Source organism: Lissotriton vulgaris, chromosome 8 (assembly GCF_964263255.1).
Source record: "Lissotriton vulgaris chromosome 8, aLisVul1.2, whole genome shotgun sequence".
NCBI classification, from domain to species: Eukaryota; Metazoa; Chordata; class Amphibia; order Caudata; family Salamandridae; genus Lissotriton; species Lissotriton vulgaris.
Genome location: NC_141696.1, coordinates 228,262,293 through 228,333,143, shown reverse-complemented (window position 1 = coordinate 228,333,143; position 70,851 = coordinate 228,262,293). Strand labels below are relative to the sequence as shown.

Genomic DNA, 70,851 nt, shown 5'->3' with positions numbered 1-70,851 from the left:
GGGCGCAGACATATGTGTGGAAAAGACTGGATAAGCAGGGTTCGAAATCTCTGGCCTTGGGTTTGTGAATTGCATTTTGTAGTATGTGAAGTAGTACTACTGGAGTACTGCTTTACGTATTCCACAATGTCTTTTGTGAATGTGCGTTTACATTACCCTACAAGGCAAAAAGGTTAAGCAGTAATCAAAGAGATGGGCATATACAAGCAGTGTGTTTAGAATGATTAAACTCCTTTTCCACGGAGATCCTTACAACTTTAGCTGTCAGGTAGCAGGCCGCACCTGCTTGCAGAGCAGCGGGTATATCAGTGCCTCAATGAAATAGTGCTGGTCACTGTCAAGCGTGGTGCACACTAATGGCGTAAAAAGAGCCCCCGCGGTGCGGGTGGGCCGCCCGAGCTCAATGGGGACCCCTCTGGCACTGTACACAGGTGGGCATGAGAGCTCTTGACTGGGTCAGAAGTGTTGGGGGCCCCTTCCATGCACTTTGCAGGGGGGCCCCCGTCAGTTTCGTTACGCCACTGCTTCGGGGTCCAGTCGAGGGTAGATGCAGGTACACAGCGGGTGCCGAGCGTCGAGAACGTGAGTAGAAGCGAAAAACGTCTACTGATTACTCCACTGAGCTAAGTACCTACCCAATGTTATACGACTGACTGTACGTTTACTCCCTTTGTTTCGACAAATTGCAGGGTGTGCCAATTACGTTTCCACCCCCCTCCTGTGACCCATGGTGTGAATCCTGAACACCACATAAGTGAGAAATTTTAACCTGTTAGCGCGATTGCGCCTGCATTTTACTTTGATAGCGATCAAGGAAATACCCTTCCTTTTTAACTACCTTTCATAGCACGTATTTAACACAGCACTACCCACCTTTAGCGTTCAAAGTCTGAGACCAAGGTGGTGATAACTATATTGTTACTTTACCACAATTTGTCTCGTAAACCACACACTGGAGCACTTTGGATTGACATGAGCGATCAACATCGATATTCTATGTATGTTTTGTCCTACATGTCTGTCCCTGTCTTTTTTTTCCACGGATGCAGAAACCGAAAAGACGAATCCTAAACCAGGAGTCATTAGGAAGAAAACATTTTTTTTAAATTTTTTGCACTTTTACACCCCTTTTTCGTTTAATTTTCACTTTCATGTCCCTAGGTTAGGGTGGGCCTTAGAGAGTCCATTCCACCAGGGTTTAGTACACGCTGAAGTTCTGATGAATGGCAGGTAAATTCATACCGTTTCGTGGCTGAAACATGTCGACTGATTACTAGGAAACTACCACTTAATTAAGTGTGGACGCATTTCCTACACATAACTTTTAATTATCCTGTCCCTAGTGATCTCCAGTATAAAGTTAATTTTTGATACACTACGGACTACTTTTAACCATCCATCACTCACTATTTCCCTTTACACAACACTGCCTGAACTCACCAACCCGCTCCGCAGTAAAATCTGGCGTCGTAGCACACAAAAGAGACACTCTGTCTCTTTTGTGGGGCCCGATGATGAAGCATGTCATCACTAGGTGGTGAGTGAGGGCTTTCCTGAACGCCTTAAGTGAAGCCGTTTGACTTGCTCCTGATAGTGGTTGTCTACACCATTGGACACTCTTTTCTTGTTTATTTGATTAATAACGGGGAATAAGAGTGTCACACTTCTCTCCCTGCCTCTCTTTTTGTTTGGACGTACTTAGCAGCGCAGAGCTGTGAGAGCTGTTCTTACCCAAGCCTACCTTGGTTGGCTTTTTTCCCAATTTTAAAACTATTTCTCATTACCGTGTGGTCACTATGTCGAACCTGGGTTTAACGTACTCCGAGTCAGAGATAGCTGACATCTTGTCTGACTCGAACCTATTTGCTGACCCTGCAATCTCACAGGCAATAGACCATACCTCTGAATGGGAAAAGCTCACTGAAGTCAAACGCGCCAGAATACGTACCATTCTCCATGGTACCACACTAAAACAGTACCTCCTTAAGAACACAGTCCTAGAGGGCTATTAGTCACCAACGCCCCTAGGATTTTCCTTAATGATGCCACCTTCAGGAAAGAATGGGCCATGATCGCGTGGCACTGTACCCGCAACTGGCTCGTCCTTATAATTAAAACAGCTCTGAGACTTTCCGAGACCCTACTGGTTGAAATTCAAGAGACTGAGGCCAGTTTTAAAACAACAATTACAGGTTTCAAGAAAAAGCTGGACGAAATCAACAAAGATCTAAATGAGTACAAAGAAAACTTAATGCAAGCCAAAGTCACCAAGTTTCAAAAAGATTTAGCAAAAATCGAATTTGAGAAGGTCTGCCCTTACTCAGCGGCTTCTTTTACACCACCCACTAGGAACCCAAGTAACACTGACCAATCGGATGATGATTCATCAAATAGCAGTGGCTCAAGTACTGGTTCCTATAAACAAGGGAGAAAGAGAGGTAAAAGAGGAAACCACAACACCAGAGGGCAGCCTGCATATCACAACAAATCACAGAGATGGCCGATACCCCCACAAATGGTGGGTATGGGACAACAATTCCCCTTCCACCAACCGCCTTATCCAATGATGGGATGGAACCCAGGCTTCATGCCACCAACCAATTTCGCTCCCCAATATGGCCAGCCTTTTTTAGACTTGGGCAGGAGAGAATAAGAGGGAAGAGAAGAGGGACGAACCAAGTGTCTTGGGAAGACAAGGACACGGTGAGCAACCACACCCGCAACAAGGACCAACAGCCGGGAACGAGCAGCATCTGAGCTTGATAACCAACCTCTCCGACAAAATCCTATCACCGGTTGAAACCAAGGTCTTAGAAAGAGGACTAGGCTTCATCCCCACATCCCGACCGGACAAGTTCAGACTCCATTGCGAGCTTGCCGCTTTCTTTAGGAAGCTAAAACTCAAGGCTTTCTTTGAGGGCAAGGAAGACCCTAATGAAGCCCTTCGGAATGGTGACACTGGACTCAGACTGAGTTCAACTTTCAACCCCCGCCACACACAGTGCCGGCAGCTATCACTGCATTTGAACAGGCAGTTTTTCTGGACCTTGAAACTTGCCAAGATCCAACCATTTTCAATTATTTTACCACTGCAAAATACCGTGCACTACAAGATCTGCAAAACGACCAAAGCATCACAATTAAGCCAGCAGATAAGGGCGGTGGCCTTGTCATACAGAACACTGTTGACTATGATAAGGTATGTCGACTACTTCTTGACGAAAGGAAAAACTACAAACCATTGATGACAGATCCCACAGAGGACCTGAGAACACGGATCTCGGCACTAGTAAGAAGAGTAGAAGAAGATGGACAAATCTCAAAAAATGAGGCGTATTTTCTCAGCACCAATGAGAATATTACCCCCTATTTCTATACACTTCCAAAGACGCATAAAAATCGGATGCCAACACCCCGACGCCCGATCGTCTCAGGGATTGGCTTCCTTTTGGGGCCATTATCGCGCTTCTGCGACCATTATATGAAGCCGATAGTCCAAAGTACCCCAACCTATCTTAAGGACACTAAGAGCCTCCTCCAGTTACTCCAGGACGTGAGTTTCATCGAAAATACTGTGACACTAGTCACGCTTGACATTGAGAGCTTATACACGAGCATTCCCCAGGACAATACCATCAAGGTCCTGGGAGCAGCACTAGACTCTGTCACTTGGAACTACCAAGCTTCTAAGAAATTCATCCTGGATTGTGCTACTTTGGCACTTAAAGAGAACTTCTTTTCCTACAAAGGCAACCTCTTCCTCCAATGCACTGGAACTTCTATGGGCAGCACATTTGCCCCCAGTGTGGCAGGCCTCTATGTAGCAGATTTTGAAGCAAAATACATCTTGCAACCAGATAGCCCCTTTTCTGCGTCCATCAGAATCTGGCGGCGCTACATAGACGATGTCCTGGTTGTATGGACCAGTGACAATGAACAGCTACAGGCCTTCCTTACTTGGGTCAACACTCTTGACTCCAATCTTAAATGTACATATACCACCAGCAAAACTGAGGCTACCTACTTGGATATAACAATCCGAGTTTCGGGAACAAGGTTTACCACCAAGACGTATCGCAAGCCAACGGCTAAAAACATCCTACTGGAGTATACTAGTTTTCACCCTTGACCTTTAAAAGAAAATCTGCCCTACGGCCAGTACCTACGGCTTAGGAGGAATTGCTCTGAACTACATTATTTCAAAACTCAATCTACTGATCTCACAACGAAACTCAAAGCCAGAGGCTACCCTAAAACAATCCTGAACAAAGGCTACAAACGAGCACGTAACCAGCCAAGGGAAGCGCTACTTGAGGACAGGGTCGATAACACAAAAGAAATCCCATTGACATGTGTAACGACACATAGTTCACTGTCAAACTTGATAAAAAAAAAATCAAATCAACAAGAACTGGAGAATACTTTTGAGTACTCATAAAACTTGGGAAAAACCTCTCTTCTCCTTTAAGAAAGGTTGCAGCCTAAAGGATGCATTGGTCCATACACGACCGAAACCAAAGACTGCAGAAACAGTAAGATCGGTGACTGACACCTGGGGCCTTCAGAGAGTGGTCGGCCACTTCCCGTGCTATAACTGCAGTGTTTGCCACTTGACAACGCACTCAAAAACATTACAACTCAAGCCTGGCAAGACGTGGATACAGAGAGACCATACCAATTGCAACACGCAGAACGTAATATATCTCATTACGTGTCCTTGTGAACTACGCTACGTAGGCATGACCAGCAGAAGGGTCAAATAGAGAATCTGTGAGCATCGATCAAATATCAGATGTAAAAAATCGACAACCAAGATGAGCAAACACTTCTTAGAACTCAACCACACAACAAACGATATGCAACGGACAGTCATTGAACATATCAGTAATGGTAACAACATCAACCACCTCCTCTTCGAAAAAGAACAGCGCTGGGTCTACAGACTTGGAACCCACATCCTCGGATTAAATGACGACATCCCTTGGAACTCTGTGATAAAATGATTATCAGGGGCCCTCTGTTGTTCTTACGTCCTCATAACTTAGGGATAATCCAATATCCCTCCCTTTCAGATTTTTTGCCAATTTAACTGGTTGTTAGTGTCATCAAACTCTCGGGCCCCTTAACAACGGGCTCTCGATTGGAGCACCTGACCAAGCCTCCATTTCACCAAGCGCAACGTTTCGGAATCGCTAATTTGCGATTCCTTATTTTTGCCTTGATACATTGGGATTAGCTATTTTTATTGTCGCAAACTCTATTTTAATGAATCGCAGCGTTTGCGACTGATTTTTGGCTTCATACATATGGCCCTTAGTCATTTTTATTACACACACGTTCTTTTCACTTGCACTGCACTCCATCAGTCCTCATGTACCTTGAACAAATAAAAAGGCTGAGATTGTTTTGAGAGCAGGAGGCCCAGTATCTACGCCCAAGTACCATCTTTGGCTGTAGGTGACCCAGCTCTCATGGTTTTCCAGATGACAAAGTTCCGCCAAATGGGTGGGCTGATGGAAACCACACTCAAGCCTGAGATTGTGTGAGTTATGTATTATTGGTGAACTGCAGTTGCTCTTACACTGTCGGTCTATCTATCACACCACACAGACCAGTTCCCTTCTTGTAGTCAGTGAGGAGAAGGGTTCCCCATGAGTTAGCATGGTGGGCCCTGAGAGTATGGACAGTACCTCGGTGGAATATGTCACTTTCTTTTGCAGAGCATTAAATGGGTGGGTGAAGGGCGGCAAAGTTAATGATTTTTAGGAGCTCTTCGATTTGATTGCATGGGAGCACTTGTCCAGTAATTGTTTTCCAGAGCTGCACCAGCACCTGATTGATAGTAGGCTGACTAACCCTAGAAAGCTTGCTGAAGAGGCGGACCGCTGGATGAGCACACGGGTCCACAAGTGTCATGTGGGAGACTCCGCCAAAGGTGGGCAGGGTCCGCAGCAGAAGAGAGGTGGGGGACAAGGGTAAACAGAAGGAGTTCCATAAAGGGCCCCAAAGTAATTCAAATAAACAAGAAAAGAGTGTCCAATGGTGTAGACAACCACTATCAGGAGCAAGTCAAACTGCTTCACTTAAGGCGTTGATCTTTGAGTCTGCTGTCACTATGACAACAGTCTACATTGGTCCATATAACTACGAGATCACGTGCCAATAATCGTCAGATGACGGCATGACTCCCCGATTGGTCTACACACGTAGCCCGACCGCGCCCACCCGGAAGACGATCATCGCACTAACCTATTTAACGCTCTCCTGGTCTCACCTCTACATCTTCGGGGCAGGGGCGTAACACAGGCCCCCGCAGCCCACGTGTTGAGGGGGGGCCTCGCGCTCCAGGGGGCCCCTTTGCTCCGCACGATCGGCCTCTTAAAAAATTAAATGCTATGCACGGCCGGGCCTCAGAGGCAGCTCTTCATTTATTAAATAGTGCACAGGTTTAACTGCTCAAGAGCTGGCCCCGGCGGGCCCTCAGTCTAAGGCCCTTCATTAATTAAAGAGGAAATGGTGGTAGGTGCGCGGCGCGCAGTTGTTTCCTCCACTCTCTGCGTCTGCGCACTCTTCAGGGTGGGATTGGTCTATTGTCATGCGCATTGTGAAGCCCAATTAAAAGTGCGCATGTCGGAATTGAGAAGCTTCAGGTGGCAGGCCAGGCCTCAGCCCTCAGGTGAGTGAGTCTTATCGAGGCAATGGCGGGCGCTTGTTATGGTGCTATTCAGAAGTCGATCCGTTTTTTGCCTGTAAAGTGGAGGACGTGGAAATAGAACCTGGAGTGGAACCGTCTCAAAGTCGGTTTTCAAAAGTATGCCTGAGACGTGGCACACTTAAATCCTTGTACAAGAGCACACCATGTGTTGATACCTAGTGAACAACAGGGTCACACAAGAGTACAGGCTGTCCGAACACTGGTGCATAACAGTCACATGAGTGTGTCTCTGTGCCCGTCATGCCAACATGCATCCGTGTCCCATGTTTCTGCATCTCCCCAATGCCCATTGACCCGTGCCTGTAGCGCCTTGAGTGGGGCTGGTAGGTCATGGCTAGAGGACGCGAGGACAAAACTGAGCTCGGAGGATCACCCTGTGCAAACATTTGGGCTGCTGAGAGTCCCACCTCTACCTAGTGCCACAAGTCGCAGGGAGCGCTATATGAGAAAACTCAGCTCACTCGTAAAAAGCACCCTGGCACTCAGCAGTGGCCTTGCCTCTTCTGCCTTTCCCACTTTGTTTAAACTGCCGCTCCTCCTATCTCGCCAATTCCCAATCCATATGTTTTTATCTTTTCATCTCCTTTTTACCACATCATTCTTTCCTCCGTTGGTCTCCACCGCCCTGTTTGTTGGTAATGGTAAACCCATCCCAGCGTCTCTTGTCTACTCTCTTCTCTGTTGCTTCATGTACTTCCTCCCTCGCCTTTTCGCTGCCCGTTTTCTCTCGCTCCGATCCTCTCTCCTGTCCTCTCTTCATTGTTTTAAGCCCCCTTTCCTTCCCTCCTAGTCTGCACCCTTCTCAATTCTTTTAAGTTCACCTGCACCCCGTATTTCCAATTTTTACTGTGACCTGTCCCACACGCCTCCAGCCTGCCCACTTCTCTTCCCTTTCTGGGTCCTGCGCTCCACTTCACCCCTGTTTGCAGCCTGTGCCTTCTTTCTCAGCTGACTGTTCCCCACCCCCTTTTCAGCAGCCTGCACCACTCTCTCTCCACTCCTGTTTCTGCAGGTTGTACACCCTTCCTGTGCCACCCGCGCCCTCTTTTTTGCACCCTGCAACCGTCTCGACCCTTTCTCCGCAGCCTGTATCCCCCTCTTCATCTGCAGCCTGTACTCCTTTCTACTTTCCCTCTCCAGTTTGAATTTCTAGAAATGCTGGAAACCTGGGCGTGCATACCGCCCCGCCACCATCATATGCATTATGTAGCTTTAAGCAGAGCTAAATCTTTAGCCAACATATACATTAGAAACTTTCAACAAGACAAAATAGCTGTACATCCAAAAGTACATGAAGAAATGACACGTTTAAGAACACACATGCAATTACAAATATCAGTACCACAATTAGATAGCTATAAACAACAGTGTAATATAATTGTCCATAACATACGGTCCTTGCAAAGAAATTACACTGCTATTAAATCAGACAAAAATATCATGAACAGTGATATTATATGCCTCACTGAAATAAACACAACTAGAAAAGCAGATAAGAATACGTTCTTAATAGAACAATATCACCTAGTATTTGATATATTTCACAACCAGCAAACAAAGCATGGTATTGCCATATATTACAAGAAAAACATGCTTTTATCGCCAATATATGAAACACAACACGAAATTGACTTTTATTTTTTTTATTTTTCACTCAGCATCTTAATGATTCTTATTTATTATACTGTACAAACCACCACATGTACCTTTGCAGACATTATTACAAGTTTTAAGTAGAATAATTAACTTGTATCCAAATTCGAAATATGTCATCATGGGAGACTTCAATATAGATTTAACACAAATGTCACCAAACAGAACTTTGCTATTAGAATATATGCTGCAGCAATTTCAATGCCAGCAAAAAATACAACAATACACAGCAGACTACAATTCAACACTAGATCACATCATTAGGTGCATTAGAATCATATTATAGTGATCACAAGCATTATGGGTGGCAATTTAAAATGCCAACACTTCATTAACATGCTATTTCTCACGAACAGATCCTTCCAGGTATCGCCCCCCCCTTCATTTCCCAACCCCAAGATATAGGCCAAGGAGTCCCGCAGGGCTCTGCCCTCAGCCCATCCCTTTTTAATCTTTACATGCAACCTCTGGCGGAAGTTGCTAAAAAATGGGACCTCATAATGGTATCGTACGCCGACGACACTCAGCTGGTCATCAGCCTTAATAAGGCTCCCTCTCCCGATGCCACTAGATTCAGGGATGGACTGACCGCCGTCGCCAACTGGATGACAGCCAATTGCCTTCAACTTAATGGAGGTAAAACTGAGGTGTTGCTCATGGGCAAAAATTCCAACAGCTGGAGCAACCTTTGGTGGCCCCACTCATTGGGCCCAGCCCCCCCCCAGCCCCCCCGCCTAAAAATCTGGCAAAAAACCTGGGAGTCTGGCTGGACTCGACACTCAGCTTCCAGGCTCACACTAAAAAAGTTGCCGCGACCTGCATTGGACTGCTGAGAAGCCTTCATCCCATCTTAGGCTTCTTCGACTCCAAAACGAGACAACTCATCGTACAATCGACCATCTTGTCTAGGCTGGACTACGCGAGTGTCCTGCTACTAGGAGCTAACAAAGCGGAGATCAAGAGATTCCAACGAATTCAGAATTCCGCCGCCAGGGCTATAGTAGGTCTGCCGAGAAGGTGCTCTGCGAGAGCCACCATCCAAAGACTACACTGGCTACCGGTAGAAGCCCGTATCCAATTCAAGGCCCTCATCTTTGCCAATAAAATTCTGAGTGCTGAGGGACCAGAGCTCCTTCGCCAGTTGCTAACGCCCTACAATCCCCAACGCAACCTCCGCTCCAAAGGGCAACACCTAGTACTGGTCCCCCACATGAAGTACTGTCGCATAGGAGGACGCTCCTTCAGATTGCTAGGGTCCAAACTATGGAACTTCCTCCCCCTCCACATCCGCTGCATTGACAACCTACTGGCTTTCCGCAAAGCTATCAAAACTCTTCTCTTCCCCCCCATGTAGGTTCTCTCTCCTTTTTTTCTCCCAGTTGGTTATGATGGTTCTAGCGCCGGGACGCCCCGTTGCCAGGGCAGCTGTTGCGCTTTACAAAACTGCTAACATAACATAACATAACATTTTATTACAGGTAATAGCAAAAGGGGAAACATTTATGTTCAGAATGTGTACTAACATTTACTCTCGTTTCAGATGATTTCCTTACAAGACCTCAAAAAATCTAAACATGAAGACAACAAACCGTACCAAAAAACAATCAGAGCCAACATTGTAAAATGTTCAACAAAAACAAACTATACAAATGCTAAACAAGAGAACAAAGTCATGTATCATCTAGCTCTAGCTGATGAAAGTAGTTTCATTAAAGCAACATGCTACAATGAGCCATTTTACCAGCAAACTAAAGAAGGACAAGCTATTATGATTCGAAATTTCTTATCCAAAAACAATGTGATTATCATCACGAAACAAACGAAAATATCCCGCATGATCCCCTTAACTATACCTCAAGAAATTATACAAGAGGCAGAATATATCCTACAACCCCCTGCTCCACCAATATCACCTATAAAAACAGTTAAAACAGCTTCACTACGCTCATTAATGAGCATTTCTGGGACAATTGCAGAGGTAAGCTTATAAAAATAAACAAAATTATCACACACACCCTTTCACACACATTATATACCACACACTCTTTCACACACACTCTTGCACACAATACTTACCGCACAATCTTTCAAACAAAAACTAGCAAACATTGTTTCACATACACACAGTTCCAAAACAACACTCTATTACATACTATTTCACACACACACTATTACACATACACCCTTCTTACACACACTACTTTCTACAACACAGTCTTTAACTAGAACAATATTAAAGACACACACTCTTTACCACTAGCACACTATTGCACCCACACAAGATACAACACCCTTTACAAAACACTTACACAGTCTTTAACAAATACTATTACAAAAAATCATACGCACAAACACTTTCGCAACAACACTCTTACACATCAACACTCTTACACCCAAACACTATTACACGCCAACACACTATCACAACAACTGTTCACAAACACACTATCACAACAACTGTTCACAAACACACTATCACAACAACTATTCACAAACACACTATCACAACAACTATTCACAAACACACTATCACAACAACTATTCACAAACACACTTTCACAACCACTATTTACTATCTCCATCACTTCACAGCCATACTCTTTCACAAACACACTAATACAAACACACACTTTCAAAACACTATTCATCAAAACACTATTCATCAAAACACTATTCATCAAAACACTATTCATCAAAACACTATTCATCAAAACACTATTCATCAAAACACTATTCATCAAAACACTATTCATCAAAACACTATTCATCAAAACACTATTCATCAAAACACTATTCATCAAAACACTATTCATCAAAACACTATTCATCAAAACACTCTTCATCAAAACACTCTTCATCAAAACACTCTTCATCAAAACACTCTTCATCAAAACACTCTTCATCAAAACACTCTTCATCAAAACACTCTTCATCAAAACACTCTTCATCAAAACACTCTTCATCAAAACACTCTTCATCAAAGCACTCTTCATCAAAGCACTCTTCATCAAAGCACTCTTCATCAAAGCACTCTTCATCAAAGCACTCTTCATCAAAGCACTCTTCATCAAAGCACTCTTCATCAAAGCACTCTTCATCAATGCACTCTTCTGCAAATGCACTCTTCCGCAAATGCACTCTTCCGCAAATGCACTCTTCCGCAAATGCACTCTTCCGCAAATGCACTCTTCCGCAAATGCACTCTTCCGCAAATGCACTCTTCCGCAAATGCACTCTTCCGCAAATGCACTCTTCCGCAAATGCACTCTTCCGCAAATGCACTCTTCCGCAAATGCACTCTTTCGAACTCGCTCTTTGACGCACACACTCTTTGACGCACACACTCTTTGACGCACACACTCTTTGACGCACACACTCTTTGACGCACACACTCTTTGACGCACACACTCTTTGACGCACACACTCTTTGACGCACACACTCTTTGACGCACACACTCTTTGACGCACACACTCTTTGACGCACACACTCTTTGACGCACACACTCTTTGACGCACACACTCTTTCGCACACACTCTTTCGCACACACTCTTTCGCACACACTCTTTCTCACACACTCTTTCGCACACACTCTTTCGCACACACTCTTTCGCACACACTCTTTCGCACACACTCTTTCGCACACACTCTTTCGCACACACTCTTTCGCACACACTCTTTCGCACACACTCTTTCGCACACACTCTTTCGCACACACTCTTTCGCACACACTCTTTCGCACACACTTTCATAAAAAAACACACTTTCACACACACTCTTTAACACACACATTCTACTACAACACACTCACACCCACTCTTTAACACCCACACTCTTACACACCAACACTAACATAATAAACAAATTTCTATTACCAATTTTTTGTCTTACAGGAAGAAGAAACAAAAACAATTATTATCGCTGGCCAAGATACAAAACTTAAATCAATAACTGTGAAAGATACAACGGACTCAGTGAAAATAACTCTTTGGAGAGATGCCACAGACTTCCCGATAGAAATTGGATCCTACATAAAGATGACGCACCTGACAGTGCATGAATTTAACAGCAATAAAATGTTGAACACAACAAGAAATACACAATTTCAAGTAAGTACAAATTATTAAACTATTAATACCTTGCTCTACTACTCAATCTATACTATTTACTTTTTAAAACACTATCGAACTCTATATTCACTAATTACAATTCCCTCGAACTCTCTTCTAATACTCACTATCTAAATCGGTTAAGCTATACTACATATTCTACTAATCACTATATAAAACTCACTAATACTCTCCCCTAATAAATCTACTACTCAATCTTTACTACTCTCTCTTTATTACCCACACCATAAAAAAACACATTATTACGGAAAAATAACATTCACTATTTCAAAATAACTTACTAATAATGCCCAACTATCACTTACAGATATGACTTTAATACTAACACTTTAGTACACAATTTTTTGTCCCTTTCTAATTCTCTTTATACTAGTACGCCAATAACTTAAATACTCCCAAAAAAATTTGACAATGCACTAAAGAACTCATACACACTCTACTAATAACTCAAAAACTCTACTCACAATACACTATTAACTATAATCACTATTTACAATACTACTCTAAAACACAAAACTAGTACCTACTAGTCACTATTTATTAATACGTATTTTTACTAAAGTAGCTATAACATTACAAAACAGTCTCTAATCCTCTATTATACACACTATATTATACCTTTTCACTATCTTTACTCACATCTATCCTTTCTTAAAATATCTTCACTAATTAGCATGATTTAAGCCTGCATGTAACAAGAAACTTTTCCTTAGGTCAACACAAGAAAAAAGAATAAAAAAAAGAAAAGAAGTTCAAACATATGTAATCAACTAACTCTTTTCTTTTTCCTTCACAGAAAATACAACCACCACAATAAGAAATAAATCTGACTATATATGGGCTAGAAACTGCAAATCAGGAACACTGTACACTAAATGTACATATTGAGAACGCCGAAAATTTACATCTGTGGAAATAAATAACACTATTCTAATGGACTTCTTCAATATACCAGCCGACATTGACGACATTCAAGAAGCTCTAATGCCTAACTTGCCAAAAAATGTTAATGTCATTTTTCAAAACGGATACATACTAAAAATACATGAGTTGTAAAAAAGGACAATACGTTACTGTAAATATAAGTAAAAAAAGAAAATATTCAAATTATGTTTCATAAAAAATGCAAAAAAAACAGTATTTTAATTAAAGTTTAATTTGCTTTCATACAATAATAGTAAATATATTTACTTAAATAAAATTTGTACACCTTATCTTGTCTTTGCATTATTATTTACAAAGTACATAAGATATGTTACTGAGCAAATTTAGTTTAAAGAGACTACAACAAATGCACTCATTCTATGTTCTATAGCAAATTGAGCAAAATGCCTAACATATGTTACTGTGCAAAATTTTTGTTTACAGAAGCTATACCACATGCACTCATTCTATGTTTTGGAGCAAATTCATCTGTCTTATACCTTCAGAAAAAATGGTTAAAAAAACATATCCCACCTTCATTAGAACTGCTACTCCACTGATATTACTTACAACAAGCTAAACAATGTGAATTAGATAGGCACTTACAGTCCATATCTATTTACAAAGTGCATAACATATGTTACTGTGCAAACATTTTTTTTAAGCTATAACAAATGCACTCATTGTATATCCTATAGCAAGTTCATCTGTCTTCTAACTTCTGAGTGAATAGTAAAAAAATTTACAAATCACAAGTTCATTGGAACTCCTCTAAAATATATTGTCCCACATTACATTTGTAATATGGGCAATTCAAGTCAACAATAAGCATTGTGAGCTTCGAAAGAAAATAGTCAAAAAACAAGTTACTTCAAAAAGACTTACACCTGCAAGTGTCTTTCAATATCAGTTTTTTGGAAAATTAAGAAAGAATCTATTCTTTATAATAAACAGTTGCAAAATAACTCTCCAAAGCAGTATAGACTGAGGGCCTCATGTACAATGCCAAACAGTGTGTTGAGCTTGCAGTGTATACTTGCAGAGTGTAGGGCTTGCAGTCTGTAGAGCTCGCAATGCGTGTGGAAACTCCCCGTTTGTGAGAAGAGCTCGCAGTGTGTGTGCCTCACAGTGTATGGAAAAAGCTTTCAGTGTGAAAAGAGCTCTGGGTGGGTGTGTGAGGAGCTCTGTGTAAGTGTGTGTAGGGCAGAGGTCTTCAAAATTTTTGATAGCGAGACACACTTGTAAAAGATTTTTAGGCATAAGGACCCCTTCCAACAAAAGTTTCTAGAAACTGGTACTCCTCAACTTTGGACAACAATAAATGCGCCTGTTAGACCTCATCACATCCAACCATCATTCATCCACTCAAACTTTCACACATCCATCCATTCTTTCATCCTTCCTTCCATCCATCTATCCTTCATCCACCTTTTCTTCTTTCCAGCCATACATCCATCCTTTACACATCCACCCTTCTATCCATGCACCCATCATACAGCCACCCACCTTTTCACACATCCATCCATAATTCATCCATGCAACCTTTTATCTATCAATCTACCATTTCATTCTCCTATCTATACATCCATCCACCCACCCTTTCATCTTTCCATCCATACATCTAGCTTTCACCCATCCACCCTTCTATACATCCATCCATCATTCATCCATGCAACATTTTCTCCATCCATACATCCATCTAACATTTCATTCTCCCATCTATACATCCATCCACACACCCTTTCATCCATCATTCATCCACTTACCTGTTCACACATCCATCCATGCAACGTTTTATCTATCCATCCATCTTTTCATCCTCCCATCCATACATCCATCCTTCATCCATCCACCCTATCATCTATACATCCATACACCCACCCTTTCATCCCACCACCTTTTCACACATCCATACATCATTCATCCATGCAATGTTTTATCCATCCATACATCCACCTTTTCTTCCATCCGTCCTTCTTCCATCCACGCTTTCATCCTTCCACGCATCCTTTCATCCATTCATCCACACTTTCAACAATCCATCCTGCATCCATCCACACTTTCATCCTTCCATCCATACATCCATCCTTTACACATCCACACACCTTTTCACACATCCATCATAAATCCATGCAACATTTTATACATCAATCTTCAGATTCTTCAGAAGTTATGGTGTTTTTCAAACTAGTAAAGTCACTGTGCAATATTGTGCCTATGCATGGTTCTGTGTGTCATCCTCAAGTGCCTTATTGATGTTTTACAACAATACGTGCACTCGCATTCTAAGACCTTGACCTCATTGTGTATGTTGTTTAAAGAAGTTTCTAAGCAGCTGCCTGCGTCCATCTGAGAGTGGCTTGTATAAGATATATTGTCAACCATTGTATAGTTAGGAACGAATATATTCTTTATAATGAACAGTAGCAGAATAACTCTCTCCAAACCTTTATAAAACTCTAAGGGCTTAGAGTACATTGCCAAACAAGGGGAGGGCTCTCTGTGTGTGGGCAGGGGGCTCTGTGTGTGGGCGGGGGGCTCTGTGTGTGGGGGAGGCTCACAGTGTGTGGGGGGAGCTTGCAGTGTGTGTGGGGGTGCTCGCAGTGTGTGGGGGGCTCTGTGTATGTGTGTGGGGGGCTCTGTGTATGTGTGTGTTGGGGGGCTCTCTGTAGGTGTTTGTGAGTGTCATTTGCGAAAAATAAAGCTAGTGGCATTGCAAATAACAATGCCATTTATTTATGTTAAAAAAAATGTCAAGAGCTTTGCCAATAGCTCAAACTTTAACTGTGCAATATTGTGCCTATGCATGGTTCTGTGTGTCATCCTCAAGTGCCTTAACTGTTTTACAACAATACGTGCACTCGCATTCTAAGACCTTGACCTCATTGTGTATGTTGTTTATAGAAGTTTCTAAGCTGCTGCCTGTGTCCATCTGAGAGTAGCTTGTATAAGATATATTGTCCACCATTGTATAGTTAGGAACGAATATATTCTTTATAATGAACAGTAGCAGAATAACTCTCTCCAAACCTTTATAAAACTCTACGGGCTTAGTGTACATTGCCAAACAAGGGGAGAGCTCTCTGTGTGTGGGCGGGGGGCTCTGTGTGTGGGGGAGGCTCACAGTGTGTGGAGGGAGCTCGCAGTGTGTGTGGGGGCTCTGTGTGGGTGTGTATTGGGGGGCTTTCTGTAGGTGTTTGTGAGTGTCATTTGCGAAAAATAAAGCTAGTGGCGTTGCAAATAACAATGCCATTTATTTATGTTTAAAAAAAAAAAAAGGTCAAGAGCTTTGCCAATAGCTCAAACTTTAACAAAGGCAAAAAGATTGCATTGTAAATGCTACATACTAATAACTCACAAACTCTACTCACACTGCACTATTAACTATAATCACTATTTACAATACTACCTAAAACACAATACTAGTACCTACTACTCACTATTAATACGTACTTTTACTAAAATAGCTATAACATTACAAAACAGTCTCTAATCCTCTATTATACACACTATATTATACATTTGCACTATCTTTACTCACGTCTATCCTTTCTTCAAATATCTTCACAACTTATTAACATGATTTAAGCCTGCATATAACAATAATTTTTTCCTTAGGTCAACACAACAAAAAAAAAAAGAAACAAAATAACTTCAAAAATGTTTATCAACTAACTTTTCTTTTTCCTTCACAGAAAATACAACCACCACAAGAAATAAATCTTACTATATAGGGGCTAGAAACTGCAAATCAGGAAAACTGTACACTAAATGTACATATTGAGAACGCCGAAAATGTACAATCTGTGGAAATAAATAACACTATTCTAATGGACTTCTTCAATATACCAGCTGACATTGACAACATTCAAGAAGCTCTAATGCATAACTTGCCAAAAAATGTTAGTCATTTTTCAAAACGGATACATACTAAAAATTCATGAGTTGAAAAAAAGGACACAATACTTTACTGTAAATGGAAGTAAAAAGAGAAAATATTCAAATTGTGTTTCATAAACAATGCAAAAAAAACTGTATTTTCATTAAAGTTTAATTTGCTTTCATACAATAATAGTAAATATATTTACTTAAATAAAATTTTGAAACCTTATCTTGTCTTTGCATTATTATTTACAAACTACATAAGATATGTTACTGTGCAAATTTAGTTTAAAGAGACTACAACAAATGCACTCATTCTATGTTCTATAGCAAATTGAGCAAAATGCCTAAAATATGTTACTGTGCAAAAAAAATTTTGAAAGAAGCTATACCACATGCACTCATTCTATGTTCTGTAGCAAATTCATCTGTCATACCTTCAGAAAGAATGGTAAAAAAAAAACATCCCACGTTCATTAGAACTGCTACTCCAGTGATAATACTCACAACAAGCTAAACAATGTGAATGAGATACAGCATTCATCCTACCACATTTTCACACATCCATACATCATTCATCCATGCAACATTTTATCCATCCATACATCCACCTTTTCTTCCATCCGTCCTTCCATCCACCCTTTCATCCTTCCACGCATCCTTCCATCCATTCATCCACACTTTCAACAATCCATCCTGCATCCATCCACCCTTTCATCCTTCCATCCATACATCCATCCTTTAGACATCCACATTTCTATCCATCCACCCATCAATCATCCACCCACATTTTCACACATCCATTCATCCATGCAACCTTTTATACATCAATCTTCATATTCTTCAGAAGTTATATGGTTATTTAAACTAGTAAAGTCACTGTGCAATATTGTGCCTATGCATGGTTCTGTGTGTCATCCTCATGTGCCTTATTCATGTTTTACAACAGTACGTGCACTCGCATTCTAAGACCTTGACCTCATTGTGTATGCTGTTTAAAAAGGTTTCTAAGCAGCTGCCTGCGTCCATCTGAGAGTGGCTTGAATAAGATATATTGTCCACCATTGTATAGTTGGAAACGGATATATTCTTTATAATGAACAGTTGCAAATAACTCTCTCCAAAGCTTTATAAAACTTTAAGGGCTTAGTGTACATTGCCAAACAAGGGGAGGGCTCTCTGTGTGTGGGCGGGGGGCTCTGTGTGGGGGGGGGGCTTTCAGTGTGTAGGGGAGGGGCTTTCAGTGTGTGGAGGAGGCTCTCGGTGTGTGCGGGCTCTCTATGTAGGGGGTGGCTCGCAGTGTATAGGGGAGGCTCACAATGTGTGGAGGGAGCTCACAGTGTGTGTGGGGGGGGCTCGCAGTGTGTGGGGGGGTTCTGTGTGGGTGTGTGTTGGGGACTCTCTGTAGGTGTTTGTGGGTGTCATTGCAAATAACAATGCCATTTATTTATGTTAAAAAAAATGGTAAAGAGCTTTGCCAACAGCTCAAACTTTAACAAAGGCAAAACCATTGCATTGTAAATGCTTGTTACCACATCATTCTTCCTCCGTCGGTCTCCACCGCCCTGTTTGTTGGGAATGGTAAACCCATCCCAGCGTCTCTTGTCTACTCTCTTCTCTGTTGCTTCATGTACTTCCTCCCTCGCCTTTTCGCTGCCCGTTTTCTCTCGCTCCGATCCTCTCTCCTGTCCTCTCTTCGTTGTTTTAAGCCCCCTTTCCTTCCCTCCTAGTCTGCACCCTTCTTAATTCTTTTAAGTTCCCCTGCACCCCGTATTTCCAATTTTTACTGTGACCTGTCCCACACGCCTCCAGCCTGCCCACTTCTCTTCCCTTTCTGGGTCCTGCGCTCCACTTCACCCCTGTTTGCAGCCTGTGCCTTCTTTCCCTGCTGACTGTTCCCCACCCCTTTTTCAGCAGCCTGCACCACTCTCTCTCCACTCCTGTTTCTGCAGGTTGTACACACTTCCTGTGCCACCCGCGCCCTCTTTTTTGCACCCTGCAACCCTCTCGACCCTTTCTCCGCAGCCTGTATCCCCCTCTTCATCTGCAGCCTGTACTCCTTCCAACTTTCCCTCTCCAGTTTGAATTTCTAGAAATGCTGGAAACCTTGGCGTGCATGCCGCCCCGCCACCTCCGATGGAACACCAGGTGTCTGATAGGTAGGGACTCTCGGGGTGTAAGGGGGAGGGGCAGGGGGGGGAGCCGGGTTCTCTTGAGACCCGATCCTGGGGTCCAGGGGCCTCTAAGGTGATGGGCTATGCCTCCGAGGGGGCGTGAGAGAAAAAGAAAAGGGGTGGGCAGGGCATGAGGTAAGATTAGAGCTGGTTTTAGTTAAACTGTACAACACAAAGATATGCGCGGACATGGAGCCCCCTTCGTACTGCCACCCCCCACCCCCTCTCAAAGGGCTGCCAGCATTTATGGATATGCTCACCTTTCAGACGCCTCTGAAGTTTGCCATAATTTATTTGTACTACCAGTCATGCCCAGGAGTAGGTCGCTGTCTGCTCCCACTAGAGAGACGGAGTCGGGAGGAGGGGGACAGGGGCAAAAGGTGGAGGTCCTGCAATTGCTAAGGCTATGTAGACATTGTGTTTGCGTATACACACATTTACAAGAGTTACAGGTCAAACTACCTAGCTAGCTAATCCACACACTTTGTATTTCATTTTGTTCAAGGCTATGCAAACCAGCATTTGTAATGCAATACGTCTCACATTTGCGAGATTTTGAGCTACTGGCATTGTAAACGACAAACCTTTTATCTATGTTTTTTTTTTAAACATAAATAAAAGGCATTGACATTACCAATAGCTTAAAATTTCACAAATGCGAGACCTATTGCATTACAAATGCTTATTTTTCTGTAGTGTCAGGTTTGAGTATACGCACTGGTGTAAAATAGATGTGCGCATGTTTTCACTGCTGGAAACGTTACAGCATGAGGTCGCATAGGTGATCGTTGTACCTGTAAGGGAAATCCTTTAAAGAGACATTTTCTCTCTGGATTTCCCTTTTTTTCTATGACGCAGCAACAACGTCCCTACACCAGGCATTGGGACATGAGTGCTTTTGAACCAGTAGTGACCAGCAGGACTCTGCTCACAGGAGTCTCAGGTCACCACTGCAGCAAGATCCAGCCAGCCACCCTGCGTAACCCTGCTGTGCCCTTTTACGGAGAGTGCAAAATTCATCAGAATCAAGCAGCTGCCAAAAGTGAACTCCTGAACACAGCCTCTCCAGTAACTCCCCAAACTGCCTCCACAACCTGTAGGTGAGCTACTCATTATTGTTACCTCTGCATCTCACTTGTAGGTTTAGATGTAAAAAAACTATGGATTCCTGCGGCTGTCTCGGACTTCCAAGTGGGATCCGATTTGCCATTGTATTTTCAAGACTATGTGCCTTTGTGTGTGTACAGCAGTTTTTCAATAGACTTAATACATGTAGCATCCTTGCAACCTATTGCTAAGCTTTTCCCGATTGGTCTTTAGTGTGAGAAGATGCTTGGTGTACTTTTGTGTGCTCTACTCTTCTGCATGGATTATTATTGTGTAGCTACTCACACTCTGCATTGCGATGACACAATAAGTACAGACATTTGGTTGTACAATATGTTTTGCGACAACGGATGCACCATAGAGTAGTTATGGAATTGCAAGAAATCTGTATATTTCAATTATGCCGGAAGGTAGTTACCCCAGCCCTCATTTTTTTTGAAGGTCGGTAGATTGAGTGCCGTTAAACTGAGTGATAGAAAACCTCTTATTTACAGTGCTTACAAGTGGCAGAAATGTGTTAAGAAGCAGCACTAGAGTAAACAAGCAATAGCAAAGCCAATAGGTGTCTCCTACAAGAGGTATTGACGTTAATGTTTATTTAACCATGTTGTACAGCAGCGTAGACAGCGGAAAGAGGCATGTGGGGGGCAACACAGACAATGGCAGGAGAGTGGATGGGGATCAACATGGACAACAGAGGATGATGGGGAGGGGTGGGGCAAGCAGACGGACAAATGGTGGGCTGTAGAGAAGGACTGGGAGCAAGCACACAGACAAAGAAGGGTAGAAGGGAGGTGCTCAAGGCTAGCAGACAGGCAACAGAGGGTGGCAGGAAGATGCTGGGGATAATCAGATGTACAGCAGAGAATTGGCTGGAGGAACACCAAGGTGAATAGTACAGGCGGGCGATGTAGAGTGCTTAACCACAAGGAAAAAAGTAGCACCTTATAAAAATGAGCGTTTAAAGGACACAAGTAACGCGATCATGCCTCAGGGGAGGGAAAAATACACAAAGAGGAAGAAAGCCTATGGCAGTTGACCAAGAAAAAGATGCACACGAGAGTGACAATAAAGCCAACAAATGGTAAGAGATAAAGTTTCTGAGCCCACTATTAGAAGACAAAAGGTCAGACAAGAGACAACAAATGTGCTGTCTTGGATGAGACCTAAAATTATGTTATTATTATAAGTGCACCTGCTGCATCATACTTACTCAGGGAGATTGACCGCAGATGAACAATTACCATGATTATGTATCATGAAAATCTGCATTGTACTTTTTAAAACCATATCTCCACAGAGAAATTCTGCACCCCTTTAAAGTGGTGGTATTTCATTTTTCTTTTACACCTCGAAATGCACACTATAGGCCAAATTCACAAAAATAAGTTTATATGTGTAGATCCACTCATGTGTAGCTCTACAATTACATATGGGTGTAAATCTCTACACCTTTTATGTTTACCATTTCCAAGTGTAGATTTATCCCAGGTGTAGACTTAGACTTAACAGCTTCCGACCTCTTATAAGGGGTGAGGAAGACTCCTACAACTGAATTTATATATGAAAGTTACTGTTAGTAACGTTTGTCCTGTTTGTGGAGAACTCCTCCACCTGTATTGAGATCTCCCTATAGCAAAACACAGGGATGTTTATTAATCTTAATTTAAGCAAATCAAATTAATGAAAAACAAAAATAGAACATACTTTTAAACAAATAATATTAACCTATGACTACTTAATGGAAAAAGATATAAGCCACTACCTCCTAAAATTACCTTGGTATTCAATTGTAAGTTAATTTAAATGTATTAATTCATTTTTAAAATATTATTTTAAAAGTATTACCTACCCTCGCCTGCATTTTTATTTAATTTGTAACACTTGGTTATAAGTTATGGTTTTAATTAATTTGATTTTGTTTATTAGACTTTTTAAACTAAGTTAAAATGTAATTGACTTTATTCAAAATGTATGACTAATATATTCAAAATAATAAAATGTAGAATTAGCCCTTATGGGGTGATAGTGTTATAGCCTACCTCTAATGCTTCCAGTGGAAGTGTTTCCATTCCAGAGGCAGGCCACGTGTGGTGCTTGACTTACACCATGTCTGGGTTGGAGAACATTACAGACATTTAACCCTATTTTGTCACTCTTGGGGCTGTAGTAGAATTTGAAGTGTATTTTGTGAATTAGCGAATGGCTTACTCTTTTATGGCTGTGTGTTCTATATCAGCACTTCCCTCCCTAAACCCTTTTAAATTTCTGTAAATCCCACTCATTTTGTAGCAATTATTCCCTATTTTCCATCACTCACATTGACTACTAAATCCTACACGTATGTGTGTGATCATCTCAGCCACAGGGCGCAGACATATGTGTGGAAAAGACTGGATAAGCAGGGTTCGAAATCTCTGGCCTTGGGTTTGTGAATTGCATTTTGTAGTATGTGAAGTAGTACTACTGGAGTACTGCTTTACGTATTCCACAATGTCTTTTGTGAATGTGCGTTTACATTACCCTACAAGGCAAAAAGGTTAAGCAGTAATCAAAGAGATGGACATATACAAGCAGTGTGTTTAGAATGATTAAACTCCTTTTCCACGGAGATCCTTACAACTTTAGCTGTCAGGTAGCAGGCCGCACCTGCTTGCAGAGCAGCGGGTATATCAGTGCCTCAATGAAATAGTGCTGGTCACTGTCAAGCGTGGTGCACACTAATGGCGTAAAAAGAGCCCCCGCGGTGCGGGTGGGCCTCCCGAGCTCAATGGGGACCCCTCTGGCACTGTACACAGGTGGGCATGAGAGCTCTTGACTGGGTCAGAAGTGTTGGGGGCCCCTTCCATGCACTTTGCAGGGGGGCCCCCGTCAGTTTCGTTACGCCACTGCTTCGGGGTCCAGTCGAGGGTAGATGCAGGTACACAGCGGGTGCCGAGCGTCGAGAACGTGAGTAGAAGCGAAAAACGTCTACTGATTACTCCACTGAGCTAAGTACCTACCCAATGTTATACGACTGACTGTACGTTTACTCCCTTTGTTTCGACAAATTGCAGGGTGTGCCAATTACGTTTCCACCCCCCTCCCGTGACCCATGGTGTGAATCCTGAACACCACATAAGTGAGAAATTTTAACCTGTTAGCGCGATTGCGCCTGCATTTTACTTTGATAGCGATCAAGGAAATACCCTTCCTTTTTAACTACCTTTCATAGCACGTATTTAACACAGCACTACCCACCTTTAGCGTTCAAAGTCTGAGACCAAGGTGGTGATAACTATATTGTTACTTTACCACAATTTGTCTCGTAAACCACACACTGGAGCACTTTAGATTGACATGAGCGATCAACATCGATATTCTATGTATGTTTTGTCCTACATGTCTGTCCCTGTCTTTTTTTTCCACGGATGCAGAAACCGAAAAGACGAATCCTAAACCAGGAGTCATTAGGAAGAAAACATTTTTTTTTAATTTTTTGCACTTTTACACCCCTTTTTCGTTTAATTTTCACTTTCATGTCCCTAGGTTAGGGTGGGCCTTAGAGAGTCCATTCCACCAGGGTTTAGTACACGCTGAAGTCCTGATGAATGGCAGGTAAATTCATACCGTTTCGTGGCTGAAACATGTCGACTGATTACTAGGAAACTACCACTTAATTAAGTGTGGACGCATTTCCTACACATAACTTTTAATTATCCTGTCCCTAGTGATCTCCAGAATAAAGTTAATTTTTGATACACTACGGACTACTTTTAACCATCCATCACTCACTATTTCTCTTTACACAACACTGCCTGAACTCACCAACCCGCTCCGCAGTAAAATCTGGCGTCGTAGCACACAAAAGAGACACTCTGTCTCTTTTGTGGGGCCCGATGATGAAGCATGTCATCACTAGGTGGTGAGTGAGGGCTTTCCTGAACGCCTTAAGTGAAGCCGTTTGACTTGCTCCTGATAGTGGTTGTCTACACCATTGGACACTCTTTTCTTGTTTATTTGATTAATACCGGGGAATAAGAGTGTCACACTTCTCTCCCTGCCTCTCTTTTTGTTTGGACGTACTTAGCAGCGCAGAGCTGTGAGAGCTGTTCTTACCCAAGCCTACCTTGGTTGGCTTTTTTCCCAATTTTAAAACTATTTCTCATTACCGTGTGGTCACTATGTCGAACCTGGGTTTAACATACTCCGAGTCAGAGATAGCCGACATCTTGTCTGACTCGAACCTATTTGCTGACCCTGCAATCTCACAGGCAATAGACCATACCTCTGAATGGGAAAAGCTCACTGAAGTCAAACGCGCCAGAATACGTACCATTCTCCATGGTACCACACTAAAACAGTACCTCCTTAAGAACACAGTCCTAGAGGGCTATTAGTCACCAACGCCCCTAGGATTTTCCTTAATGATGCCACGTTCAGGAAAGAATGGGCCATGATCGCGTGGCACTGTACCCGCAACTGGCTCGTCCTTATAATTAAAACAGCTCTGAGACTTTCCGAGACCCTACTGGTTGAAATTCAAGAGACTGAGGCCAGTTTTAAAACAACAATTACAGGTTTCAAGAAAAAGCTGGACGAAATCAACAAAGATCTAAATGAGTACAAAGAAAACTTAATGCAAGCCAAAGTCACCAAGTTTCAAAAAGATTTAGCAAAAATCGAATTTGAGAAGGTCTGTCCTTACTCAGCGGCTTCTTTTACACCACCCACTAGGAACCCAAGTAACACTGACCAATCGGATGATGATTCATCAAATAGCAGTGGCTCAAGTACTGGTTCCTATAAACAAGGGAGAAAGAGAGGTAAAAGAGGAAACCACAACACCAGAGGGCAGCCTGCATATCACAACAAATCACAGAGATGGCCGATACCCCCACAAATGGTGGGTATGGGACAACAATTCCCCTTCCACCAACCGCCTTATCCAATGATGGGATGGAACCCAGGCTTCATGCCACCAACCAATTTCGCTCCCCAATATGGCCAGCCTTTTTTAGACTTGGGCAGGAGAGAATAAGAGGGAAGAGGGACGAACCAAGTGTCTTGGGAAGACAAGGACACGGTGAGCAACCACACCCGCAACAAGGACCAACAGCCGGGAACGAGCAGCATCTGAGCTTGATAACCAACCTCTCCGACAAAATCCTATCACCGGTTGAAACCAAGGTCTTAGAAAGAGGACTAGGCTTCATCCCCACATCCCGACCGGACAAGTTCAGACTCCATTGCGAGCTTGCCGCTTTCTTTAGGAAGCTAAAACTCAAGGCTTTCTTTGAGGGCAAGGAAGACCCTAATGAAGCCCTTCGGAATGGTGACACTGGACTCAGACTGAGTTCAACTTTCAACCCCCGCCACACACAGTGCCGGCAGCTATCACTGCATTTGAACAGGCAGTTTTTCTGGACCTTGAAACTTGCCAAGATCCAACCATTTTCAATTATTTTACCACTGCAAAATACCGTGCACTACAAGATCTGCAAAACGACCAAAGCATCACAATTAAGCCAGCAGATAAGGGCGGTGGCCTTGTCATACAGAACACTGTTGACTATGATAAGGTATGTCGACTACTTCTTGACGAAAGGAAAAACTACAAACCATTGATGACAGATCCCACAGAGGACCTGAGAACACGGATCTCGGCATTAGTAAGAAGAGTAGAAGAAGATGGACAAATCTCAAAAAATGAGGCGTATTTTCTCAGCACCAATGAGAATATTACCCCCTATTTCTATACACTTCCAAAGACGCATAAAAATCGGAAACCAACACCCCGACGCCCGATCGTCTCAGGGATTGGCTCCCTTTTGGGGCCATTATCGCGCTTCTGCGACCATTATATGAAGCCGATAGTCCAAAGTACCCCAACCTATCTTAAGGACACTAAGAGCCTCCTCCAGTTACTCCAGGACGTGAGTTTCATCGAAAATACTGTGACACTAGTCACGCTTGACATTGAGAGCTTATACACGAGCATTCCCCAGGACAATACCATCAGGGTCCTGGGAGCAGCACTAGACTCTGTCACTTGGAACTACCAAGCTTCTAAGAAATTCATCCTGGATTGTGCTACTTTGGCACTTAAAGAGAACTTCTTTTCCTACAAAGGCAACCTCTTCCTCCAATGCACTGGAACTTCTATGGGCAGCACATTTGCCCCCAGTGTGGCAGGCCTCTATGTAGCAGATTTTGAAGCAAAATACATCTTGCAACCAGATAGCCCCTTTTCTGCGTCCATCAGAATCTGGCGGCGCTACATAGACGATGTCCTGGTTGTATGGACCAGTGACAATGAACAGCTACAGGCCTTCCTTACTTGGGTCAACACTCTTGACTCCAATCTTAAATGTACATATACCACCAGCAAAACTGAGGCTACCTACTTGGATATAACAATCCGAGTTTCGGGAACAAGGTTTACCACCAAGACGTATCGCAAGCCAACGGCTAAAAACAACCTACTGGAGTATACTAGTTTTCACCCTTGACCTTTAAAAGAAAATCTGCCCTACGGCCAGTACCTACGGCTTAGGAGGAATTGCTCTGAACTACATTATTTCAAAACTCAATCTACTGATCTCACAACGAAACTCAAAGCCAGAGGCTACCCTAAAACAATCCTGAACAAAGGCTACAAACGAGCACGTAACCAGCCAAGGGAAGCGCTACTTGAGGACAGGGTCGATAACACAAAAGAAATCCCATTGACATGTGTAACGACACATAGTTCACTGTCAAACTTGATAAAAAAAAAAATCAAATCAACAAGAACTGGAGAATACTTTTGAGTACTCATAAAACTTGGGAAAAACCTCTCTTCTCCTTTAAGAAAGGTTGCAGCCTAAAGGATGCATTGGTCCATACATGACCGAAACCAAAGACTGCAGAAACAGTAAGATCGGTGACCGACATCTGGGGCCTTCCGAGAGTGGTCGGCCACTTCCCGTGCTATAACTGCAGTGTTTGCCACTTGACAACGCACTCAAAAACATTACAACTCAAGCCTGGCAAGTCGTGGATACAGAGAGACCATACCAATTGCAACACGCAGAACGTAATATATCTCATTACGTGTCCTTGTGAACTACGCTACGTAGGCATGACCAGCAGAAGGGTCAAATAGAGAATCTGTGAGCATCGATCAAATATCAGATGTAAAAAATCGACAACCAAGATGAGCAAACACTTCTTAGAACTCAACCACACAACAAACGATATGCAACGGACAGTCATTGAACATATCAGTAATGGTAACAACATCAACCACCTCCTCTTCGAAAAAGAACAGCGCTGGGTCTACAGACTTGGAACCCACATCCTCGGATTAAATGACGACATCCCTTGGAACTCTGTGATAAAATGATTATCAGGGGCCCTCTGTTGTTCTTACGTCCTCATAACTTAGGGATAATCCAATATCCCTCCCTTTCAGATTTTTTGCCAATTTAACTGGTTGTTAGTGTCATCAAACTCTCGGGCCCCTTAACAACGGGCTCTCGATTGGAGCACCTGACCAAGCCTCCATTTCACCAAGCGCAACGTTTCGGAATCGCTAATTTGCGATTCCTTATTTTTGCCTTGATACATTGGGATTAGCTATTTTTATTGTCGCAAACTCTATTTTAATGAATCGCAGCGTTTGCGACTGATTTTTGGCTTCATACATATGGCCCTTAGTCATTTTTATTACACACACGTTCTTTTCACTTGCACTGCACTCCATCAGTCCTCATGTACCTTGAACAAATAAAAAGGCTGAGATTGTTTTGAGAGCAGGAGGCCCAGTATCTACGCCCAAGTACCATCTTTGGCTGTAGGTGACCCAGCTCTCATGGTTTTCCAGATGACAAAGTTCCGCCAAATGGGTGGGCTGATGGAAACCACACTCAAGCCTGAGATTGTGTGAGTTATGTATTATTGGTGAACTGCAGTTGCTCTTACACTGTCGGTCTATCTATCACACCACACAGACCAGTTCCCTTCTTGTAGTCAGTGAGGAGAAGGGTTCCCCATGAGTTAGCATGGTGGGCCCTGAGAGTATGGACAGTACCTCGGTGGAATATGTCACTTTCTTTTGCAGAGCATTGAATGGGTGGGTGAAGGGCGGCAAAGTTAATGATTTTTAGGAGCTCTTCGATTTGATTGCATGGGAGCACTTGTCCAGTAATTGTTTTCCAGAGCTGCACCAGCACCTGATTGATAGTAGGCTGACTAACCCTAGAAAGCTTGCTGAAGAGGCGGACCGCTGGATGAGCACACGGGTCCACAAGTGTCATGTGGGAGACTCCGCCAAAGGTGGGCAGGGTCCGCAGCAGAAGAGAGTTGGGGGACAAGGGTAAACAGAAGGAGTTCCATAAAGGGCCCCAAAGTAATTCAAATAAACAAGAAAAGAGTGTCCAATGGTGTAGACAACCACTATCAGGAGCAAGTCAAACTGCTTCACTTAAGGCGTTGATCTTTGAGTCTGCTGTCACTATGACAACAGTCTACATTGGTCCATATAACTACGAGATCACGTGCCAATAATCGTCAGATGACGGCATGACTCCCCGATTGGTCTACACACGTAGCCCGACCGCGCCCACCCGGAAGACGATCATCGCACTAACCTATTTAACGCTCTCCTGGTCTCACCTCTACATCTTCGGGGCAGGGGCGTAACACAGGCCCCCGCAGCCCACGTGTTGAGGGGGGGCCTCGCGCTCCAGGGGGCCCCTTTGCTCCGCACGATCGGCCTCTTAAAAAATTAAATGCTATGCACGGCCGGGCCTCAGAGGCAGCTCTTCATTTATTAAATAGTGCACAGGTTTAACTGCTCAAGAGCTGGCCCCGGCGGGCCCTCAGTCTAAGGCCCTTCATTAATTAAAGAGGAAATGGTGGTAGGTGCGCGGCGTGCAGTTGTTTCCTCCACTCTCTGCGTCTGCGCACTCTTCAGGGTGGGATTGGTCTATTGTCATGCGCATTGTGAAGCCCAATTAAAAGTGCGCATGTCGGAATTGAGAAGCTTCAGGTGGCAGGCCAGGCCTCAGCCCTCAGGTGAGTGAGTCTTATCGAGGCAATGGCGGGTGCTTGTTATGGTGCTATTCAGAAGTCGATCCGTTTTTTGCCTGTAAAGTGGAGGACGTGGAAATAGAACCTGGAGTGGAACCGTCTCAAAGTCGGTTTTCAAAAGTATGCCTGAGACGTGGCACACTTAAATCCTTGTACAAGAGCACACCATGTGTTGATACCTAGTGAACAACAGGGTCACACAAGAGTACAGGCTGTCCGAACACTGGTGCATAACAGAGTCACATGAGTGTGTCTCTGTGCCCGTCATGCCAACATGCATCCGTGTCCCATGTTTCTGCATCTCCCCAATGCCCATTGACCCGTGCCTGTAGCGCCTTGAGTGGGGCTGGTAGGTCATGGCTAGAGGACGCGAGGACAAAACTGAGCTCGGAGGATCACCCTGTGCAAACATTTGGGCTGCTGAGAGTCCCACCTCTACCTAGTGCCACAAGTCGCAGGGAGCGCTATATGAGAAAACTCAGCTCACTCGTAAAAAGCACCCTGGCACTCAGCAGTGGCCTTGCCTCTTCTGCCTTTCCCACTTTGTTTAAACTGCCGCTCCTCCTATCTCGCCAATTCCCAATCCATATGTTTTTATCTTTTCATCTCCTTTTTACCACATCATTCTTCCTCCGTTGGTCTCCACCGCCCTGTTTGTTGGTAATGGTAAACCCATCCCAGCGTCTCTTGTCTACTCTCTTCTCTGTTGCTTCATGTACTTCCTCCCTCGCCTTTTCGCTGCCCGTTTTCTCTCGCTCCGATCCTCTCTCCTGTCCTCTCTTCATTGTTTTAAGCCCCCTTTCCTTCCCTCCTAGTCTGCACCCTTCTCAATTCTTTTAAGTTCACCTGCACCCCGTATTTCCAATTTTTACTGTGACCTGTCCCACACGCCTCCAGCCTGCCCACTTCTCTTCCCTTTCTGGGTCCTGCGCTCCACTTCACCCCTGTTTGCAGCCTGTGCCTTCTTTCTCAGCTGACTGTTCCCCACCCCCTTTTCAGCAGCCTGCACCACTCTCTCTCCACTCCTGTTTCTGCAGGTTGTACACCCTTCCTGTGCCACCCGCGCCCTCTTTTTTGCACCCTGCAACCGTCTCGACCCTTTCTCCGCAGCCTGTATCCCCCTCTTCATCTGCAGCCTGTACTCCTTTCTACTTTCCCTCTCCAGTTTGAATTTCTAGAAATGCTGGAAACCTGGGCGTGCATACCGCCCCGCCACCATCATATGCATTATGTAGCTTTAAGCAGAGCTAAATCTTTAGCCAACATATACATTAGAAACTTTCAACAAGACAAAATAGCTGTACATCCAAAAGTACATGAAGAAATGACACGTTTAAGAACACACATGCAATTACAAATATCAGTACCACAATTAGATAGCTATAAACAACAGTGTAATATAATTGTCCATAACATACGGTCCTTGCAAAGAAATTACACTGCTATTAAATCAGACAAAAATATCATGAACAGTGATATTATATGCCTCACTGAAATAAACACAACTAGAAAAGCAGATAAGAATACGTTCTAAATAGAACAATATCACTTAGTATTTGATATATTTCACAACCAGCAAACAAAGCATGGTATTGCCATATATTACAAGAAAAACATGCTTTTATCGCCAATATATGAAACACAACACGAAATTGACTTTTTATTTTTCACTCAGCATCTTAATGATTCTGAATACTTATTTATTATACTGTACAAACCACCACATGTACCTTTGCAGACATTATTACAAGTTTTAAGTAGAATAATTAACTTGTATCCAAATTCGAAATATGTCATCATGGGAGACTTCAATATAGATTTAACACAAATGTCACCAAACAGAACTTTGCTATTAGAATATATGCTGCAGAAATTTCAATGCCAGCAAAAAATACAACAATACACAGCAGACTACAATTCAACACTAGATCACATCATTAGGTGCATTAGAATCATATTATAGTGATCACAAAGCATTATGGGTGGCAATTTAAAATGCCAACACTTCATTAACATGCTATTTCTCACGAACAGATCCTTCCAGGTATCGCCCCCCCCTTCATTTCCCAACCCCAAGATATAGGCCAAGGAGTCCCGCAGGGCTCTGCCCTCAGCCCATCCCTTTTTAATCTTTACATGCAACCTCTGGCGGAAGTTGCTAAAAAATGGGACCTCATAATGGTATCGTACGCCGACGACACTCAGCTGGTCATCAGACTTAATGAGGCTCCCTCTCCCGATGCCACTAGATTCAGGGATGGACTGACCGCCGTCGCCAACTGGATGACAGCCAATTGCCTTCAACTTAATGGAGGTAAAACTGAGGTGTTGCTCATGGGCAAAAATTCCAACAGCTGGAGCAACCTTTGGTGGCCCCACTCATTGGGCCCAGCCCCCCCCGCCTAAAAATCTGGCAAAAAACCTGGGAGTCTGGCTGGACTCGACACTCAGCTTCCAGGCTCACACTAAAAAAGTTGCCGCGACCTGCATTGGACTGCTGAGAAGCCTTCATCCCATCTTAGGCTTCTTCGATTCCAAAACGAGACAACTCATCGTACAATCGACCATCTTGTCTAGGCTGGACTACGCGAGTGTCCTGCTACTAGGAGCTAACAAAAGCGGAGATCAAGAGATTCCAACGAATTCAGAATTCCGCCGCCAGGGCTATAGTAGGTCTGCCGAGAAGGTGCTCCGCGAGACCCACCATCCAAAGACTACACTGGCTACCGGTAGAAGCCCGTATCCAATTCAAGGCCCTCATCTTTGCCTATAAAATTCTGAGTGCTGAGGGACCAGAGCTCCTTCGCCAGTTGCTAACACCCTACAATCCCCAACGCAACCTCCGCTCCAAAGGGCAACACCTAGTACTGGTCCCCCACACGAAGTACTGTCGCATAGGAGGACGCTCCTTCAGATTGCTAGGGTCCAAACTATGGAACTTCCTCCCCCTCCACATCCGCTGCATTGACAACCTACTGGCTTTCCGCAAAGCTATCAAAACTCTTCTCTTCCCCCCCCATGTAGGTTCTCTCTCCTTTTTTTCTCCCAGTTGGTTATGATGGTTCTAGCGCCGGGACGCCCCGTTGCCAGGGCAGCTGTTGCGCTTTACAAAACTGCTAACATAACATAACATAACATTTTATTACAGGTAATAGCAAAAGGGGAAACATTTATGTTCAGAATGTGTACTAACATTTACTCTCGTTTCAGATGATTTCCTTACAAGACCTCAAAAAATCTAAACATGAAGACAACAAACCGTACCAAAAAACAATCAGAGCCAACATTGTAAAATGTTCAACAAAAACAAACTATACAAATGCTAAACAAGAGAACAAAGTCATGTATCATCTAGCTCTAGCTGATGAAAGTAGTTTCATTAAAGCAACATGCTACAATGAGCCATTTTACCAGCAAACTAAAGAAGGACAAGCTATTATGATTCGAAATTTCTTATCCAAAAACAATGTGATTATCATCACGAAACAAACGAAAATATCCCGCATGATCCCCTTAACTATACCTCAAGAAATTATACAAGAGGCAGAATATATCCTACAACCCCCTGCTCCACCAATATCACCTATAAAAACAGTTAAAACAGCTTCACTACGCTCATTAATGAGCATTTCTGGGACAATTGCAGAGGTAAGCTTATAAAAATAAACAAAATTATCACACACACCCTTTCACACACACTATATACCACACACTCTTTCACACACACTCTTGCACACAATACTTACCGCACAATCTTTCAAACAAAAACTAGCAAACATTGTTTCACATACACACAGTTCCAAAACAACACTCTATTACATACTATTTCACACACACACTATTACACATACACCCTTCTTACACACACTACTTTCTACAACACAGTCTTTAACTAGAACAATATTAAAGACACACACTCTTTACCACTAGCACACTATTGCACCCACACAAGATACAACACCCTTTACAAAACACTTACACAGTCTTTAACAAATACTATTACAAAAAATCATACGCACAAACACTTTCGCAACAACACTCTTACACATCAACACTCTTACACATCAACACTCTTACACATCAACACTCTTACACATCAACACTCTTACACATCAACACTCTTACACATCAACACTCTTACACATCAACACTCTTACACATCAACACTCTTACACATCAACACTCTTACACATCAACACTCTTACACATCAACACTCTTACACATCAACACTCTTACACATCAACACTCTTACACATCAACACTCTTACACATCAACACTCTTACACATCAACACTCTTACACATCAACACTCTTACACATCAACACTCTTACACATCAACACTCTTACACATCAACACTCTTACACATCAACACTCTTACACATCAACACTCTTACACATCAACACTCTTACACATCAACACTCTTACACATCAACACTCTTACACATCAACACTCTTACACATCAACACTCTTACACATCAACACTCTTACACATCAACACTATTACACCCCAACACACTATCACAACAACTGTTCACAAACACACTATCACAACAACTATTCACAAACACACTATCACAACAACTATTCACAAACACACTTTCACAACCACTATTTACTATCTCCATCACTTCACAGCCATACTCTTTCACAAACATACTAATACAAACACACACTTTCACAACAACACTCTTCATCAAAACACTCTTCATCAAAACACTCTTCATCAAAACACTCTTCATCAAAACACTCTTCATCAAAACACTCTTCATCAAAACACTCTTCATCAAAACACTCTTCATCAAAACACTCTTCATCAAAACACTCTTCATCAAAACACTCTTCATCAAAACACTCTTCATCAAAACACTCTTCATCAAAACACTCTTCATCAAAACACTCTTCATCAAAACACTCTTCATCAAAACACTCTTCATCAAAACACTCTTCATCAAAACACTCTTCATCAAAACACTCTTCATCAAAACACTCTTCATCAAAACACTCTTCATCAAAACACTCTTCATCAAAACACTCTTCATCAAAACACTCTTCATCAAAACACTCTTCATCAAAACACTCTTCATCAAAACACTCTTCATCAAAACACTCTTCATCAAAACACTCTTCATCAAAACACTCTTCATCAAAACACTCTTCATCAAAACACTCTTCATCAAAACACTCTTCATCAAAACACTCTTCATCAAAACACTCTTCATCAAAACACTCTTCATCAAAACACTCTTCATCAAAACACTCTTCATCAAAACACTCTTCATCAAAACACTCTTCATCAAAACACTCTTCATCAAAACACTCTTCATCAAAACACTCTTCATCAAAACACTCTTCATCAAAACACTCTTCATCAAAACACTCTTCATCAAAACACTCTTCATCAAAACACTCTTCATCAAAACACTCTTCATCAAAGCACTCTTCATCAAAGCACTCTTCATCAAAGCACTCTTCATCAAAGCACTCTTCATCAAAGCACTCTTCATCAAAACACTCTTCATCAAAACACTCTTCATCAAAACACTCTTCATCAAAACACTCTTCATCAAAGCACTCTTCATCAAAGCACTCTTCATCAAAACACTCTTCATCAAAACACTCTTCATCAAAGCACTCTTCATCAAAGCACTCTTCATCAAAGCACTCTTCATCAAAGCACTCTTCATCAAAGCACTCTTCATCAAAGCACTCTTCATCAAAGCACTCTTCATCAAAGCACTCTTCATCAAAGCACTCTTCATCAAAGCACTCTTCATCAAAGGCACTCTTCTGCAAATGCACTCTTCTGCAAATGCACTCTTCTGCAAATGCACTCTTCTGCAAATGCACTCTTCTGCAAATGCACTCTTCTGCAAATGCACTCTTCTGCAAATGCACTCTTCTGCAAATGCACTCTTCTGCAAATGCACTCTTCTGCAAATGCACTCTTCTGCAAATGCACTCTTCTGCAAATGCACTCCTCTGCAAATGCACTCCTCTGCAAATGCACTCCTCTGCAAATGCACTCCTCTGCAAATGCACTCCTCTGCAAATGCACTCCTCTGCAAATGCACTCCTCTGCAAATGCACTCCTCTGCAAATGCACTCCTCTGCAAATGCACTCCTCTGCAAATGCACTCCTCTGCAAATGCACTCTTCTGCAAATGCACTCTTCTGCAAATGCACTCTTCTGCAAATGCACTCTTCTGCAAATGCACTCTTCCGCAAATGCACTCTTCCGCACACACTCTTTCGCACACACTCTTTCGCACACACTCTTTCGCACACACTCTTTCGCACACACTTTCATAAAAAAACACACTTTCACACACACACTCTACTACAACACACTCACACCCACTCTTTAACACCCACACTCTTACACACCAACACTAACATAATAAACAAATTTCTATTACCAATTTTTTGTCTTACAGGAAGAAGAAACAAAAACAATTATTATCGCTGGCCAAGATACAAAACTTAAATCAATAACTGTGAAAGATACAACGGACTCAGTGAAAATAACTCTTTGGAGAGATGCCACAGACTTCCCGATAGAAATTGGATCCTACATAAAGATGACGCACCTGACAGTGCATGAATTTAACAGCAATAAAATGTTGAACACAACAAGAAATACACAATTTCAAATAAGTACAAATTATTAAACTATTAATACCTTGCTCTACTACTCAATCTATACTATTTACTTTTTAAAACACTATCGAACTCTATATTCACTAATTACAATTCCCTCGAACTCTCTCTTCTAATACTCACTATCTAAATCGGTTAAGCTATACTACATATTCTACTAATCACTACTATAAAACTCACTAATACTCTCCCCTAATAAATCTACTACTCAATCTTTACTACTCTCTCTTTATTACCCACACCATAAAAAAACACATTATTACGGAAAAATAACATTCACTATTTCAAAATAACTTACTAATAATGCCCAACTATCACTTACAGATATGACTTTAATACTAACACTTTAGTACACAATTTTTTGTCCCTTTCTAATTCTCTTTATACTAGTACGCCAATAACTTAAATACTCCCAAAAAAATTTGACAATGCACTAAAGAACTCATACACACTCTACTAATAACTCAAAAACTCTACTCACAATGCACTATTAACTATAATCACTATTTACAATACTACTCTAAAACACAAAACTAGTACCTACTAGTCACTATTTATTAATACGTATTTTTAATAAAGTAGCTATAACATTACAAAACAGTCTCTAATCCTCTATTATACACACTATATTATACCTTTTCACTATCTTTACTCACATCTATCCTTTCTTAAAATATCTTCACTAATTAGCATGATTTAAGCCTGCATGTAACAAGAAATTTTTCCTTAGGTCAACACAAGAAAAAAGAAAAAAAAAAAAGAAAAGAAGTTCAAACATATGTAATCAACTAACTCTTTTCTTTTTCCTTCACAGAAAATACAACCACCACAAGAAGAAATAAATCTGACTATATATGGGCTAGAAACTGCAAATCAGGAACACTGTACACTAAATGTACATATTGAGAACACCGAAAATTTACATCTGTGGAAATAAATAACACTATTCTAATGGACTTCTTCAATATACCAGCCGACATTGACGACATTCGAGAAGCTCTAATGCCTAACTTGCCAAAAAATGTTAATGTCATTTTTCAAAACGGATACATACTAAAAATACATGAGTTGTAAAAAAGGACAATACTTTACTGTAAATATAAGTAAAAAAAGAAAATATTCAAATTATGTTTCATAAAAAATGCAAAAAAACCAGTATTTTAATTAAAGTTTAATTTGCTTTCATACAATAGTAAATATATTTACTTAAATAAAATTTGTACACCTTATCTTGTCTTTGCATTATTATTTACAAAGTACATAAGATATGTTACTGAGCAAATTTAGTTTAAAGAGACTACAACAAATTCACTCATTCTAGCAAATTGAGCAAAATGCCTAAAATATGTTACTGTGCAAAAAAATTTTTGAAAGAAGCTATACCACATGCACTCATTCTATGTTCTGTAGCAAATTCATCTGTCATACCTTCAGAAAGAATGGTAAAAAAAAAAACATCCCACGTTCATTAGAACTGCTACTCCAGTGATAATACTCACAACAAGCTAAACAATGTGAATGAGATACAGCATTCATCCTACCACATTTTCACACATCCATACATCATTCATCCATGCAACATTTTATCCATCCATACATCCACCTTTTCTTCCATCCGTCCTTCCATCCACCCTTTCATCCTTCCACACATCCTTCCATCCATTCATCCACACTTTCAACAATCCATCCTGCATCCATCCACCCTTTCATCCTTCCATCCATACATCCATCCTTTAGACATCCACATTTCTATCCATCCACCCATCAATCATCCACCCACATTTTCACACATCCATTCATCCATGCAACCTTTTATACATCAATCTTCATATTCTTCAGAAGTTATATGGTTATTTAAACTAGTAAAGTCACTGTGCAATATTGTGCCTATGCATGGTTCTGTGTGTCATCCTCATGTGCCTTATTCATGTTTTACAACAGTACGTGCACTCGCATTCTAAGACCTTGACCTCATTGTGTATGCTGTTTAAAAAGGTTTCTAAGCAGCTGCCTGCGTCCATCTGAGAGTGGCTTGAATAAGATATATTGTCCACCATTGTATAGTTGGAAACTGATATATTCTTTATAATGAACAGTTGCAAATAACTCTCTCCAAAGCTTTATAAAACTTTAAGGGCTTAGTGTACATTGCCAAACAAGGGGAGGGCTCTCTGTGTGTGGGCGGGAGGCTCTGTGTGGGGGGGGGGGGCTTTCAGTGTGTAGGGGAGGGGCTTTCAGTGTGTGGAGGAGGCTCTCGGTGTGTGCGGGCTCTCTATGTAGGGGGTGGCTCGCAGTGTATAGGGGAGGCTCACAATGTGTGGAGGGAGCTCACAGTGTGTGTGGGGGGGCTCGCAGTGTGTGGGGGGGTTCTGTGTGGGTGTGTGTTGGGGACTCTGTAGGTGTTTGTGGGTGTCATTTGCGAAAGATAAAGCTAGTGGCATTGCAAATAACAATGCCATTTATTTATGTTAAAAAAAATGGTAAAGAGCTTTGCCAACAGCTCAAACTTTAACAAAGGCAAAACCATTGCATTGTAAATGCTTGTTACCACATCATTCTTCCTCCGTCGGTCTCCACCGCCCTGTTTGTTGGTAATGGTAAACCCATCCCAGCGTCTCTTGTCTACTCTCTTCTCTGTTGCTTCATGTACTTCCTCCCTCGCCTTTTCGCTGCCCGTTTTCTCTCGCTCCGATCCTCTCTCCTGTCCCCTCTTCATTGTTTTAAGCCCCCTTTCCTTCCCTCCTAGTCTGCACCCTTCTCAATTCTTTTAAGTTCACCTGCACCCCGTATTTCCAATTTTTACTGTGACCTGTCCCACACGCCTCCAGCCTGCCCACTTCTCTTCCCTTTCTGGGTCCTGCGCTCCACTTCACCCCTGTTTGCAGCCTGTGCCTTCTTTCTCAGCTGACTGTTCCCCACCCCCTTTTCAGCAGCCTGCACCACTCTCTCTCCACTCCTGTTTCTGCAGGTTGTACACCCTTCCTGTGCCACCCGCGCCCTCTTTTTTGCACCCTGCAACCGTCTCGACCCTTTCTCCGCAGCCTGTATCCCCCTCTTCATCTGCAGCCTGTACTCCTTTCTACTTTCCCTCTCCAGTTTGAATTTCTAGAAATGCTGGAAACCTGGGCGTGCATACCGCCCCGCCACCATCATATGCATTATGTAGCTTTAAGCAGAGCTAAATCTTTAGCCAACATATACATTAGAAACTTTCAACAAGACAAAATAGCTGTACATCCAAAAGTACATGAAGAAATGACACGTTTAAGAACACACATGCAATTACAAATATCAGTACCACAATTAGATAGCTATAAACAACAGTGTAATATAATTGTCCATAACATACGGTCCTTGCAAAGAAATTACACTGCTATTAAATCAGACAAAAATATCATGAACAGTGATATTATATGCCTCACTGAAATAAACACAACTAGAAAAGCAGATAAGAATACGTTCTAAATAGAACAATATCACCTAGTATTTGATATATTTCACAACCAGCAAACAAAGCATGGTATTGCCATATATTACAAGAAAAACATGCTTTTATCGCCAATATATGAAACACAACACGAAATTGACTTTTTATTTTTCACTCAGCATCTTAATGATTCTGAATACTTATTTATTATACTGTACAAACCACCACATGTACCTTTGCAGACATTATTACAAGTTTTAAGTAGATAATTAACTTGTATCCAAAGTCGAAATATGTCATCATGGGAGACTTCAATATAGATTTAACACAAATGTCACCAAACAGAACTTTGCTATTAGAATATATGCTGCAGAAATTTTAATGCCAGCAAAAAATACAACAATACACAGCAGACTACAATTGAACACTAGATCACATCATTAGGTGCATTAGAATCATATTATAGTGATCACAAAGCATTATGGGTGGCAATTTAAAATGCCAACACTTCATTAACATGCTATTTCTCACGAACAGATCCTTCTAGGTATCGGCCCCCCCCTTCATTTCCCAACCCCAAGATATAGGCCAAGGAGTCCCGCAGGGCTCTGCCCTCAGCCCATCCCTTTTTAATCTTTACATGCAACCTCTGGCGGAAGTTGCTAAAAAATGGGACCTCATAATGGTATCGTACGCCGACGACACTCAGCTGGTCATCAGCCTTAATGAGGCTCCCTCTCCCGATACCACTAGATTCAGGGATGGACTGACCGCCGTCGCCAACTGGATGACAGCCAATTGCCTTCAACTTAATGGAGGTAAAACTGAGGTGTTTCTCATGGGCAAAAATTCCAACAGCTGGAGCAACCTTTGGTGGCCCCACTCATTGGGCCCAGCCCCCCCCGCCTAAAAATCTGGCAAAAAACCTGGGAGTCTGGCTGGACTCGACACTCAGCTTCCAGGCTCACACTAAAAAAGTTGCCGCGACCTGCATTGGACTGCTGAGAAGCCTTCATCCCATCTTAGGCTTCTTCGATTCCAAAACGAGACAACTCATCGTACAATCGACCATCTTGTCTAGGCTGGACTACGCGAGTGTCCTGCTACTAGGAGCTAACAAAGCGGAGATCAAGAGATTCCAACGAATTCAGAATTCCGCCGCCAGGGCTATAGTAGGTCTGCCGAGAAGGTTCTCCGCGAGAGCCACCATCCAAAGACTACACTGGCTACCGGTAGAAGCCCGTATCCAATTCAAGGCCCTCATCTTTGCCTATAAAATTCTGAGTGCTGAGGGACCAGAGCTCCTTCGCCAGTTGCTAACACCCTACAATCCCCAACGCAACCTCCGCTCCAAAGGGCAACACCTAGTACTGGTCCCCCACACGAAGTACTGTTGCATAGGAGGACGCTCCTTCAGATTGCTAGGGTCCAAACTATGGAACTTCCTCCCCCTCCACATCCGCTGCATTGACAACCTACTGGCTTTCCGCAAAGCTATCAAAACTCTTCTCTTCCCCCCCATGTAGGTTCTCTCTCCTTTTTTTCTCCCAGTTGGTTATGATGGTTCTAGCGCCGGGACGCCCCGTTGCCAGGGCAGCTGTTGCGCTTTACAAAACTGCTAACATAACATAACATAACATTTTATTACAGGTAATAGCAAAAGGGGAAACATTTATGTTCAGAATGTGTACTAACATTTACTCTCGTTTCAGATGATTTCCTTACAAGACCTCAAAAAATCTAAACATGAAGACAACAAACCGTACCAAAAAACAATCAGAGCCAACATTGTAAAATGTTCAACAAAAACAAACTATACAAATGCTAAACAAGAGAACAAAGTCATGTATCATCTAGCTCTAGCTGATGAAAGTAGTTTCATTAAAGCAACATGCTACAATGAGCCATTTTACCAGCAAACTAAAGAAGGACAAGCTATTATGATTCGAAATTTCTTATCCAAAAACAATGTGATTATCATCACGAAACAAACGAAAATATCCCGCATGATCCCCTTAACTATACCTCAAGAAATTATACAAGAGGCAGAATATATCCTACAACCCCCTGCTCCACCAATATCACCTATAAAAACAGTTAAAACAGCTTCACTACGCTCATTAATGAGCATTTCTGGGACAATTGCAGAGGTAAGCTTATAAAAATAAACAAAATTATCACACACACCCTTTCACACACACTATATACCACACACTCTTTCACACACACTCTTGCACACAATACTTACCGCACAATCTTTCAAACAAAAACTAGCAAACATTGTTTCACATACACACAGTTCCAAAACAACACTCTATTACATACTATTGCACACACACACTATTACACATACACCCTTCTTACACACACTACTTTCTACAACACAGTCTTTAACTAGAACAATATTAAAGACACACACTCTTTACCACTAGCACACTATTGCACCCACACAAGATACAACACCCTTTACAAAACACTTACACAGTCTTTAACAAATACTATTACAAAAAATCATACGCACAAACACTTTCGCAACAACACTCTTACACCCAAACACTCTTACACCCAAACACTATTACACCCCAACACACTATCACAACAACTGTTCACAAACACACTATCACAACAACTGTTCACAAACACACTATCACAACAACTGTTCACAAACACACTTTCACAACCACTATTTACTATCTCCATCACTTCACAGCCATACTCTTTCACAAACACAGTAATACAAACACACACTTTCACAACAACACTCTTCGTCAAAACACTCTTCGTCAAAACACTCTTCGTCAAAACACTCTTCGTCAAAACACTCTTCGTCAAAACACTCTTCGTCAAAACACTCTTCGTCAAAACACTCTTCGTCAAAACACTCTTCGTCAAAACACTCTTCGTCAAAACACTCTTCGTCAAAACACTCTTCGTCAAAACACTCTTCGTCAAAACACTCTTCGTCAAAACACTCTTCGTCAAAACACTCTTCGTCAAAACACTCTTCGTCAAAACACTCTTCGTCAAAACACTCTTCGTCAAAACACTCTTCGTCAAAACACTCTTCGTCAAAACACTCTTCGTCAAAACACTCTTCGTCAAAACACTCTTCGTCAAAACACTCTTCGTCAAAACACTCTTCGTCAAAACACTCTTCGTCAAAACACTCTTCGTCAAAACACTCTTCGTCAAAACACTCTTCGTCAAAACACTCTTCGTCAAAACACTCTTCGTCAAAACACTCTTCGTCAAAACACTCTTCGTCAAAACACTCTTCGTCAAAACACTCTTCGTCAAAACACTCTTCGTCAAAACACTCTTCGTCAAAACACTCTTCGTCAAAACACTCTTCGTCAAAACACTCTTCGTCAAAACACTCTTCGTCAAAACACTCTTCGTCAAAACACTCTTCGTCAAAACACTCTTCGTCAAAACACTCTTCGTCAAAACACTCTTCGTCAAAACACTCTTCGTCAAAACACTCTTCGTCAAAACACTCTTCGTCAAAACACTCTTCGTCAAAACACTCTTCGTCAAAACACTCTTCGTCAAAACACTCTTCGTCAAAACACTCTTCGTCAAAACACTCTTCGTCAAAACACTCTTCGTCAAAACACTCTTCGTCAAAACACTCTTCGTCAAAACACTCTTCGTCAAAACACTCTTCGTCAAAACACTCTTCGTCAAAGCACTCTTCGTCAAAGCACTCTTCGTCAAAGCACTCTTCGTCAAAGCACTCTTCGTCAAAGCACTCTTCGTCAAAGCACTCTTCGTCAAAGCACTCTTCGTCAAAGCACTCTTCATCAAAGCACTCTTCATCAAAGCACTCTTCATCAAAGCACTCTTCATCAAAGCACTCTTCATCAAAGCACTCTTCATCAAAGCACTCTTCATCAATGCACTCTTCATCAATGCACTCTTCATCAAATGCACTCTTCATCAAATGCACTCTTCATCAAATGCACTCTTCAGCAAATGCACTCTTCAGCAAATGCACTCTTCATCAAATGCACTCTTCTGCAAATGCACTCTTCTGCAAATGCACTCTTCTGCAAATGCACTCTTCTGCAAATGCACTCTTCTGCAAATGCACTCTTCTGCAAATGCACTCTTCTGCAAATGCACTCTTCTGCAAATGCACTCTTCTGCAAATGCACTCTTCTGCAAATGCACTCTTCTGCAAATGCACTCTTCTGCAAATGCACTCTTCTGCAAATGCACTCTTCTGCAAATGCACTCTTCTGCAAATGCACTCTTCGGCAAATGCACTCTTCGGCAAATGCACTCTTCGGCAAATGCACTCTTCTGCAAATGCACTCTTCTGCAAATGCACTCTTCGGCAAATGCACTCTTCGGCAAATGCACTCTTCGGCAAATGCACTCTTCGGCAAATGCACTCTTCGGCAAATGCACTCTTCGGCAAATGCACTCTTCGGCAAATGCACTCCTCTGCAAATGCACTCCTCTGCAAATGCACTCCTCTGCAAATGCACTCCTCTGCAAATGCACTCCTCTGCAAATGCACTCCTCTGCAAATGCACTCCTCTGCAAATGCACTCCTCTGCAAATGCACTCCTCCGCAAATGCACTCCTCCGCAAATGCACTCCTCCGCAAATGCACTCCTCCGCAAATGCACTCCTCCGCAAATGCACTCCTCCGCAAATGCACTCTTCCGCAAATGCACTCTTCCGCAAATGCACTCTTCCGCAAATGCACTCTTCCGCAAATGCACTCTTCCGCAAATGCACTCTTCCGCAAATGCACTCTTCCGCACACACTCTTTCGCACACACTCTTTCGCACACACTCTTTCGCACACACTCTTTCGCACACACTCTTTCGCACACACTCTTTCGCACACACTCTTTCGCACACACTCTCATAAAAAAATCACACTTTCACACACACTCTTTAACACACACATTCTACTACAACACACTCACACCCACTCTTTAACACCCACACTCTTACACACCAACACTAACATAATAAACAAATTTCTATTACCAATTTTTTGTCTTACAGGAAGAAGAAACAAAAACAATTATTATCGCTGGCCAAGATACAAAACTTAAATCAATAACTGTGAAAGATACAACGGACTCAGTGAAAATAACTCTTTGGAGAGATGCCACAGACCTCCCGATAGAAATTGGATCCTACATATAGATGACGCACCTGACAGTGCATGAATTTAACAGCAATAAAATGTTTAACACAACAAGAAATACACAATTTCAAGTAAGTACAAATTATTAAACTATTAATACCTTGCTCTACTACTCAATCTATACTATTTACTTTTTAAAACACTATCGAACTCTATATTCACTAATTACAATTCCCTCGAACTCTCTCTTCTAATACTCACTATCTAAATCGGTTAAGCTATACTACATAGTCTACTAATCACTACTATAAAACTCACTAATACTCTCCCCTAATAAATCTACTACTCAATCTTTACTACTCTCTCTTTATTACCCACACCATAAAAAAACACATTATTACGGAAAAATAACATTCACTATTTCAAAATAACTTACTAATAATGCCCAACTATCACTTACAGATATGACTTTAATACTAACACTTTAGTACACAATTTTTTGTCCCTTTCTAATTCTCTTTATACTAGTACGCCAATAACTTAAATACTCCCAAAAAAATTTGACAATGCACTAAAGAACTCATACACACTCTACTAATAACTCAATAACTCTACTCACAATGCACTATTAACTATAATCACTATTTACAATACTACTCTAAAACACAAAACTAGTACCTACTAGTCACTATTTATTAATACGTATTTTTACTAAAGTAGCTATAACATTACAAAACAGTCTCTAATCCTCTATTATACACACTATATTATACCTTTTCACTATCTTTACTCACATCTATCCTTTCTTAAAATATCTTCACTAATTAGCATGATTTAAGCCTGCATGTAACAAGAAATTTTTCCTTAGGTCAACACAAGAAAAAAGAAAAAAAAAAAGAAAAGAAGTTCAAACATATGTAATCAACTAACTCTTTTCTTTTTCCTTCACAGAAAATACAACCACCACAAGAAGAAATAAATCTGACTATATATGGGCTAGAAACTGCAAATCAGGAACACTGTACACTAAATGTACATATTGAGAACGCCGAAAATTTACATCTGTGGAAATAAATAACACTATTCTAATGGACTTCTTCAATATGCCAGCCGACATTGACGACATTCAAGAAGCTCTAATGCCTAACTTGCCAAAAAATGTTAATGTCATTTTTCAAAACGGATACATACTAAAAATACATGAGTTGTAAAAAAGGACAATACTTTACTGTAAATATAAGTAAAAAAAGAAAATATTCAAATTATGTTTCATAAAAAATGCAAAAAAAACAGTATTTTAATTAAAGTTTAATTTGCTTTCATACAATAATAGTAAATATATTTACTTAAATAAAATTTGTACAGCTTATCTTGTCTTTACATTATTATTTACAAAGTACATAAGATATGTTACTGAGCAAATTTAGTTTAAAGAGACTACAACAAATGCACTCATTCTATGTTCTATAGCAAATTGAGCAAAATGCCTAACATATGTTACTGTGCAAAATTTTTGTTTACAGAAGCTATACCACATGCACTCATTCTATGTTTTGGAGCAAATTCATCTGTCTTATACCTTCAGAAAAAATGGTTAAAAAAACATATCCCACCTTCATTAGAACTGCTACTCCACTGATATTACTTACAACAAGCTAAACAATGTGAATTAGATAGGCACTTACAGTCCATATCTATTTACAAAGTGCATAACATATGTTACTGTGCAAACATTTTTTTTAAGCTATAACAAATGCACTCATTGTATATCCTATAGCAAGTTCATCTGTCTTCTAACTTCTGAGTGAATAGTAAAAAAATTTACAAATCACAAGTTCATTGGAACTCCTCTAAAATATATTGTCCCACATTACATTTGTAATATGGGCAATTCAAGTCAACAATAAGCATTGTGAGCTTCGAAAGAAAATAGTCAAAAAACAAGTTACTTCAAAAAGACTTACACCTGCAAGTGTCTTTCAATATCAGTTTTTTGGAAAATTAAGAAAGAATCTATTCTTTATAATAAACAGTTGCAAAATAACTCTCCAAAGCAGTATAGACTGAGGGCCTCATGTACAATGCCAAACAGTGTGTTGAGCTTGCAGTGTATACTTGCAGAGTGTAGGGCTTGCAGTCTGTAGAGCTCGCAATGTGTGTGGAAACTCCCCGTTTGTGAGAAGAGCTCGCAGTGTGTGTGCCTCACAGTGTATGGAAAAAGCTTGCAGTGTGAAAAGAGCTCTGGGTGGGTGTGTGAGGAGCTCTGTGTAAGTGTGTGTAGGGCAGAGGTCTTCAAAATTTTTGATAGCGAGACACACTTGTAAAAGATTTTTAGGCATAAGGACCCCTTCCAACAAAGGTTTCTAGAAACTGGTACTCCTCAACTTTGGACAGCAACAAATGCGCCTGTTAGACCTCATCACATCCAACCATCATTCATCCACTCAAATGTTCACACATCCATCCATTCTTTCATCCTTCCTTCCATCCATCTATCCTTCATCCACCTTTTCTTCTTTCCAGCCATACATCCATCCTTTACACATCCACCCTTCTATCCATGCACCCATCATACAGCCACCCACCTTTTCACACATCCATCCATAATTCATCCATGCAACCTTTTATCTATCGATCTACCATTTCATTCTCCTATCTATACATCCATCCACCCACCCTTTCATCTTTCCATCCTTACATCTATCTTTCACCCATCCACCCTTCTATACATCCATCCATCATTCATCCATGCAACATATTCTCCATCCATACATCCATCTAACATTTCATTCTCCCATCTATACATCCATCCACACACCCTTTCATCCACCCTATCATCTACTTACCTGTTCACACATCCATCCATGCAACGTTTTATCTATCCATCCATCTTTTCATCCTCCCATCCATACATCCATCCTTCATCCATCCACCCTATCATCTATACATCCATATGCCCACCCTTTCATCCCACCACCTTTTCACACATCCATACATCATTCATCCATGCAATGTTTTATCCATCCATACATCCACCTTTTCTTCCATCCGTCCTTCTTCCATCCACGCTTTCATCCTTCCACGCATCCTTTCATCCATTCATCCACACTTTCAAAAATCCATCCTGCATCCATCCACACTTTCATCCTTCCATCCATACATCCATACATCCATCCTTTACACATCCACACACCTTTTCACACATCCATCATAAATCCATGCAACATTTTATACATCAATCTTCAGATTCTTCAGAAGTTATGGTGTTTTTCAAACTAGTAAAGTCACTGTTCAATATTGTGCCTATGCATGGTTCTGTGTGTCATCCTCAAGTGCCTTATTGATGTTTTACAACAATACGTGCACTCGCATTCTAAGACCTTGACCTCATTGTGTATGTTGTTTAAAGAAGTTTCTAAGCAGCTGCCTGCGTCCATCTGAGAGTGGCTTGTATAAGATATATTGTCAACCATTGTATAGTTAGGAACGAATATATTCTTTATAATGAACAGTAGCAGAATAACTCTCTCCAAACCTTTATAAAACTCTAAGGGCTTAGTGTACATTGCCAAACAAGGGGAGGGCTCTCTGTGTGTGGGCAGGGGGCTCTGTGTGTGAGCAGGGGGCTCTGTGTGTGGGCAGGGGGCTCACAGTGTGTGGGGGAGGCTCACAGTGTGTGGAGGGAGCTCGCAGTGTGTGTGGGGGCTCTGTGTGGGTGTGTATTGGGGGGCTCTCTGTAGGTGTTTGTGAGTGTCATTTGCGAAAAATAAAGCTAGTGGCGTTGCAAATAACAATGCCATTTATTTATGTTTTAAAAAAAAAAAAGGTCAAGAGCTTTGCCAATAACTCAAACTTTAACAAAGGCAAAAAGATTGCATTGTAAATGCTACATACTAATAACTCACAAACTCTACTCACACTGCACTATTAACTATAATCACTATTTACAATGCTACCTAAAACACAATACTAGTACCTACTACTCACTATTAATACGTACTTTTACTAAAATAGCTATAACATTACAAAACAGTCTCTAATCCTCTATTATACACACTATATTATACATTTGCACTATCTTTACTCACGTCTATCCTTTCTTCAAATATCTTCACAACTTATTAACATGATTTAAGCCTGCATATAACAATAATTTTTTCCTTAGGTCAACACAACAAAAAAAAAAAGAAACAAAATAACTTCAAAAATGTTTATCAACTAACTTTTCTTTTTCCTTCACAGAAAATACAACCACCACAAGAAATAAATCTTACTATATAGGGGCTAGAAACTGCAAATCAGGAAAACTGTACACTAAATGTACATATTGAGAACGCCGAAAATGTACAATCTGTGGAAATAAATAACACTATTCTAATGGACTTCTTCAATATACCAGCTGACATTGACAACATTCAAGAAGCTCTAATGCATAACTTGCCAAAAAATGTTAGTCATTTTTCAAAACGGATACATACTAAAAATTCATGAGTTGAAAAAAAGGACACAATACTTTACTGTAAATGGAAGTAAAAAGAGAAAATATTCAAATTATGTTTCATAAACAATGCAAAAAAAACTGTATTTTCATTAAAGTTTAATTTGCTTTCATACAATAATAGTAAATATATTTACTTAAATAAAATTTTGAAACCTTATCTTGTCTTTGCATTATTATTTACAAACTACATAAGATATGTTACTGTGCAAATTTAGTTTAAAGAGACTACAACAAATGCACTCATTCTATGTTCTATAGCAAATTGAGCAAAATGCCTAAAATATGTTACTGTGCAAAAAATTTTTTGAAAGAAGCTATACCACATGCACTCATTCTATGTTCTGTAGCAAATTCATCTGTCATACCTTCAGAAAGAATGGTAAAAAAAAAACATCCCACGTTCATTAGAACTGCTACTCCAGTGATAATACTCACAACAAGCTAAACAATGTGAATGAGATACAGCATTCATCCTACCACATTTTCACACATCCATACATCATTCATCCATGCAACATTTTATCCATCCATACATCCACCTTTTCTTCCATCCGTCCTTCCATCCACCCTTTCATCCTTCCACGCATCCTTCCATCCATTCATCCACACTTTCAACAATCCATCCTGCATCCATCCACCCTTTCATCCTTCCATCCATCCATCCATCCTTTAGACATCCACATTTCTATCCATCCACCCATCAATCATCCACCCACATTTTCACACATCCATTTATCCATGCAACCTTTTATACATCAATCTTCATATTCTTCAGAAGTTATATGGTTATTTAAACTAGTAAAGTCACTGTGCAATATTGTGCCTATGCATGGTTCTGTGTGTCATCCTCATGTGCCTTATTCATGTTTTACAACAGTACGTGCATTCGCATTCTAAGACCTTGACCTCATTGTGTATGCTGTTTAAAAAGGTTTCTAAGCAGCTGCCTGCGTCCATCTGAGAGTGGCTTGAATAAGATATAATGTCCACCATTGTATAGTTGGAAACGGATATATTCTTTATAATGAACAGTTGCAAATAACTCTCTCCAAAGCTTTATAAAACTTTAAGGGCTTAGTGTACATTGCCAAACAAGGGGAGGGCTCTCTGTGTGTGGGCGGGGGGCTCTGTGTGGGGGGGGGGGCTTTCAGTGTGTAGGGGAGGGGCTTTCAGTGTGTGGAGGAGGCTCTCGGTGTGTGCGGGCTCTCTATGTAGGGGGTGGCTCGCAGTGTATAGGGGAGGCTCACAATGTGTGGAGGGAGCTCACAGTGTGTGTGGGGGGGCTCGCAGTGTGTGGGGGGGTTCTGTGTGGGTGTGTGTTGGGGACTCTCTGTAGGTGTCATTTGCGAAAGATAAAGCTAGTGGCATTGCAAATAACAATGCCATTTATTTATGTTAAAAAAAATGGTAAAGAGCTTTGCCAACAGCTCAAACTTTAACAAAGGCAAAACCATTGCATTGTAAATGCTTGTTACCACATCATTCTTCCTCCGTCGGTCTCCACCGCCCTGTTTGTTGGGAATGGTAAACCCATCCCAGCGTCTCTTGTCTACTCTCTTCTCTGTTGCTTCATGTACTTCCTCCCTCGCCTTTTCGCTGCCCGTTTTCTCTCGCTCCGATCCTCTCTCCTGTCCTCTCTTCGTTGTTTTAAGCCCCCTTTCCTTCCCTCCTAGTCTGCACCCTTCTTAATTCTTTTAAGTTCCCCTGCACCCCGTATTTCCAATTTTTACTGTGACCTGTCCCACACGCCTCCAGCCTGCCCACTTCTCTTCCCTTTCTGGGTCCTGCGCTCCACTTCACCCCTGTTTGCAGCCTGTGCCTTCTTTCCCTGCTGACTGTTCCCCACCCCTTTTTCAGCAGCCTGCACCACTCTCTCTCCACTCCTGTTTCTGCAGGTTGTACACACTTCCTGTGCCACCCGCGCACTCTTTTTTGCACCCTGCAACCCTCTCGACCCTTTCTCCGCAGCCTGTATCCCCCTCTTCATCTGCAGCCTGTACTCCTTCCTACTTTCCCTCTCCAGTTTGAATTTCTAGAAATGCTGGAAACCTTGGCGTGCATGCCGCCCCGCCACCTCCGATGGAACACCAGGTGTCTGATAGGTAGGGACTCTCGGGGTGTAAGGGGGAGGGGCAGGGGGGGGAGCCGGGTTCTCTTGAGACCCGCTCCTGGGGTCCAGGGGCCTCTAAGGTGATGGGCTATGCCTCCGAGGGGGCGTGAGAGAAAAAGAAAAGGGGTGGGCAGGGCATGAGGTAAGATTAGAGCTGGTTTTAGTTAAACTGTACAACACAAAGATATGCGCGGACATGGAGCCCCCTTCGTACTGCCACCCCCCACCCCCTCTCAAAGGGCTGCCAGCATTTATGGATATGCTCACCTTTCAGACGCCTCTGAAGTTTGACATAATTTATTTGTACTACCAGTCATGCCCAGGAGTAGGTCGCTGTCTGCTCCCACTAGAGAGACGGAGTCGGGAGGAGGGGGACAGGGGCAAAAGGTGGAGGTCCTGCAATTGCTAAGGCTATGTAGACATTGTGTTTGCGTATACACACATTTACAAGAGTTACAGGTCAAACTACCTAGCTAGCTAATCCACACACTTTGTATTTCATTTTGTTCAAGGCTATGGAAACCAGCATTTGTAATGCAATACGTCTCACATTTGCGAGATTTTGAGCTACTGGCATTGTAAACGACAAACCTTTTATCTATGGTTTTTTTTTTAAACATAAATAAAAGGCATTGACATTACCAATAGCTTAAAATTTCACAAATGCGAGACCTATTGCATTACAAATGCTTATTTTTCTGTAGTGTCAGGTTTGAGTATACGCACTGGTGTAAAATAGATGTGCGCATGTTTTCACTGCTGGAAACGTTACAGCATGAGGTCGCATAGGTGATCGTTGTACCTGTAAGGGAAATCCTTTAAAGAGAGACATTTTCTCTCTGGATTTCCCTTTTTTTCTATGACGCAGCAACAACGTCCCCACACCAGGCATTGGGACATGAGTGCTTTTGAACCAGTAGTGACCAGCAGGACTCTGCTCACAGGAGTCTCAGGTCACCACTGCAGCAAGATCCAGCCAGCCACCCTGCGTAACCCTGCTGTGCCCTTTTACAGAGAGTGCAAAATTCATCAGAATCAAGCAGCTGCCAAAAGTGAACTCCTGAACACAGCCTCTCCAGTAACTCCCCAAACTGCCTCCACAACCTGTAGGTGAGCTACTCATTATTGTTACCTCTGCATCTCACTTGTAGGTTTAGATGGAAAAAAACTATGGATTCCTGCGGCTGTCTCGGACTTCCAAGTGGGATCCGATTTGCCATTGTATTTTCAAGACTATGTGCCTTTGTGTGTGTACAGCAGTTTTTCAATAGACTTAATACATGTAGCATCCTTGCAACTTATTGCTAAGCTTTTCCCGATTGGTCTTTAGTGTGAGAAGATGCTTGGTGTACTTTTGTGTGCTCTACTCTTCTGCATGGATTATTATTGTGTAGCTACTCACACTCTGCATTGCGATGACACAATAAGTACAGACATTTGGTTGTACAATATGTTTTGCGACAACGGATGCACCATGGAGTAGTTATGGAATTGCAAGAAATCTGTATATTTCAATTATGCCGGAAGGTAGTTACCCCAGCCCTCATTTTTTTTGAAGGTCGGTAGATTGAGTGCCGTTAAACTGAGTGATAGAAAACCTCTTATTTACAGTGCTTACAAGTGGCAGAAATGTGTTAAGAAGCAGCACTAGAGTAAACAAGCAATAGCAAAGCCAATAGGTGTCTCCTACAAGAGGTATTGACGTTAATGTTTATTTAACCATGTTGTACAGCAGCGTAGACAGCGGAAAGAGGCATGTGGGGGGCAACACAGACAATGGCAGGAGAGTGGATGGGGATCAACATGGACAACAGAGGATGATGGGGAGGGGTGGGGCAAGCAGACGGACAAATGGTGGGCTGTAGAGAAGGGCTGGGAGCAAGCACACAGACAAAGAAGGGTAGAAGGGAGGTGCTCAGGGCTAGCAGACAGGCAACAGAGGGTGGCAGGAAGATGCTGGGGATAATCAGATGTACAGCAGAGAATTGGCTGGAGGAACACCGAGGTGAATAGTACAGGCGGGCGATGTAGAGTGCTTAACCACAAGGAAAAAAGTAGCACCTTATAAAAATGAGTGTTTAAAGGACACAAGTAACGCGATCATGCCTCAGGGGAGGGAAAAATACACAAAGAGGAAGAAAGCCTATGGCAGTTGACCAAGAAAAAGAAGCACACAAGAGTGACAATAAAGCCAACAAATGGTAAGAGATAAAGTTTCTGAGCCCACTATTAGAAGACAAAAGGTCAGACAAGAGACAACAAATGTGCTGTCTTGGATGAGACCTAAAATTATGTTATTATTATAAGTGCACCTGCTGCATCATACTTACTCAGGGAGATTGACCGCAGATGAACAATTACCATGATTATGTATCATGAAAATCTGCATTGTACTTTTTAAAACCATATCTCCACAGAGAAATTCTGCACCCCTTTAAAGTGGTGGTATTTCATTTTTCTTTTACACCTCGAAATGCACACTATAGGCCAAATTCACAAAAATAAGTTTATATGTGTAGATCCACTCATGTGTAGCTCTACAATTACATATGGGTGTAAATCTCTACACCTTTTATGTTTACCATTTCCAAGTGTAGATTTATCCCAGGTGTAGACTTAGACTTAACAGCTTCCGACCTCTTATAAGGGGTGAGGAAGACTCCTACGACTGAATTTATATATGAAAGTTACTGTTAGTAACGTTTGTCCTGTTTGTGGAGAACTCCTCCACCTGTATTGAGATCTCCCTATAGCAAAACACAGGGATGTTTATTAATCTTAATTTAAGCAAATCAAATTAATGAAAAACAAAAATAGAACATACTTTTAAACAAATATTAACCTATGACTACTTAATGGAAAAAGATATAAGCCACTACCTCCTAAAATTACCTTGGTATTCAATTGTAAGTTAATTTAAATATATTAATTCTTTTTTAAAATATTATTTTAAAAGTATTACCTACCCTCGCCTGCATTTTTATTTAATTTGTAACACTTGGTTATAAGTTATGGTTTTAATTAATTTGATTTTGTTTATTAGACTTTTTAAACTAAGTTAAAATGTAATTGACTTTATTCAAAATGTATGACTAATATATTCAAAATAATAAAATGTAGAATTAGCCCTTATGGGGTGATAGTGTTATAGCCTACCTCTAATGCTTCCAGTGGAAGTGTTTCCATTCCAGAGGCAGGCCACGTGTGGTGCTTGACTTACACCATGTCTGGGTTGGAGAACATTACAGACATTTAACCCTATTTTGTCACTCTTGGGGCTGTAGTAGAATTTGAAGTGTATTTTGTGAATTAGCGAATGGCTTACTCTTTTATGGCTGTGTGTTCTATATCAGCACTTCCCTCCCTAAACCCTTTTAAATTTCTGTAAATCCCACTCATTTTGTAGCAATTATTCCCTATTTTCCATCACTCACATTGACTACTAAATCCTACACGTATGTGTGTGATCATCTCAGCCACAGGGCGCAGACATATGTGTGGAAAAGACTGGATAAGCAGGGTTCGAAATCTCTGGCCTTGGGTTTGTGAATTGCATTTTGTAGTATGTGAAGTAGTACTACTGGAGTACTGCTTTACGTATTCCACAATGTCTTTTGAGAATGTGCGTTTACATTACCCTACAAGGCAAAAAGGTTAAGCAGTAATCAAAGAGATGGGCATATACAAGCAGTGTGTTTAGAATGATTAAACTCCTTTTCCACGGAGATCCTTACAACTTTAGCTGTCAGGTAGCAGGCCGCACCTGCTTGCAGAGCAGCGGGTATATCAGTGCCTCAATGAAATAGTGCTGGTCACTGTCAAGCGTGGTGCACACTAATGGCGTAAAAACAGCCCCCGCTGTGCGGGTGGGCCTCCCAAGCTCAATGGGGACCCCTCTGGCACTGTACACAGGTGGGCATGAGAGCTCTTGACTGGGTCAGAAGTGTTGGGGGCCCCTTCCATGCACTTTGCAGGGGGGCCCCCGTCAGTTTCGTTACGCCACTGCTTCGGGGTCCAGTCGAGGGTAGATGCAGGTACACAGCGGGTGCCGAGCGTCGAGAACGTGAGTAGAAGCGAAAAACGTCTACTGATTACTCCACTGAGCTAAGTACCTACCCAATGTTATACGACTGACTGTACGTTTACTCCCTTTGTTTCGACAAATTGCAGGGTGTGCCAATTACGTTTCCACCCCCCTCCTGTGACCCATGGTGTGAATCCTGAACACCACATAAGTGAGAAATTTTAACCTGTTAGCGCGATTGCGCCTGCATTTTACTTTGATAGCGATCAAGGAAATACCCTTCCTTTTTAACTACCTTTCATAGCACGTATTTAACACAGCACTACCCACCTTTAGCGTTCAAAGTCTGAGACCAAGGTGGTGATAACTATATTGTTACTTTACCACAATTTGTCTCGTAAACCACACACTGGAGCACTTTGGATTGACATGAGCGATCAACATCGATATTCTATGTATGTTTTGTCCTACATGTCTGTCCCTGTCTTTTTTTTCCACGGATGCAGAAACCGAAAAGACGAATCCTAAACCAGGAGTCATTAGGAAGAAAACATTTTTTTTTAATTTTTTGCACTTTTACACCCCTTTTTCGTTTAATTTTCACTTTCATGTCCCTAGGTTAGGGTGGGCCTTAGAGAGTCCATTCCACCAGGGTTTAGTACACGCTGAAGTCCTGATGAATGGCAGGTAAATTCATACCGTTTCGTGGCTGAAACATGTCGACTGATTACTAGGAAACTACCACTTAATTATGTGTGGACGCATTTCCTACACATAACTTTTAATTATCCTGTCCCTAGTGATCTCCAGAATAAAGTTAATTTTTGATACACTACGGACTACTTTTAACCATCCATCACTCACTATTTCTCTTTACACAACACTGCCTGAACTCACCAACCCGCCCCGCAGTAAAATCTGGCGTCGTAGCACACAAAAGAGACACTCTGTCTCTTTTGTGGGGCCCGATGATAAAGCATGTCATCACTAGGTGGTGAGTGAGGGCTTTCCTGAACGCCTTAAGTGAAGCCGTTTGACTTGCTCCTGATAGTGGTTGTCTACACCATTGGACACTCTTTTCTTGTTTATTTGATTAATACCGGGGAATAAGAGTGTCACACTTCTCTCCCTGCCTCTCTTTTTGTTTGGACGTACTTAGCAGCGCAGAGCTGTGAGAGCTGTTCTTACCCAAGCCTACCTTGGTTGGCTTTTTTCCCAATTTTAAAACTATTTCTCATTACCGTGTGGTCACTATGTCGAACCTGGGTTTAACGTACTCCGAGTCAGAGATAGCTGACATCTTGTCTGACTCGAACCTATTTGCTGACCCTGCAATCTCACAGGCAATAGCCCATACCTCTGAATGGGAAAAGCTCACTGAAGACAAACGCGCCAGAATACGTACCATTCTCCATGGTACCACACTAAAACAGTACCTCCTTAAGAACACAGTCCTAGAGGGCTATTAGTCACCAACGCCCCTAGGATTTTCCTTAATGATGCCACCTTCAGGAAAGAATGGGCCATGATCGCGTGGCACTGTACCCGCAACTGGCTCGTCCTTATAATTAAAACAGCTCTGAGACTTTCCGAGACCCTACTGGTTGAAATTCAAGAGACTGAGGCCAGTTTTAAAACAACAATTACAGGTTTCAAGAAAAAGCTGGACGAAATCAACAAAGATCTAAATGAGTACAAAGAAAACTTAATGCAAGCCAAAGTCACCAAGTTTCAAAAAGATTTAGCAAAAATCGAATTTGAGAAGGTCTGCCCTTACTCAGCGGCTTCTTTTACACCACCCACTAGGAACCCAAGTAACACTGACCAATCGGATGATGATTCATCAAATAGCAGTGGCTCAAGTACTGGTTCCTATAAACAAGGGAGAAAGAGAGGTAAAAGAGGAAACCACAACACCAGAGGGCAGCCTGCATATCACAACAAATCACAGAGATGGCCGATACCCCCACAAATGGTGGGTATGGGACAACAATTCCCCTTCCACCAACCGCCTTATCCAATGATGGGATGAAACCCAGGCTTCATGCCACCAACCAATTTCGCTCCCCAATATGGCCAGCCTTTTTTAGACTTGGGCAGGAGAGAATAAGAGGGAAGAGAAGAGGGACGAACCAAGTGTCTTGGGAAGACAAGGACACGGTGAGCAACCACACCCGCAACAAGGACCAACAGCCGGGAACGAGCAGCATCTGAGCTTGATAACCAACCTCTCCGACAAAATCCTATCACCGGTTGAAACCAAAGTCTTAGAAAGAGGACTAGGCTTCATCCCCACATCCCGACCGGACAAGTTCAGACTCCATTGCGAGCTTGCCGCTTTCTTTAGGAAGCTAAAACTCAAGGCTTTCTTTGAGGGCAAGGAAGACCCTAATGAAGCCCTTCGGAATGGTGACACTGGACTCAGACTGAGTTCAACTTTCAACCCCCGCCACACACAGTGCCGGCAGCTATCACTGCATTTGAACAGGCAGTTTTTCTGGACCTTGAAACTTGCCAAGATCCAACCATTTTCAATAATTTTACCACTGCAAAATACCGTGCACTACAAGATCTGCAAAACGACCAAAGCATCACAATTAAGCCAGCAGATAAGGGCGGTGGCCTTGTCATACAGAACACTGTTGACTATGATAAGGTATGTCGACTACTTCTTGACGAAAGGAAAAACTACAAACCATTGATGGCAGATCCCACAGAGGACCTGAGAACACGGATCTCGGCACTAGTAAGAAGAGCAGAAGAAGATGGACAAATCTCAAAAAATGAGGCGTATTTTCTCAGCACCAATGAGAATATTACCCCCTATTTCTATACATTTCCAAAGACGCATAAAAATCGGATGCCAACACCCCGACGCCCGATCGTCTCAGGGATTGGCTCCCTTTTGGGGCCATTATCGCGCTTCTGCGACCATTATATGAAGCCGATAGTCCAAAGTACCCCAACCTATCTTAAGGACACTAAGAGCCTCCTCCAGTTACTCCAGGACGTGAGTTTCATCGAAAATACTGTGCCACTAGTCACGCTTGACATTGAGAGCTTATACACGAGCATTCCCCAGGACAATACCATCAGGGTCCTGGGAGCAGCACTAGACTCTGTCACTTGGAACTACCAAGCTTCTAAGAAATTCATCCTGGATTGTGCTACTTTGGCACTTAAAGAGAACTTCTTTTCCTACAAAGGCAACCTCTTCCTCCAATGCACTGGAACTTCTATGGGCAGCACATTTGCCCCCAGTGTGGCAGGCCTCTATGTAGCAGATTTTGAAGCAAAATACATCTTGCAACCAGATAGCCCCTTTTCTGCGTCCATCAGAATCTGGCGGCGCTACATAGACGATGTCCTGGTTGTATGGACCAGTGACAATGAACAGCTACAGGCCTTCCTTACTTGGGTCAACACTCTTGACTCCAATCTTAAATGTACATATACCACCAGCAAAACTGAGGCTACCTACTTGGATGTAACAATCCGAGTTTCGGGAACAAGGTTTACCACCAAGACGTATCGCAAGCCAACGGCTAAAAACAACCTACTGGAGTATACTAGTTTTCACCCTTGACCTTTAAAAGAAAACCTGCCCTACGGCCAGTACCTACGGCTTAGGAGGAATTGCTCTGAACTACATTATTTCAAAACTCAATCTACTGATCTCACAACGAAACTCAAAGCCAGAGGCTACCCTAAAACAATCCTGAACAAAGGCTACAAACGAGCACGTAACCAGCCAAGGGAAGCGCTACTTGAGGACAGGGTCGATAACACAAAAGAAATCCCATTGACATGTGTAACGACACATAGTTCACTGTCAAACTTGATAAAAAAAAAATCAAATCAACAAGAACTGGAGAATACTTTTGAGTACTCATAAAACTTGGGAAAAACCTCTCTTCTCCTTTAAGAAAGGTTGCAGCCTAAAGGATGCATTGGTCCATACACAACCGAAACCAAAGACTGCAGAAACAGTAAGATCGGTGACTGACACCTGGGGCCTTCCGAGAGTGGTCGGCCACTTCCCGTGCTATAACTGCAGTGTTTGCCACTTGACAACGCACTCAAAAACATTACAACTCAAGCCTGGCAAGATGTGGATACAGAGAGACCATACCAATTGCAACACGCAGAACGTAATATATCTCATTACGTGTCCTTGTGAACTACGCTACGTAGGCATGACCAGCAGAAGGGTCAAATAGAGAATCTGTGAGCATCGATCAAATATCAGATGTAAAAAATCGACAACCAAAATGAGCAAACACTTCTTAGAACTCAACCACACAACAAACGATATGCAACGGACAGTCATTGAACATATCAGTAATGGTAACAACATCAACCACCTCCTCTTCGAAAAAGAACAGCGCTGGGTCTACAGACTTGGAACCCACATCCTCGGATTAAATGACGACATCCCTTGGAACTCTGTGATAAAATTATTATCAGGGGCCCTCTGTTGTTCTTACGTCCTCATAACTTAGGGATAATACAATATCCCTCCCTTTCAGATTTTTTGCCAATTTAACTGGTTGTTAGTGTCATCAAACTCTCGGGCCCCTTAACAACGGGCTCTCGATTGGAGCACCTGACCAAGCCTCCATTTCACCAAAGAAAAGAAAAGAACTCTTTGATCTTCGATCTGTGAGTGTGCTGTCACTATGACAACAGTCTACATCGATCCTTATTGGTCCATATAACTACGAGATCCCCGATTGGTCTACACATGTCTGCATTTTACTTTGATAGCGATCAAGGAAATACCCTTCCTTTTTAACTACCTTTCATAGCACGTACTTAACACAGCATTACCCACCTTTAGCGTTCAAAGTCTGAGACCAAGGTGGTGATAACTATATTGTTATTTTACTACAATTTGTCTCGTAAACCACACACTGGAGCACTTTGGATTGACATGAGCGATCAACATCGATATTCTATGTATGTTTTGTCCTACATGTCTGTCCTTGTCTTTTTTTCCACAGGTGCAGAAACCGAAAAGATGGAATCCTCCTAAACCAGGAGTCATTAGGAAGAAAAACATTTTTTTGCACTTTTACACCCCTTTTTCTGACGTAAATAATTAATTTACTCTCTTAATTTCTATGCAGGTAAGTACTTAATCAAAAATAACTCAATCAGAAGGAAAGAAAACAGAGTCCGTGGTGTTAGAGTTTCTAAGGGTTTTATTCCTCATAAAGGAATCAGGATATCGTGTTCTGACCACCACAGGGGTGTCAGAAGGGATAGATGAGCGCGCTCTCGTTTATTGACAATACATAGCTTATATACTTGATTTACATCATAATGTTCAATGTAAGAGGCGTAACAGCTGAGAGAAGACAAGATAACAGTATACACGTGGTACTAGTACATCATCAAGAGGCGTAAACTAGGCGTGAACTAGAGGTGTGTGCTAGAAACGTCACTGATAGGTGACGCAAGTGGGTGGCACCAAGGGGTGGTGCTAACAGAATGTTGCAATGTCAGCAGAAATCGGAAGCTTGGGTGCGCGCGCAGCTGCATGACGTGTGATTGACGGGGTGCAGGGGACTTGACATTTACACTGACGGAAAGAGACAGAAGTCTGGCATGTCAGATCAACTTGTACTTTTATCGTATCTGATATCTGATGTTTAGGAACTATACTATCTGGGCGGAAAGGTCTCTAGGGTAGAAGCTGTTCTATGCTAACTGTGGATGCGTGTATGAGCGCCTAAGTGTCTTCATGTGAAGCGTGGGGGCACGGGGCCTTCCATGGAAGCATGGCAACGGAGGCTATGAATTACTTGCATTAAGACAGATCGGCCTTTTGGCTCTGCAGCTGGAGAGGATGTTTACAGGATCTAGTAGGCAGGAATGTATTCTCGGGGGGCGGAACAGATAACTCGAAGGTTATAGTCAGTCTTGGCAGAAAGCAGGCTTGAGCTGAGCGCAAGGGGCCGCGCTGAATGTAGGACAGAGTTCACGAGTACAGAGGTAGCCTGGGCAGAGCCAGGAGCCACAAAAGAGGTTCAGATGGCAGGAATTCAGGGCCTACTCTGGCTAGAGCAGGAAAAAGTGAAAAGTGTATTACAAAAAGACGGTGGCATAGCATACCTAGGAACGGGCTATATAATCCATTCATGGTGCATCTGAAAGAGGACAAGTTGACGGTGGACGCAAATGTATTTGCGTCTTCATAGCTGGTACAGGAGGGAAGTTACATGCACTTTAACTCGTACATGGAGTCGGTGGGGTACGCGCTAGGGAACACAACATGGCCAAAATTTAATTTTCCTCATTCCCTCCTTGTTCCCTACGGACCCTTCATGAAATATCGATCCTCATAAATCGATCAGTTTGTTCTTTTAACATTATATGTTCATCTCTCTTTCTTTGACTGTTTGAGAGACAACTGGAATGCTCAATGCAGGATGTGGCACACAGTCCACAGATCGCTGGCCCACACTGCAGGCATAGGCAGCAACTGAATACTAGGACTAGGCCAATGCCTAGGAAGGATAGGATCTTCCATCCCCAAGCTGTTAACGTTGTCCAGAACCAACCGGACCAAGTCCAGGTGCCTGGATTCTGATGTATCTGATTTGCAATTTTATGGAGACGGGTGATAGCTTGATATACAGATGGTGCATTCTGTGGAATGAAAACACAGCAGCTTGACCCGATGACCTTACAGGCTCCACCTCTATCTGCCAAGATGACGTCAATTACAAGACGATTCTGAAGAACAACAACCCGCATAGCGGACTGCTCTTCTGTTAGGTTACCTAAGGCGGAGGTAGTTTCATTTACTACGGCTTCAAGTGTTCTAGTCAATCTGCGAATTAATTTACTATTCTGGACAGGGCCTAAAAAGAAAAAGAATCCTTTATTAAAGTCAGTGTACTGTTCCCATGCCGTTTCTGTGTAGTCGACAAGGGGGGCATCTCTTCTGGGTCTATTCTTTACTAGATTGCTATTTCTATGGTAATCAGAAGGAGCTAGAAAGACAGGTGGCAGGAGGAATGCAACGTAACAGGTACCATCCCAATCTGGAGGTAGGCTAATGTATGCGGTATGACCACAAACAAAGTAAGAATGACTGATAGCTTTGAAAGATGATTTTCCATCATCACTGAATTCAACCACAGTAGTGCATTTACTATGACCTAAGTGTACTGAACCTTTCTTCTTGATACATAATTCACCAGTGACTGGCAGTACTGACATAATAGGTAGAACTGGTGTGGCTTCGGATTCGACAGTAAGAATCATAAGGCTAATTGTATAATTACCTAATCCATATACTTCATTTTCAAGATCAGTTCCTATTCTAATGGGGAGTCCCTCCTTATCCGGGTAACAGACGTCTAGTAGGACCAAGTTCAGGTTTCCCCAAACCCAACCCCCATCGAAAACAGCAATGTTGGGATCTAGAGAATTAATTATCTTAAACCATGCTCCACAGGAGCCATTGTGAGTGAACGGATACGGAAAGAGAGGCAGGGCACCCTTGTAATTCTGGTAGGGAGGGAGTCGGCCACATATCCAGCAATTTGTAGCATTGTTAGTTTGATGAGAATGATGTAACATACTAATGAATGTATTGTTGCGCAGCGCAAATCTGTAAGAAAGCTCATGAGGAGGTAACTCACTAAAAGTGTGTTCAGCAGAGACATTGTAAGCAGATTGTTCACGCTTGAAAATAGGATAGTATATAGGTAACAAGATGCTAGCAATAATGATTAGTATACTGAGAATAAACATGATTATTAGTGTCACTATGCAGTGACTACGAAGTGATTTGCAATATGTTCTTTTCTTTTCCTCTCTCTCTCTAACTCGATCTAGGGGATACATGTCAGAAACTATTTAACCGATTCACCTAGGGTAGGACTTAAACAATTAAACTGTCTGACTTGCTAGATCGTAATTTCATACGGTATTGTTCTTGAGGAGTCTTTTCTCTTTTAACTTCGGTAAAGTCTTTGGGATCACAGTCTCTGGTGGGGGTGGGTGTGTCTTGTTCCGGTTTCAGTCCTGGGAATATTTTGATATGGCTTAGGTGGACCCACCCCTTTCTGCCCTCCAACTTGACTGCGGTCTTCGTTGTTAGAAGAACGATCTTTGGAGATTTCCAGCGGGGCTCCAACGGACTTTTCCTGTCGAAGTTTCGGACTAAAACAACGTCTCCGGGGCGGACATCATGCGCCTTAACATCGGTGTTGTCAGGGAAGGCTGCGGCAACCTGTGAACGACATGATTGGAGTGCAGACATCAAGGAGGCAAGGTAATCTGTCAACATATTAGAATCAACATCGGTTATCTTTTTAGGAATGGGCGTCCCCCACATATTCGGTGGTCTGCCAAAGACCACTTCGTACGGAGATAGCCCTGATCTCGAATGGGCGACCATCCTCATATAGAATAGTGCCACCGGCAGGGCGACTATCCAGTCGACCCCTTTGTCCTGACATTATTTTGGCAAGGCGAATCTTTAATGTCTGATTATGCCTTTCTACAAGGCCTGCTGCTTCTGGATGTCGGACACAATGGAACTTCCACTGGTATCCCAGTAACAAGGAAACTTCTTTCATTAGGGCAGACGAGAATGGCTGACCGTTATCTGAGTACACGACACGGGGCAAGCCGTACCGTGGGAAAAATTCACGAACCAACTGTTTGGCAGTGGTCGGAGCAGTGTAATCTGGGACTGGGTATGCTTCGGTCCAGCGGGACAGAGCACAGACAACTACGAGAACATATTTAAATCCTCGACAACGGTCCATCTGGATATAATCCATCTGGAGGACTTCAAAAGGGTGATCGGGAGGATGAAATCCACCTTGCTCTACAGGGACGCTTTTACCTGGATTGAACTGACAACAGATCATGCAAGTACGCACTTTCTGTTTTGCGGCTGCTCGTAAGTGTTTATTGTACCAGAGATTTTGCAAACTGTCTAGCATTGCTTTCTCTCCCAGGTGGGCAGGACTATGTGCTGTATTTATCATGACTTGAACCATAGAGTCAGGGAGAAACCATGTAGATTTTCCCTTCGTCATCCAACCTTGATCTGTCTGGACCCCTCCTAGTTCGATCCATTTCTTTATTTCGTCTGTAGTAGCATGTGTCTGAATGTCAATAACATCTAGTGTGGGATCCCTGACTGTCATACAGTTTGTCGGACCAACTGTTGTCTTTGTCGTGTCAGTTGTCTGAGTGTGAGTCAGTGCGGTATGTTTTGCTGTCTGATCTGCCAGGTCGTTACCCTGGGAAACAGAATCTGTGACTTTAGTATGTGCTTTACACTTCATGACTGAAATGGCTGAAGGCAGATGTATTGCTTCTAGTAGTGCTTGAATGAGAGGACCATGCTGTATCTTTGTACCATGAGAGGTCAGAAAACCTCGTTCTTGCCAGAGCATGCCGAAGTCGTGTACGACTCCGAACGCATAACGGGAATCTGTGTATATGTTAACATTTCTGTTTTTCGCTAAAATACAGGCTTGGGTCAGAGCGATGAGCTCTGCTGCTTGGGCAGACAGTGTATCAATACGATGTGTTTCTTTAACTTCAGTTTCAGTGGTCACGGCGTACGCGGCCACTAACTCTCCTGTACCTGTTCTCATGCATGAACCATCCACATAAAGTGTCAGGTCTGGATTTGTCAATGGAACATCTGTTAAATCTCGTCTGGGCTTTGTTACTGCATTAATAATCTCTATACAATCATGTGGAGCTGGATCTGTCATAGCTGTAGGTAACAATGTTGCTGGATTCAAGATACTGCAGCGTCTGATTTCTATGTGTGGCTGGAATAATGTCAATTCGTAACCTGTCAGTCGTGCTATAGTCAAGTGTTGAGTCTGGGTTCTGTTTAACAGAACCTCTACAGAATGTGGAACTTGTACTGTTAACTGATGACCTAAAACAATTGAATCGCTTTGTCTGATTGCTAATGCTGTTGCTGCTACTGACTTTAAGCATGCAGGGAGTGCCTGTGCTACTGAATCCAATGTGCTTGAAAAATAAGCGCAAGGCTTATGTGAACCTGCTTGATCTTGAGTGAGGACAGACAATGCTGTACCGTCACGTTCTGTAACAAAAAGTGTAAACGGTTTGCTGTAACATGGTGTCGCTAAAACGGGTGCTTGGCATAAAGCTTTCTTTAATTCCTCAAAGGCTTGTGTGTGTTCCTGAGTCCAAGAGAGGACAGTCGAAGTCGCTGCCTCCTGTGTCGTTAACTGGATGAGTGGTTTAGCTAGAAATGCATATTGAGGAATCCATTGTCTGCAGTACGAAGTGAGGCCTATGAAGGCCCGTACTTCCTTTTGTGACTGGGGTCGGGGCATGTTTACAATTAACTGAATGCGATCGGGAGTGAGCTGTCTCCCCACTTTGGACAGCAAGTGACCCAAGTACACAACTTGCTGAACACAGAATTGTAGCTTCGAAGGAGACACCTTGTGTCCCTTGTCGGCCAGAAAATGCAAAACTATCAGAGATGCTTGTTCACATTCGGGTTCACTTCGTGCGGTGATCAGCAGATCATCGACGTACTGTAGTAAGGCTGTATTAACTGGCATTTGGATACTATCTAGTTGTCTTTTCAGTGCTTGACTATAGATGCTGGGGCTTTCTGTAAATCCTTGAGGTGCGCGGGAAAATTTGAAACTTCGTCCATTTAAACTGAATCCGAAGAGATATTGGCTCTCCGGGTCAATGGGTACACTGAAGAAGGCGTTCTTGAGATCTATTACAGTAAAGAACGTCGCTTCTGAATCAATAGCAGTTAACAGGGTGGAGATATCGGGGACCACAGGATACTGTGGTACAATGCATTTGTTCAGTTCTCGAAGATCAATCACCAACCGGTATACTGGTGGTGCATTGGGGTCTGTACGTTTAAGAATTGGAATGATGGGTGAATTACAGATATTGGAGTCCGTCTCTACGACCACTCCCTGGGCGATAAGTTCTTCAATGATTTTCAGTAAAGCCACTACAGCATCGGGTGGTAATTTGTATTGTCTGATTCTGGGTAGAACAACTCCTGACTTGAGTGTAACACGGTATGGTGTGATATGCATACAACCTACATCAGCGGGCCCTTTGCCCATAAATGATCTGGTACATTTTTCAGTCTGACATCAAAGTCACGTACAACATAATGACCCTTGAAATCCCTTAGAAAGAGTCTGACTCCCTCCGGGGAACAGCAAATTATGGCTCCTAGAGCCTTCAGTGTTTTGATTCCTAACAGGTTTTCGGGACATGATTTCGTAAGTAACAAATCTGTAACTCGAGATAATGGACCCACAGCTAGTGGTACTGGTTCTGATACTTCATTTACAATAGGCTGTCCTGAAAAACCAAGGGAAACATTCTGTGAGCCTGAGAGGGGTGCCCCTGGAACTTCATTATGACTTATAGTAGTGCGACTTGCCCCTGTGTCAATTAGAAACTTTCTGTCTTTTCCTAATACGTGACTATGTACATAAGGACCTTCTTGATCTACAGGAATTTCAATAAGAGGCAAATCACTTTCCCTCCCTAGGCTGTTTCATGTATAACGCTGATAATCCGGATATGCCGACTGGGCATACTGGTACATTTGTTGTGAGACTTCTCTAGTTGCGGCAGTGGGCTGTGTCTGAGCATGCTGTGGCTGTGGTACTGCTACTGTCTGTACTGTATGGGACTGATCATGCATAGGCTGTGTATTCTGCATTGGCTGTCCGTTCTGTGAGGTCTGTTGATGACCCTGTTCATGTCTAGGCGGACGCGGTCTTTCTTTAGTTTTACCTGTCTCGATGTTATGTCTCAGGACTGGGCATTCATGTACGTAGTGACCTGGCTGCTTGCAATAATTACATGTCCCTTTAACGGGAGCGGCAGAATGATTGGTCTGAGCCCCACCTTTCCTATGACCCTCGGCTGGAATTGTCTGAGCTACTAACATTTTCATTTTCGTGTCTTTCATACGTTTCTGTTCCTGATCTTGTTCTTCCCTAATTCTATTCTGGTGATATTGTAACATTTGTAACATCTGTGATGGCGTATTTGCCTGCCAAGTGCTTTCAACCTTGTACACTCTATTTTTGACTAGTGGTAGGGCGTTCTCTACTAATTTTGTTACGAAAAGGTGTGGATATGACTCGCTACTAGTTTTTAGACCACTATTGATAATGAAACATTTCTCCAATCTTGAATAAAAATCGCTAGTATCTTCATCTGGTTTCTGTTTACAGGACGAGATTGCGTCCCAATCTTCCTTCCTAGTTGTCAATAATCTTGGCAGAACCTGTACTATTAAACCTGGTAATGCTTTTGTCAGATCCCCAAGGCCTAACCCTGGGACCCGTTTCTTTTCTTCGTCTTCTATCTCCGCCCATGCTATCTTTGACTCCCCCACTTCCCAATCCTTCTCCTTTAATTTCTCGTAAATGCCCGTGGGCAACAGTACTTTTAACATCTTCATAATATCATCATACGTGTAATCTCCCATCAGTAACATGTCTTTCAGCTCTCTGTGGAAACCTGCAGGGTCTTTATCATGGCACGGAACTAATTTCTTCATCTCTAACAGCTCTAACTTAGTCAGTGGTGTGTGAACATACACACGTTTCAGGGTGTGATCCTCACCCATAACTGGATGTACTTCTCGTAAGGGATTCTGGCTTTCAATGCCACCACCGCATTGCATGTGGTACATTTTTCTTTCTGGAGGCGGGGCGGGAACATATTCAGGGCTCAGAAAAGTGTTATACTTACGTCGTTGTTCTAGAATTATTTGTATTAATTTGGTACTAAAACCTCTCCATCTATCCATGAGTAGTGCTTCTAATGTTTCGTGTAAGGGACCTGGATCAGAATGATTGTTTCTGAACTTGATGAGGAGGTGCTGAATCATGTATATACCTGCTATTTTCTGCTCTTCCGGGGAAAGGTTCAAGAATGTCTGTACTAACGTGTCGTCATTATATATGTCTGCGTTTTCGGCCCACAACACGGCTGACCGGGCTAGTTCCTGTTCATCCATAGAATTGAGTACATGGTACCCTACTCGATCTCGAAGTCTTTTATCAGTTTCCTGGAACTGATGTTCAGAAGAATTCGGATTTGTTAAAGCGGAGAAAAGAACTCTCTTGCTCTCCGGACGGACACCTTTCCTAAGGTAGTTTCCCCTACCTACATATGCTATAATGTCTGTAGACTTTCCTGATGTCTCATCTTCATTTTCCTCCTCGGAGGAAGTTTTATCAGTTTCTTCCTGGTGTGCAGCTAATACTGCCTTTCTAATTTTCTGGGACATAGCGGCTATGCAAGTCCCCTTGTCATGTTTTGCTTCTGCTATATTTTGGCCCCACTTGTTCAATGCGTCTAACTCACTTTGATCTGTCCCGGGCCTATCTCGTTCTCTTATTACACAATTAATGAAGAATCGTAATATCTGTTTTTGAATGTCAACTTTCTGTTTATACATGGCAGCTTGGACACTGTCGGGGTCTTTCCCTGTCTGTATGAATTTGTATAGTCTGTCGAGGGCTTCCTGCATTCCCACACAGCATAGCAAGCTATCGGTGGCAGATCTTAAGCGCAGTGATGCTAATACCATTAGATCGTCTGTTCCGGGTACTGGATCATATCTGCAGAATGACATCCTATCTTTCAATGCCTCAAGCCGGGATGAGTAGTGGGGAGACTGGATAGGATTCTGTGTGTCCTTTAAATGCAATCTGTGTGTCGGTGGCGGGGTCTGTAGACCCGCTGTCGCACCTCCTGAGGCGGATGCTTGGGCATTATCTCTCCGCGGAGTCTGTATCTGGACTGGAATCTGTCTTTTAGTAAGATCAGGTAGTACTGGTTTCGGTAGATCCGTCTTGAGTGGAGGAAGTGGCGGAGGTGGCGGAGCGGGGGAGGTCTGTCGGGGTACCGGCGGAACATTATCTGGGGGCGGAGTGCCACCCCCATCCCTGTCAGTAGGCAGGGCGCGAACAGGCAGATTGGTGTAAGCTGGTGCTACATCCTCTAGATACGATTCCAGGAATATGTCTTTAGTAGTTTTATGCATTACTTTAGTTGGAACTAATGGTGTCGGTAAGTTTTTCGGTATCTCTGATTCAGTATCGGATGGGCCATCTGCTGCAAGATACATACCGTTTACAAGATTATTTCGGGCACGGTCTATTTGTTCTGTTTTTACTCTGATCCCTTCAGTAACTAATTCGTTTTCTCGTTCTTTATCTGATTCTTTAAGTCTGTCTTCTCTACGGAGTGCTTTGTCGGCACGCTTACGTGATTCCTTACGCCAAAACTCTATGGCGTCCTTCTGAGATTGTCTAGCTTTCTTTTTCCATAATGCTTCTTCTACCCTCATGATGCACTCGGCATCCCACGTTCCGGTAACAGGCCATCTGTGTCTCTCATCTAGGTGCTTGGTGTAATCGGCCCATAAATCTAGATATAATATGGCATCTATGCCGTGTTTTTGATACATGAAATTGCCTGGAGTGTCCCTAGGGGGGATAGGAATTTCTTCCTCTAGTAACCCTTTCCTAGTTCCGATCTGTTTTAGCTTGCTGAGGAACGGCATCCTTATTACTGAACGCTAGATCTTTATTCCTTGATACTTTTTGACAGCTGTTATTACATGAACAACACAATAATACACGTTTAAACAGTCACATTCATACCACGACATTAATCACATGAAAACATTGAGGACATAGCTAACTGAATGTACTGCTCAACAGTACGGATACACTGCTGTAACAGTGCAAAAATTCGGAAGACTCGATATACTGCTAAACAGTACAGATACACTGCCTAAAAACAGTGCAGACCGGACTTGCGTACCCAAACCCGTCTAGATACGACCCAGCAATGGTACTCACCGGGAAGCACGGAAACAGAAGGCCTCGGAAAACTCGACTGGACTCGACTCGGGACTTCGGAAAACTTCGGAAAACTTCGGAAAACTTCGGAAAACTGGTGGGCCTCTTCACACCTCGGACCTTGCTTCTTTCGGCTGGGCTCTGGTCGGGATCCTCCGCACTCCTCACCGCCTCGTCTGGGCACTGATCGCAGTCCTCGTCACCTCCGTGGGTCAGAGGGGGATGCAGGAAATCCTGCCAGTACACGTGTAGTCCGTCTAACTGATGGCAGGGGACACGGATTGCAACGCACCTTCCGGCGCGTGAGGTGGGGGAGGGGTCCCTGTTCGGGCGCCAAAATGACGTAAATAATTAATTTACTCTCTTAATTTCTATGCAGGTAAGTACTTAATCAAAAATAACTCAATCAGAAGGAAAGAAAACAGAGTCCGTGGTGTTAGAGTTTCTAAGGGTTTTATTCCTCATAAAGGAATCAGGATA

The 70,851-nt window shown here is 42.4% G+C and overlaps 1 protein-coding gene across 1 annotated transcript; it reads left to right on the top strand.

The window, feature by feature from the left end:
• Positions 1 to 10,202: 10,202 nt before the first annotated feature.
• On the top strand, positions 10,203 to 41,678 carry LOC147696911 (uncharacterized; the record flags this gene model as incomplete). Its single annotated transcript, XM_086936087.1, has 6 exons — positions 10,203 to 10,346; positions 12,260 to 12,475; positions 32,848 to 33,285; positions 36,077 to 36,296; positions 40,753 to 40,898; positions 41,439 to 41,678. Coding segments are annotated over exons 1-6 (1,404 nt in total), but the record flags the coding sequence as incomplete, so codon positions are not given.
• Between the last annotated feature and the right edge of the window lie 29,173 nt (positions 41,679 to 70,851).